Source organism: Carex rostrata, chromosome 21, assembly GCF_964058835.1.
Source record: "Carex rostrata chromosome 21, lpCarRost1.2, whole genome shotgun sequence".
In the NCBI taxonomy this organism is placed as follows: Eukaryota; Viridiplantae; Streptophyta; class Magnoliopsida; order Poales; family Cyperaceae; genus Carex; species Carex rostrata.
Window position 1 is genome coordinate 7361248 of NC_135938.1, and position 58556 is coordinate 7419803.

Here is a 58556-nt window from a genome sequence, read left to right on the forward strand (position 1 = left end):
ACGGGAAACTCTCTCTTTCTTTTTCCTTCTCTTTGGACGAAAATGACTTAAAAATGGGGAAATGGTGAAGAGAGAGAGAGAGAGAAGCTTCAATTTGAGTTTTAGGGTTAAAATTACCCTGAATGCGGATGCACCCATCCGCACTGCGGGTGGCTTGACCCGCACTCAGCACTTAGTCGGTTTCCAGAAAATGAGCTTTAACACAGAAGTCATCCGCAGTGCGGGTCACCCATCCGCACTCGGGACTTAGGCAATTTCGGAAAAAGTCCGAGCCTATTGCGGATGAAATCCACCCGCAGTGCGGGTCAACCCATCCGCACTCAGGACTTAGCTAATTTTTCAGGAAATTCAGCTCAATATAGGAATTTATGAGTGCGGCTAGACCCATCCGCAGTGCGGGTCACTCACCCGCACTCAGCACTTGGTAAATTTTGACCAACACAGAATTGTATGAGTGCGGATGCACCCACCCGCAGTGCGGGTCAATCCCATCCGCACTCAGCCTATAAAGTTCCAAAATCTCGAAATTTCAACGCGGTTTCGATTCACGCTTAACTTACTTATTTAGGGGAACCTTAATTAAGGTTTAAACTTCCATTTTATTAGCACACTTTTCGATTCTTGCTTTTAAATCCTTTGACTTTAATTATTTAAAATTTCGTAACGTAACAAGTGGCCATCCACGTCGTACGATGCAACTCATGAGAGAAAAAAAACAAGAGAACTGTTGTATCAATCCAAAACCTGGATTCCAAAAACTAAGGAAAACAATATAGTTTCTCTTTTGTAAGGAAAAATTAATAATAACTAGATACTTAGGGCTGTTAATGGGTACGATACGGGTTGAGTGAAGACATTTTGTTATGATGGCGAAAAAAATTTATCTGTCTTTTCAAATACGGTATGAATTAGATACACATATAAAAAGTATTATTGACATCTTGATTTGTGTTTTTGATAAAATATTTCTCAAAACAAAAAAATAAAAATAATAATGAATATAACTAATTTGTATCGTAAGAAATTAATAAAATACAAAACTTTATTGTATAATGTATCATCTCCATACAAATATATATATACATACATACATATATATCTATATATATACATACATATATATCTATATATATAATTTAAAAAAAATATATATATCTTATACGATAACGGATAAGATAATGAAAATAAAATTTTACCTTATTAGTACCCGATAAGTTAAAAAAAAAAATTCTTATCCTTATCTGTATTTTCAAATACGTTATGGATCAGGTAAACGAATAAAAGAGTGCCATTGGCCCCAACAGTTTCTGTCCCATTCATGATCCATTTTTTTTGGTCCAGGCCTCATATCCTAGTTTTAAATAAAAAAAATAAAATCATCAAGATGATGAATAAAAAAAATCATAATAAGATGTTCTTCCAAATAAATTATTAATCTTTTCCAGTTCATTAGTAATAAATAAATTGACCGAGTGATTTGGTAGTTTTTCCTGTCGTGTCCCAAATGGAGAGGATACGTCCATTTCAACATTTAACATCTTGAACCGTCACAGCTTGGGCAAGTTTAATTAGTGTCATAAAACTGTACAGTTTTATTAGTGTAGATACATTTTTGTAATTGTTTTTTTAACAATTTCCTTTTTTTTTGAATTGTATAATTACTTTTTTTAAGTCAGCAATTTTAGTAATTTTCATATTTATTTCTGTAATTTATTATTAATTTCGACTCGTAGAACTCATTATATATATTTTTTATGTATTTTATTTTACATTATAGTATTTGAAAATTCCAAATAAATCACAAACGTCGAGATGATAATTTTCACGAGGTTACTAAACAAAAAAGCTTATTGATTAATAATTGCTTTACAATTAGTATTATAATTGTCACATCAGTATTTATAATTAAAATGAGATTGTGATAATATGCATGAAGAGATGCTACGGTACTATGCATAGTGTGAATCGGTTTGTACTGTAGATTAATATATGTATTTTTAAAGTTCAAATAATTAATTTTAACCATTAAACTTATCTTCTTTTCATATTACTTGCAACCGCATTTTACAACTTTCTCTCATCTGAATTTCAAACCAAATAATTATAAGATTTTCATATGAAATATACTTGCAATCAAATTTTACCTATATGTATATTCTTCAATTCATATTTCGAACATATGATCTTTTACACAGAAATATTGTCTTTGTCACTAAATTAAAAACGAATTCTACAGATTAGATAGTGTTATGAATCTATATTATGCGATGGAGTCACATAAAATCAGATAACCCGAGATACTATTTTTTAATAAAAACCGGAATAAACGAAAATTAAACAGAAATCGAAAAAGAAAAAAATAGAAAAGCGAAATTTCCAGCTCCAATCCGTTTTCCAGCCGGGTACAACTTTTCCTGCCAGCTTTCTCCTGTTTTCTTTAATTTAATACGGTTTATTCTTTTCCAATGATTTTCTCGATATTTAATTTCCTTTAACCCCAAAGAAAATGAAATATCATTGCTCTCATCATAAGTCAGATATTAGTCCAAATCTAATCCATCCTTCTCTCTCTTGTCTCTTCTCCTCTTAGAGAGAGAGAGAGAGAGAGAGAGAGAGAGAGAGAGAGAGAGAGAGAGAGAGAGAGACATTGCATCTTCTTCGCATTGAAAGAAAGTCAACCTAACGAGGTAATTTGATTTCTTCCATTATAGTCCCTGTAATTTGTCCTAATTGCATCAAAATTGGGATGTACCATTGAGGTTCTTTGGTTTTATGCATTATGGGGGCAAGGAGCGTAAATGGAAACGGGGATTGTTAAAAAAGCAGATTGGTACGATCACGGGCATGCTCCCCACATGGCGACACGGCTTGGATGCCATAATTCGAGTAAATTCCAAGGTTTTCTTTCTTTTTTGCTTTGCTTTTGTCCATATTTATATGATATGTACGAAGATCTGAGATGTTTGATCTACGATTTAAGATAGTATAATCGTCGAAGCAAAATAATTTGTTTCCCTGCTTTTGGTGTTTTGTTCGTATACTTGCTTTCTTAAAGGAAAAAAATTGAGAATAGCAAATTTATATGTTCTGTTTGTTAATTCTTTTTGATGAATTTAGGTACTGCCAACCCAGGGGAGAGATTGGAATACTTATTAAAGCAAAAGGCTAATAAATATTGTGCTGATTGTGGGTCACCTGATCCAAAATGGGTGTAAGTCTGTTATCTCCATTATTTTATATTTGAAATTTGATTTATCTAAAAATGATTCGATAACATGGTATAACATGCATAATCTAATTTAGATCCCTAATCTTCAGGTCCCTAAGTCTGGGTGTATTTATTTGTATCAAGTGTTCAGGTGCTCATAGAAGCCTGGGTGTTCACATATCAAAGGTACCAATCTAATGATCTATACTAATATCTAATTGATACTTTCTAAGGAATCATAAAGATCTAATGGATATTGAAACATGCACGTATGTTAATCTACATGTTTGGTTGTGAAAATGTTTAATTTCTAGGTTTTATCGGTGAAATTAGATGACTGGACGAATGAACAAGTGGATATTTTAGTCGACCGTGGTGGTAATGCTGCTGTTAACATGAAATACGAAGCCTTCTTACCGGAATACTACAGAAAGCCAAAGCCCGAATCCTCATCAGAAGAACGCACCGACTTCATCAAGTACATTTTTAGAAGTTTCCCTTTTCTCCTTTTTCTTTTTCATCTTTAGTTCTTTTGACTTCAGAAACCAAGGTTGCTCCATGGAACCAGACTGTTGTGTAACAAATCAACCAAAAGAACACCAACAACCAAGCCTTTAGTCCCAAACAAATCAATGAAAGAACACAAACATACAAAATAAAAGAGCAGAGTATATTCAGGAATATTGAAAAAAAGTAGAAGGTGAGTCAATGAAAAGAAAAGGAGTATAACAATAGAATGCTAAAATTTCCGGTACATTCACTCCAGACTTCAGTTGGGATGCACTTGGTACTCAATCTGACCCTTAAATTTTGTATATCTCAGGAGAAAGTATGAGACGCAACAGTTCATGGTGCCAGGCAATAACATTCATCCATTGCATAGCAACGGGGCAAGTATTGGCACCAAAAGCTACGAGAAGCAGCATACTGGCATCCGCCATGCCTTCAGGAACAGTTGGAGGAGAAAGGATGAACATAAAGTCTCCAAAAAGAAATTGGTACAAATTTATCTCACATGCAATTCCAATATTTCTGGCCTATAGCCCTTGGCATAATTGCTAAAATCATCTCAAATTTTGAGCTGTCTCTGTTCTATCAAAAGAAGAACAGCAAAGAAAAATGACAGGAAGGAGTATCATATCACATGGTTTAATTCTGTACTGGTTGTTTATTGCACTTGCATGGGATTATGCTGGAGGTGTTACTACTAAGATATTGTACCTGTCATTGGCCTATGTTTGCCTTTATTTGTTAGTATTGTGATTTAAGAATTTGTTATAATTTTTTTTTTTTATCTATTGGACGGTAAGGTACCTATCCTCACTGTGAGAGTCCTGACTGAGGAGAAGTGCAGGACAGCACATTCTGAGTAAAAGTATATTTTGGAAAAGTGAAGTACAAAATGATTTCTTATTTAAATTAGAACTACAAATTTAAGGAAGATAGCTTTTCTTAACAAAAACAATTGTTACTTCCTCATATGATGAACATTTCTGTAATGCTGCATTATTACAGATGGGAATGGTAGAGTTTGTTGGATTGATAAGAGTTAACATAAAAAGGGGACGGAATCTGGCAGTGCGTGACATGATAACGAGTGATCCTTATGTAATCCTCCATCTAGGACACCAGGTAATTTTTTTAATAAATATTTTCACTACTTTCAATTCAAAATTATTTTCCTGAGAACTCAAGATGTGCCAAAACTTTTTTTCATTTGATATTTTCTTCTGTTGTAGACAGTGAGAACAAAGACAATAAAGAGTAACTTGAACCCCGAATGGAATGAAATCCTGATGCTATCAATTCCTGATCCTGTCCCGCCGCTAAAGCTGGTAAAGTTGTTCACATTGTGTTTTTTGTTATAGTTATAAGCTAGGTACAAAAACATGGGTCTTTTTCAATCTTAATTGAATCATCAATTGAAGCCAGTAACAAAAACATGATTTCCTTTTTGCCGAATTTTAAAGTAATTAATCAATTAACAACTCTTTCCAGCTTTTAAATTTCCAGAGCAACTGGCTGATTGTGGTATAACAGCCAAAGTCTGGAAGTCTCTTATTTTAAATCCACTTACTCTGCTAGTGTTGAAATCCACCAACACACACATGCACAAAATTAAAAATAGAATTCCTCTAGCAACAAATGATTGGTTAATGGCTTAACACACACTCATTTTTTTTTTTTTTATGACAGCAAGTGTATGACAAGGACACGTTCTCAACTGACGACAAAATGGGGGAAGCAGAGTTAGACATCCAGCCGCTGGTGGCCGCCGCAAAGGCATGCGAAAACTCGATAATCACCAACACAACCCAGCTCGGGAGGTGGTTGGCAACAGAAAACAACCCGCTCATTAAGGACAGCGCAATCTCTCTGACCGACGGTTGCATCAAGCATGACATCACGCTCCGCCTCCAAAACGTCGAGCGTGGTGAGCTTGACATCGAGCTCGAGTGCGTTCCTCTTAGCCAATAGAAGCAAGCATTCTCTGTGCCCCGTGAAAATAAATGTTTTTTGTGTACCTTTTTTGTTATTTAGTTGATTACACCGGGAAGAGTTGTTGTTGACTTGATGGTGATTATAGAAAGGTATAATTGTGATGGAGGTATGGAAGAAATAATCTCTCTGCATTGCTTTTGTAAATGATTATTTCTTCACGCTTGAATGAAGTGGGACAGCATCCTATGCAACATTTGGGGCAGCCAGGTTTAACATAGAGGTTGAGAGTGCCTCCCTTGTTTAATTAGTAGAATACTTGGTGCTTTTGTGAAGAAGGAAAACAAAAATATAATTTGAAACTCCTTTGATTCAATTTTTGTGCATTATGTATATCATATGGTGAAGTGTAGGTGGCGATTGTAGAAATGTGAAGTTACCTTATTAATTTTGTATCTTCAATGGAATAGAAATGAAACGATACTACAGAAATAATGTCTGCCTGTTATTTTGAATGATATATTCTTCCCTTTTTACCTAAGATGATTTTCATGTATATTCATCAATGTGCAAATTATAGTGGATTTTTTTGCCAAAATAGTTTTCTCCTAAAATGAGTTGAAATAAAACTATTAGAAATATAAGCTTGTGTCATGTCGTGTTGTGTCATATTATGACTTGAGTCACGTCGAGTTTTTACGTGCATTGATAAAAATTGTTGAAAATGACTATGACATGTGAATAGTTATAACACGTTAGTCATGTCATGATCATAGTCACAAGATTTGCGAATAATTTGTTTTTTTGGTGATGCTGAACCGAACGCCGAATTATTCGGTTAACTAATTTGAACGCGAATAATTCGCGAATTTTACAAATTTTTTCCGAATTTTTTCAGAACATTTTTTATGTCATAACTAGACAAATAGTATGTTGATTTGTATGTCGTGCATTTTTTTTTCAAAAATAATCGCATGTACAAAGAAGAACCAAGGATACAGTCACACATTTATAGAATTTGAAAGTTGCAAGCACCACCACGTATAAAGGTCTTCGCATGGCTGGCACTGCTTAACAGACTACCAATAATAGACAATCTAAACAAACGACAATGACCAGTTGTCAACAGATGTGCTCTGTAAAAAAGGCGCTAGAATCAATCAAGCACCTCTTGCAAGAATTCTCATATCTGCGAAGGAACTGTACTGGGCATGCAGTCCCACTGACATTGCCTATTACACAATCTGATTTCATTCTACAATCTCAGATATCAAAAAAGACAAAGATCAATTACATTAATCACTCAATTCATATTATGGCGTCAACGTTGTGCAAGAACTTTTACAGAAGTGACTAAAAAAATAACAGATCTAAAGGAGGAAGTAATTTGGCAGTTACAGTTCTATACAACAGATCTAAAGGACTAAATGATACTGATATCTGGAAAAAGCTTCTCTTCCGAAATTTTTATTTATACTGTAATAAAAAAAAAACCAAAACACATCATTTTTTAGAGAATTCAAAAACTACTCGGGCCGTCAAATGCCCCTGTAGCTCCAATTTAGGGACCTCCCAATGAATTAGCGACCCTTTTTTTACAGAATTTTCATTAACAAGTTATGACATAAACTAAACAACAAAATCTTGTTCTCCATGCCACATCTAGCGAATTAGTTTCCAGACAAAAAAAATATTGTTCTTAATTTGTACCACTTACAAAAAAAGAATGGGGCCGCTAATTCATAGTCTTCAGTCTTTGAGGCCGCAGAGACGTTTGGCGGCCTGGATATTTTTAGAATTTTTCAAAATAAGGTGTTTTGGTTTATTAATTTTAGATTTATGGTATAAATAAAAATTTCGAGCTTCTCTGTTTTGCTTTGACTTTATTACTGTTTTTTTTCATTTAGCTTTTATTTTCATTTTTTTTTTCTTTCATTAGTTTTTAGACTCAATTGTTTTGAGCACATTATTATTTACTTTACATCTCTGATGTAATGAACAAAATCTTGATTGAGATAGGTACTAGACCTATATTTTTATTTTAAAAAAAGGAAAAATTTCTAGTGTACCCATCTAAAATTTTGAAATAGTCAATTTCTCCATCAAAACACCTTAATATCCAATATACCCATACAAATTTAACATCCTTTCTTCCATCCCCTTTCAACTATTTAACATTTAATTTATTTATTTTCAAAATTAAGTTGACTAATATGCCTCCTAAATTTAAATGGACATGTCCATTATTTTTTTAATGTCATCTTCATCCCTTCTTCCCCCAAAATCCATCTCTCCTCACCATCCCTACATTCGACCCTTCTTATTGACTATAAAAATCACTTCTCACAATTCTCTAATTTCGCCCCGTTTAATAACTTTGGATATTTAAATAAGAAAAATTCAAATAAGCCGGAAAAAGAAAAATTAGAAAAAAATCTCAAACCGTAGCATCTTTTCTGAAGCCTTTGGCCCCCTAGAGAAATGGTAGTGACTTAAAAAATTTCATGAGCTTGCTCGATTTTGATAAAAAAAAAAGACTTAAAAAATTTCAAACTAGAAGATTTAGGCATAAGAATCACCATGCCTTCAACGATTCACCCATGTTCGTAACTTTCGACATATATTTTCTTTTATCTTATTTATAATTTCCATTGCATTTGTGAAACGAAACAAATTGAGCAGAGAGATAAAGTAATGTCGGCAGATTTCGAGTGCATGTTAGTATCTAGGTACCAATATCTCTGCAATCAATGATCGGCATGATTTTTATTTTCTGATTTTTAGACCAAGATGAATCATTTGGATTTTTCCATTTGAATATCCAAAGTTACTGACAGAGGCAGAACTTGAGAATTGGAAATTAAAGGGAACAAGAACAGAGACAGAATGTGGGTATGGTGAGAAGGAGAGATGGATTTCATGGAGAAAGTGATGAAGATGACATTCAAATAATGGATATCTCCATTTAAAATTAGAGGGTATATTAGTCAATTTAATTTTAAAAATAAATAAATAAAATGTTAAATAGTTAAAAGGGTATAGAAGAAAGGATGTTATATTTATATGAGTATATTGGATATTATTGTGTTTTGATGAAAAAATTAACTATTTAAAAATTTTAAATGAGTACACTAGAAATTTCCCTTAAAAAAAATTAGTCGCAATACTGACATAAACACAACATGATCAATTGCACATGACCGACACTTTGTGTAGTGTTCATGTCGTGCAGTGGGGGTTTACAAACTTTGGGCCGATTTGGGCCGAGTCGCTTCCTTGCTCCTTTCGAATTCACATCTCTCCAATACTGATAAGGGAATCTTTTACGATTACTAGATCTGGACCGTTCTTTTTAACTTGGCACGACTCTCAAAGCCCAAAATAGTGCCCCTATGATAACCCGAATCTCAAATCGGTTGAGATTTAATCTCAAACCGTAAAGTGAAGTTAATCCTCTGCAATACCTGAGAGGATACGAATCCACAACTACTCCGACCCTCCGCTAGTCTTGACAGAGTTTTCTGATTTTCTTACAAAATATAGGAACAAAAAATATATATATATATAAAAAAAAAACTATTTCCAAAATTTCTGAGTCAGTCCGATAAAATCGTCAAAAATTTCCCGTTAGAACCCTCACCCCTTCCCTCTCCGCGCTCGAGTTGTCGGGCCAAAGGGAAGCACCGAGTGGTTCTAATTCTCCTCGCTTCGCCGACTGCTTCACGCGACTAGGTTAGGGTTTTGAGCAGGAGGTGTGGTTGGTTGCGGAGATGATGCACCAGCAGCACCAGCAGCAGCAAATGCCTCCACCGCCTCCGCCACAGGGGATGGCGGAGTTCCACCGGGGCCCACCGCCTATGCGTCAGCCCTCGGCGTCGTCTTCAACTCTTCCACCGGATTATTCTAACCAAATGCAAGCTCCTTTTGATGGTTAGCAATTTTCTTTCAATTATTTAGTATTCGGCCAAATATATGAAATTGGTAATGAACAATAGCGAATATTGTCTTATCAGAGTAAATAATGATTTGGTCTTGGGCAACCGTTAAGAGTGTACAGTTGGTGTCATCTGGTGTAGTTGTTGTTATTCAAGGTTTTTCTTTGTTAATTCTTAGTTAATTTGACTCATGTGCTTAACTCAAGATCCATCCTTTTCTTTCATTTCAATTTTGAAACATTAATAAGATGGTTCTTCTGGTTGCTCGGGAAGTAGTATCTCTGTGTCAAATGTAAATACCTTTAACTAGGATGTATAGTGTTCAGTTGCATACTTTAAAATATGACTACATTATTGCTTTCAGGCTATGGAGATAGCTATGCTGCTAAGAGAATGCGAAAGCTTGTACATAGGAGAACTGTTGACTATGGCAGCACTGTTGTGCGCTATGCTCAAGTAATTACCCTCCCACTCTCATAAAAAGAAAGGATTATTGTATTTATTTTACATTCAAAATTGGTGTGCTGTTTACAGGCTCGAATGTGGCAGCGAGATGTAAGGGACCGAACAGTAATACAACCCACTCCAGCTGCTGCCTTGGATGTAAGTACACTTAATTTCTCCAAGTTATAATATTTCAGCTTCAATTAAGCTCACTTTTGCAGAATTCTTAATTAGTCATTTTCATCTAATTTTTTTTTTAAACATGTATTGTAATCTTGCAACAATCAATGATCTAACTTTGCAGGTGTGGTCACCACTGAAACAATATTGAAACCAAAAATTGCATTGTTTATTTCTGTTGTGTTTCAACCTTTTTCTTCTATTTTTCATTTCTGTGTATATGTTATATAAATTTGTGGTACTTTATATCAAATAGTGGTTTTGGTATGCATTTTGCTTTGACTCTATGGTCAAACACTGATGTTTTAAAGTAGATTATGCTGAGCTTTGAGCTTGTGTAATTCGTACTTCCTCTTTTTTGCAGATGCTACCGACAGCTGCATATGCCGATAATCCTTCAACAAGCTTTGCCGCAAAATTTGTTCATGCCTCCACAAACAAAAATAGATGCTCAATAAATCGTGTCGTGGTGAGCTTTAGTCCATAAACTTGAAGTTGTTACATCTGGATTCAAACTTTAAGTTTGGTATTTCAAGTTGTTGTTTGCTTAGAACCTAGTTCATTTTGTTGGTGGGTGCTCTACCATAGTAACCTGACCTGTAGGCTACAAGTTCTTCTCTGTTGTTCTGTATTTGTTGGTTTTCATAATTTGACATCTGCGTTGTATATTATTTTCTTGCATTTTCCATTAATATCATTGTGCTTCTTCTGTTAATGATACCATTTTAGTATATGCTTAGAATACACTTGGTCTCGGCAGGCCTTCTATGTCTCCATCATTTGATTATACTATCAATTTGTGCTGTTCCTTTATATTATCTAACATCTTGAATTACTTTTCTGTAAAAGTGGACCCCAACAGGGCGCCGTCTTATTACTGGTTCACAGAGTGGCGAGTTCACTTTATGGAATGGTCAATCTTTCAATTTTGAGATGATTCTTCAGGTAATGTTAATAGATATTCCTTGTTGTATAAATAATCTCTATTTCTTAGATCGGATATCATTTTCTAACCTCTCTTGTTTTTGTTTTTATTATTCATTTAATTCTAGGCACATGAACAGCCAATTAGGTCAATGGTTTGGAGTAATAATGAAAATTGGATGGTTAGTGGAGATGATGGTGGTGCAATAAAGTATGTTTTTTCCTGATGTATGTTAATTGTGTACTTCTAGCATGAGAATTTCCAGATTTGTGATATCTTATTAGATCTATTTTCTTTTAGGTATTGGCAAAGTAACATGAACAATGTTAAAGCAAATAAAACAGCTCACAAAGAATCTGTTCGTGGATTGAGGTGCGTGCATAATCCATATGAAAAACTTTATACAATAGTAAATGTTTTTCTCTTTACATTAGTAATTTTTATGTAAAATTTTTGCATTTCTGTGGCAGCTTTTGTAGGACCGATTTGAAATTTTGTTCATGCTCCGATGATACCACTGTCAAGGTTTGGGACTTTGCAAGATGCCAGGAGGAGAGATCTTTGTCTGGTAATGTTGCTTGTTTTTTTAGTGCGTGTTACAGTTTCTGAATTTACATCCTTATAATTATGATGCTGTGCTAGTATTAGCTGCAGATGTTTTTGTTGACTCCTGTAACCTTGATTTCTGAATTGTAACTTAAACTCAGACAGGCCATGGATGGGACGTTAAATGTGTTGATTGGCATCCTTCGAAGTCCCTTTTAGTTTCTGGTAGGTTCTCTAAAATTAATCTCCCTTCCTCCTTTTTACTATTATAAATATATATGTAAGTCACCTCTTTCATTTTTCAAACAGGTGGAAAAGACAACCTTGTAAAGCTCTGGGATGCACGGTCATCAAGAGCGGCACTTTGTTCATTGTGAGTCGTTTTGATATTCTTCAAGTTTGTATTATGTATATATATTTTTTCAATTCAGTTGAAGACTAATAGTATATGCATGTATTTGCAGTCATGGTCATAAGAATACTGTTCTGTGTGTGAAATGGAATCAAAATGGTAACTGGGTGCTGACTGCCTCAAAGGACCAGACTATTAAGGTAGTTTTCTTCGATATTTTTGGGTGAAATGTCCTACTTTTCATTTTCCATATGCTTACTCAAGTATTTTTTGCTTCACAGCTCTATGACATTAGGTCAATGAAAGAGCTGGAATCGTTTCGAGGACATAGCAAAGATGTTACTGGTGAGATATAGTGAATCATCTCTGTGTTGCTGGATATGAGTTAAAATTTACATTCTGTTACTTCTGGTTGTTGTCTAAGATATATATCTGACTTAAAATTTCTGTTTTGATTAGCTTTGGCATGGCACCCTTTCCATGAAGAGTACTTTGTCAGTGGTAGTTTTGACGGGGCAATCTTTCATTGGCTTGTCGGGTAAGTTTCATGCTTGTGCTGTGTTTAATTGAACTAGTAGGGTTAAATTGTGGCTTTATTCCTAAGTTGAGTGTTGGTAGATGCTCAAATAAGAGTTAATTCTGCAAAAGTTGATTTAATTGATCTGATTTTCTTGAAAGACTACTAAGGGCTTAATTTAGTCTTATTTCAGGCAAAAGTCTTATTTGGGATTAATTGATTTAATTGATCTGGATTAATTGTATCTAAGAATTCTTATCCTGTCTCTAAAGAGAGGTTATGATATTTGAGTCTAATTGTGATTAGTCTTGGTGTGATTGTACAGGCATGAAACTCCCCAGGCAGAGATTTTGGGTGCACATGATAATAGTGTGTGGGATCTTGCATGGCATCCTATTGGCTATCTGCTTGCCAGGTTTTGCTTATTACAAGATTTATCAAATCTGAAATTTTGCTTCTTTGTGCTTCCGTCACATTGTTTATTTCTCTCTTTGATTTTGATTCAGTGGTAGCAATGACCATACAACGAAGTTTTGGTGTCGGAATAGGCCTGGTGATCTTTCCCGTGATAGATACAACAGTGGCCAAATTACAGGTAATATTTGACTTATTGTACCTTTGGTAATATAATATTAAACAGAACTATAATTTGTGACCATACAAGATACTTGCAATCATTGATAATTTAGCAAACAATGATTACCAATAGTTTCATACCAATGCTATGCAGGATATGGCGACCAGAACCAATTTCTTGCAGGTCGTCCCATGGGAGGATTTGCACAGCCTGAGGCTGCTTCACCGAATCCTGGTCAGTTTGTCCCCGGCCTATCCCGCTCTGATGGTGCAATTCCAGGCATGTCTCTTGATGGATTGGATCAAGGCATTCCGGGTCTAGTCTCTTCTGCGCAGCCTCCCCTGCCACCGGGCCCACATCCCTCCCTTCTTGCATCCAATTCACAGCAACAGCAACAGCAGTATCCACAAGGTGGCCAACAGCAGCAGCAACAACAATTACCAGGCATGCCGATGATGCCACAACTGCAGCCTGGTCAGATGCCTATGGTACTTACTCATCCACATGGGGCCCACCCGCCATTTGGCCAGATTTCTCCTATGGGTGTGACGGGAGCACCACCTCAGATGCCGCCAGGGAATCCCCCTTTGCCCCCTATGCCTAATCCTATGGTATGCTTGTATAAATTCCCACTCCAATGCTTGGTTTTAAATTAATTTCTGTATCTTGTATCATTATTTGGTGCAAATACAAGGATTTTACAATTACTTTATATAAAGTTAATGGTATAAACTACATTACTGTATTGAGGGCTGCTGTTATAACTGCATTGCACTTGTGTCTACATTGCTTTTGCATTTTGTATGCTGATATTTGCAAAATCAAACTAATTATGTGATTTATGATTGGCAGTCTAGAGCTGAAAAACAGATTAAGAAAACATTTACAACATTTATTTAAGCAAATATAGACAAAAGTTTTGTCTATCAATTACACCTAATTGGTGTGTTTTGTGCTTTCAGATGCAACCGTCTGGAAATCAAATGATGCAAGGTGCAGGTAATCAGATGATGCCTCAAATGCCGCAACACATGATGGGCATGAATCAAATGCAACCTGGGCCTGGTCCAATGGCTCCAGGAAATATGCCTCAGATGGGAGGGTTCCAAAATAATATGGGGAATATGCCGGGTGGTGCACCAGGTTTGCCTGGCATGCAGAATTTTAACATGGGAGGCATGTTTAATCGCCCCCAGGTACAAATGGGGCCGATACCAGGATTGAACACCTTTCAGGTACTAACCATACCATAATCTCCCTTAAGTACTGCCTTTTCTGTAAGGATGTATGAACTATGGATCAACCTTTTCAGGGCAAGGCTAATATCATTGTTTGGAGCTGTCAATACTAACATTATTTATTATATATTGTGTAGTTTTTGCTTATTTTTTTTCTTTGTTGTTGCTTGTAGCCCGGAATGATGGATGCACGCATTCCTGGAATGGGTTCAGGAGGTAACATGGGGCTCCCACCATCTCAATTACCTAATACCTCAGCACCTCAATAGTTGGCGTCACTTGAGCAGTTATACTGATAGCACTTCGGGGATGAAACAAGAATTAGGGTTTGCATGACATGTAGCGTATCCTGCCTTAATTTAGGTTTTGTTTTAACATTTTATTAATATGTTTTGTCAGCAATAGGACATATTTATATTTTTGGTTAGGAAACAGTTGTTTCACACTTAATGGGTTGAGTTTTTAAGAAGGCATAGATTTACTTTTCCTTTTTGGATGCTGGTTAAACCTCTACTGTCTTATTCAAGATGGCATGTCCAATTATTCTTTGAGTCTACCCTTTTTTCCCCTTACTTGAGAACAAAGACGAGCGAATAATCATGGTAGATGTAGTTGTGTTTAGGATTTAAAGAATGATAAGTGTTTTACTTGTATTTTTACTTAATTTTCTTTTGATGTAATGATTGTTTCTCTCGTTTACTGAATAGTTGCTAATATTTTTCAATTATTGCATACTGGTTTCAATTGCCTTTATGGAGAAGTTGCAAATGTGGCTCAGTTACTAGCAACCGTTTCAATTCAATTTTGTTACTTCACTAGCAGTAGATTGTGTCTGTGTTATGTGCTATGGGAATATGATAAATTTATAACGGTTAGTCTCCATAAGAAATTATGCACTCTATTCTTGTATAATTAAAGCACTTTTAAAAACATGAAGGCATAACACAAGACGTCTTTTGAGATTGAATAACAAATGCACAACTGAGGAGCTAGGATAGGAAGCAGGAGCACACTAGTTCATCGACTCCTGAGCTTCGTTTCCGTATGCTTAATAGTACCTTGAACTCTTTACTTCTGTTCCACATCAACTGGAAGATGCAAAATCCAAGAGGGAAAATATGACCACTACTGCGTGAAGGAAACAACTGCTCACACCCTCGTGGAATTCAAATTAATCATTTATATAAAAAAGCAGAGATACTCTATGCATTTGCAACACTTGAATGATCCATAATTATTATCTCTGCCAAATATATTCCGTCTCAACCAACCTGCTGATACATGTTGCTTTGATAGAGAAGCAACGAGAGCAGTCAACAAACAATGCACAGTTTCTCATATCATTAACCTTGTATGCACTGCATATTCAACACTGAGTTGAAACAAAAATTCTGGTATCATGGCCTGTGATATTAGCAGGCTTATACATTCCCGTTTTTTCTTTACCAAAATTAACAACTACCCTGAAGAAATGAGCCCTACATGATACTATTTTAAGTATTAACTCTGGAGCTGGGCTTAAGGGATTCATTGATTTGGTATTAAGCAGAAGCTAGAAAAGCTGAAGGGTATATGAGTACACAAAATGCATTTTGTTATAACTTATAACTAGTATATGCACAAGAATTTGGCATATTAGATATATATGCAAGGATTTTGAACATTTATTGAAACTTAAAAGAGAAGTGACAAATAATAATTGCATGAAAAGCACCTAGGCCGTTTAAAAATAAAAAATAAAAAAAAATACAATTTTCCAGCAGAAATCGTATGTTACAGTAATCTGATCATAACTACCAGTACTAAAACGTTCTGAAAAGCAAATAAAAATCATTTGTGATTTGTCAACATAGTACAAGAATAATAAGAATAGTTAAAAACTGTTACAGAATATTAAGCTGACACATCAGCTGCCAACTCAGGGAATATGCTGATATGTCGCTCCAGGATCCTCTCACTCAGATCTCGCCTCTTCTCCAGTTCGTGCCACTCTCTAGATCTGTCATCGCGGGTCCCAGCTCCCAGTGAATCAATCTCTTCAACGGTCACTTGCCTCATTAATTTAATGGGTCCCAGTTGCAGCGTAACGCTGTTTAAATCGAACCCTGACCGTCTGCCCGCAAATTAATCCCTTCCAACCAGAGCGTTGATGAGGTCAAAATGACCCGTTCGCTCGTGAATCGTGACCCGGGTCGTGACATCTGAAGACGCGACAGCTGATTTAGGGTAACCGTAGGAATTGTTGAAGGTCGCTTTGGAGAAGAAGGAAGTTTGGGCAGAACGGTTAGAGTGGCTGGGCAGCAACGTTTAATTAGTTCCCTCTTTACGACACAGGTCCCACCTATTATTTCTGACCGTTCTCTTTCAGAGCTATATTTCTATGATCACTGGGCCCCGTCAGTCGGTACTGGAAATGGAATAGATTCTCTTGACGGGAGAAGAGGGAAATAGTGACCTGTTAGCTGAGGTGTCAGCACTGTACTAATTCTCAATTGTTACTGAAAATTCATAGCTAGGAAGATCGGGAGTGAAGAGACCAAGAAGGTCAAGAATGGCTCGAGTGAAGAGAGCAAGAAGGTTAAGCATGGCCGAAAGAATGCAAAATAGCACATCAACAGAAGAAGAACAGCAGTTAGATTTGGCTACACTCCATGAAAGATTGCTGAAGTGTGAGTCCTCACAACAAGAGATGAACAAGGTGCAGAAAGAATTGGGTGATCATCAGAAAGAGATGAGCAATTGCATGGGAAGAATGGAGGAACGACTGAGGGAAGCTCAATCCAACATTAACAGGATTATTGAAGGTCTAGCGGAAACTCGCCAGCAAATGAACAGCATGATGGATGTGATGAACTCTATGATGGAAGGAAACCGTCCTGAGGATGTTGAAGCGAGCAACTCGTCATCCAGTAATCCTGACAAAGATGGTGGAAACAAATCAAGAAAAGAGCAAGAATCTCGCCGTACCAATTTGCAAAATTGCAATGATGCTTCTAGACATGGTAAGTAGGTGAAGTACAGTTAAAGATAATTCAGCATCTCCAAAGTTCAATCTATCCCGTATGGAATTTCCAGCATTTAATGGGGAAAATCCTATAAAATGGGTGGAAGATTACGAACAATATTAAACAGAAATATAATTTGTGACGATAAAATGACCTACGCTACGTACAATCATTGATAACTTAGCAAACAATGGTTACCATGTAGTTGTCTGGCAGATCCTACAAGGGTCTAGGGACTGTTCCTTTCCATCAAAAGCTGAAACAGATTAAAGTAAGAAAAAAGGAAACAAAAAACCATTTGAATATTGTGTTTTACAAATGGTTTCATACCAATTCTATGAAGGATATGGCAATCAGAACCAATTTCTTGTAGGACGTCCCATGGGAGGATTTGCACCTCCTGAAGCCGCCTCACCGAATCCTGGCCTATTTGTCCCCGGCCTATTCCCCTCTTTTGGTGCAATGCTGGGCATGGTGTCTGATGATTTGGATCAAGTTGTTTCAGGTCTACGCCCTTATGAACCGGGCCCCTCCCTTCTTGCATCCAATCCACAGCAACAACAACAACAGTATCAGCAAGGGAACCAACCGCAGCAGCAGCAACAATTACAAGGCATGCCGATGGTGCCACAACGGCAGCCTGGTCAGATACCTATGGTACTTATAGAGTTGCACTTGTATCTACACTACTGCTTTTGCATTTTTGTATGCTGCAATATCAAACTAGTTATGTGAATTAATCATTGGCAGTCTAGAACTGAAAAACATATTAGGAAAACATTTATTTAAGCAAATATAGACAAAAGTTTATCTATTAGTTACGCTTAATTGGTTTGTTTTGTGCTTTCAGTTGCGACACTCTGGAAATCAAATGATGCAAGGTGTTGGTAATCAGTGGATGCCTCCAATGCCGCAACACATGATGGGCTTCAATCATATGCAACCCGGGCCTGGTCTAATGGCACAAGGAAATATGCCTCAGATGGGATGGTTCCAAAATAATATGGGGAGTATGCTGAGTGGTGCACCAGGTTTGCCTGGCATGCAGAATTTTAACATGGGAGGCATGTTTAATCGCCCCCAGGTACAAATGGGACCGATACCAGGATTGAACACCTTTCAGGTATTAACAACATACCATACTCTCCCTTAGAGTACTACCTTTTCTGTAATGATGTATGAACTATGGATCAACCTTTTCAGGGCAAGGCAAAAATCATTGTTTGGAGCTGTCAATACTAACATTATTTGTTATATCTTATGTAACCTTTACTTACTTTTTTTTCTTTGTTGTTGCCTGTAGCCTGGAAATATGGATGCACGCATTCCAAGAATGGGTTCGGGAGGTAACAATGGGCTCCCGCCTTCATCTGAACCACCTAATACCTCGGCACCTCAATAGCTGCTTGCAATTGAGCAGTTCTACTGATAGCGCTTCGGGGTGAAACTAGAATTACGGCTCGTATGACATGTAGAGTATCCTGCCTTAATTAGGTTTTGTTTTAACGTTTGATTAATATGTTTTTCCAGAAATAGGAAATTTATTTTTTTTGGTTAGGAAACAGTTGTTTCACACTTCATGGGTTGAGTTTTTAAGAAGGCATAGATTTACTTTTCCTTTTTGGATGCTGGTTATACCTTAACTGTGTGTTATCCAGGATATATTTCTACTTATTGGTCTGTTGATGTAATGATTGTTTCGCTCTTTGTACTAAATACTTAAATAGTTGATAATTTCTTTCATTTATTGCATACTAATTTCAATTGCCTTGATGGACAAGTTGCAAATGTGGCTCAGCTACTTGCAGTCGTTTCATATCAATTTTGTTACTTTACTAGTGGTACATTATGTATCTGTGTTTTGTGCAATCTATGGGAATATGATTAAAATGATAATGATTAGTCGACATGAGAAATCATGTCCCATGTATAGTTGCAAATGCCGATAAATTAACTCAAGGAATAAAGCTATAAAAATACAAGAGAAATATTGTACTCTATTCTTATCTAATTAAAGCACTTTCAAAAAATTATAAAGGTAGCAAACAAGACATCTCAACATTTGAGATTAGACAACGTATGCACAACTGGAGCTAGAATAGGAAATTCATTGATCCCTCAGCTTCATTTCCTTTTGCGTAAATTCCTTGATCTCTTACCTTCTATTGCACACCAATTGAAATATGCACAAACATATGAAAAAACAGAGATACTATGCGCCTTTGGAAAACTTGAATGCTCCAGTCATTATCTCTGACAAGTACATGCAATTCAGTCTCGACTGGCTTGCTATGATACTTGTTGCTTCGATAGAGAAGCAGTGAGAGCAGTCAACAAACAATGCACAGTTTCTCATGTCATTGATCATATAATTGTAAGGAAAATGAGATTCATAAAATACTTGTGATCCGGATGCGTTCTGAATTCGCTTTGGACCCAATCGTTCACAAATAAATTATAAAAATTTACATATCCAAATTAGAACTAGTAGATTCGAAAGGTCCAGAATTCGCAGGACCCAATCTGATTTGAAATAAAATTCGGATCCTAATATTTTCAAGGATCTTCAAATCTGATTTCCACTATCAGAATTTAAAAAAAAAAAAAATTCAAGGATCTAAATATAGTTGTTCTCAGAACACCACTAGAATTTGTTTGGATGGACGCAGACACGCAGTGTGATTTTGTAAATCCGTATCTTAAGTTGTTATTTATTTTTAGATGGAATTACGAATTTACGATTACCTCATTTACTTGAGGGGTACGAATGGGTGCCCAACACTACGAGTCCGTACCCCTCACTGGACCGAGTATAATAGTGCTAGCCGGGCAGAAAATAATACGATGTTTATTTAGATATAAGGGAATCCGTTTTGAGATTCGTACCAATATGACGACTCAAGAGGTTATTTAACAAGATTGAATGAGCACATACTTTACCCTCATGAAATTCCGAATTAGTCAATTACTATTTCGCAAATGAATAAAAAAGAGGTACCATACTTTGCAGAGCTTGAATGATACACATTCATTATCTCTACCATACCTGTACCTTCCATAGAGAAGAAACAAAATCAATAAAAAAAACAATCACAGTTTCTCATGTCATTATCCTGTTTGCACTGCATTTTCATCACTGACGTTCCCATGGAAAATCTTGTATCATGAGCCATGATAGGTTAACAAGCTATACATTCCTCATTTTTGCTTTACCAGAATAAATAACTCCCCTGAAGAAAAGAACAAGTGTACCTCCAAGGCTCTACCTACATGATACTAATTTAAGCATTTACTCTGGAGCTGGGATCAAGGATATCAGCAGAGTATAGAAGAAATTTATTGATTTGGTATTAAGCAGAAGCCAGAAAAGCTGATGGGACTATGAATACAAAAAATGCATTTTGTTATATTGTATATGTAAAACAATTTTGCAGATAATCAATGCAAGAAATTTAAGCGTTTACATGTTTATTAAAACTTCAAAAAAGAAGTGACAATAATAATAATAATAATTGCATGACAAGCACATCTGTCGTTTCTCTAAAAGCAAATTCTCAGGCAGAAAGCATGTTGCAGTAACTTGATCATCACTACCAGTATTATAACAGTGCAAAAAGCAAATAGCTAAAAATTGCATCAGAAAACTCAAGGGAATTCCATTAAATTGCATTCAAAATGGATATGTCGACCTAAATCCTCACACAATACAAAACCAAAAGAACAGCTGAGGAAAAACCATAATTCAACAAATCCAAACCACACTTGGCTTCAGACCAGAACAAACACAATTCAAGGTTCACTTAAATTAGTTCTTTAGGAGTTATATCCAGAACAAATTCTCAATTGAGAGATGGCAGAACCCAAGAGAACAGTGAAACTGCACCACACAAAGAAGCAGCACAAAACTTGCTCAAAGCACCCTCGAGATGTTCCCTTTTTCTATTCCCCATATCAAAAATAAAGATGCTATATGCCCATGACAAATTCCTCGGATCACTATTGGTCGTACGCTCTACTGAATAGATGCAATTTTTCTTCACCAGGCAGTTATCTCCTACTTTGACCGAGAAGCAATGAAGATTGTCAACAAACAATGCACGGTCCCCAATGTCATTGACCTCAATCCACTCCACCAATTCATCATTCAGATTGGCGCAATAACAGTTCCAGGTGAATAATCCAGCTAAAAGCAACAATTCACCAGACAATACGAATAAGTGTACCCAAAGAGGACAATTAGAATTAGGAGCAGTGGCGTAGCCAGGATTTTCATTAGGGGTAGGCAAAATAAATTATTATTATATTAATAATTATTATTATTTTATTTAAATAATTAAATTATAAAATATTATTAAATAATTTTCATTGGAAGCGGAATCGGTAATTAACCATGAATTAAAATCGAGAAAATTGGTAGAAATCCATCGAATTAGATCGAAAACTCGATTTTTTTGAAAGTTTACTTTGAAGCATAGTTCACAAGACTCTTTTATTAAAATTCAGCTCATTTTGAATAGTTAAACATAATAAAAATATTTTAATGCATTACATTAAATTTCAATATATTACTTTATAAAATATTTTAGTCTATTTCTTTCACAAAAAATAACAAATTTGTGGTCCCACGATCATACCATTCTTATTAACCTTCTTCTTGTCGGAATATTTCAAAATAGATTGATGAAAGACTATCAAAATTGTAACGACTCGGCCAATTTCACTAATTAAGAGTTTTGACTCAGTCAGGAGTAGACAAAACTCAAATCCAGAGGTAAACAAAACCTAAATCCAAACCAACTATACATAAACTTGGTACCGTATTTCAAAATCCAGGGGTAGGCAGTGTTGATCACAGTGATTTGGTCAAGTGTCTTGCCGTCCAAGACAATAGACTTGCATGTGTCAAGATCGAGAATGTAAAATCTACCTTCATAGAAAGTGATGCTATTGGCTGTGCTACACTGAGACTCGACTGAGGCCCAAGTTGTTTCACCCAACCAGCAGTAAAACATGCCTGATCCTCTTCTGAATCCAGCTACAACCACCGAGTCACATCGGTCCCATACAAGGCTATAGACCTTCCCATAAAACAATGGTGAACATGGATCAAAACAAGGGAGCCCGATCAATGTAGCGGTGAAAGGATTAATATTAGAGATGCGGTAATAAGGCGGTCTTGGCCACTGACAGAGACGAACCAACCTGAGGCAGATCCAAAGAGTTTAGAGTTGTCAGAGATGCTGGGGGGAGGGTAGGAGTAGACGCAGTCTTCGGAGATGGAATAAAAATGGGTGGAGGTGGTGGAAGTGAAGGCTAACCAGGGGAGTTGCTGGGGAAGTTGGAGGGAGTGGGAGTGGAAGGAAGACTGCCAGTTGGAGCAGACGGAGCAGAATCGGAGTTGGTCAGTGACCTCCGTTAGGTTCCCGGCGATCATGATCACCAGTTTGGATGGCAGATCAGACCATCTCATTTGTTTGTTAGACCAAAGAGAGGGTAAGGAAATGGCTGGTATTTAGAAAATATCAAGGGGTGATCATGGCATGCGAATGATCATGGCAAGTGATTACGTGCCGTGCCGTGATTGGATCTTTTGCGTGCCATGCCGTTATCATGACCAAAATGTCAAAAGATAATCACGGCACACGACACAGAACAGTAACATATTCCGTTACGGAGCCGGCTCCGCAGTGACATTTTTCCCACTCTATATTTAGCCTTACCAAGGAATCTTGAGCGCGAAGGAAGGGAATCAGCAATTTATTGGAGGTATTATTTTTTGTCTGATTGCGGGTTCTGAACTTCTGATTCGGTGTGGGATTCAAACAAAAAAGATAAGAATCCGACTATTATTTTTTGTCTAATTGATTATAATATATAAATACGATTATATTATTATTATTTTTATATCCGATTAAATTTGATTCAGAGTCGATGTTATTATGGATTGAATATGATTTAGTTTTAATTTAAGCTTTTATAAATTAATTAGCATATAAATTATGAAAGTAAAATCTGTAGAAAACAAATATAATAGCTAAAAAGGAACCATAAGTAACAACTTATTATAAAACTTGGTTAAAAGATCCATCATATTACTATTTAATTTAGAGTTGTTATTTTAATTTTAATAATGCGTTGCTTTATATTATAATGACCAACAATATAATAAATTTTCATTAGAAATAATGTTTTCAATTTATATTATACTAAAATATTTAAATGCAAAATGTTAGAAAAAATATTATTATAATTGTTAGGAAAAAGAAATTCATAAAGTACTTATAAGTTATAATCCATATGCGTACCGAATTCACTCCAGATCCAATTGTTTACAAACTAAGTTTTAAATATCTATCAATCCAAATCCAAGCTACTAGATTCCAAAGGATCGGCTATTATTTTGTTATTATAATATTTTGCATGAAACAAATCGGCTATTATTTCATTAGAATAACAAGACCTTGTTATTCTAATGGTAGCCGTTCAACTTTGTTGAAATTTGTATATGAAAAATATCTCTGTTGAGATTCGGGTACGGAAAAATCTGAGCGGCTGATATTAGAATAACAAGGTCCTATTATTCCAATTAATGGAATAACAGCCATTTTATTCTGTATTCGCGGGATCCAATTCGAGTTGAAATAAATTATAAAAATCTATGATCAAAATTAGAATCTGAATATTTCCAGATAAGGATCTAAACATAGTAACATTGTTAATTATTTTTGCATGGTATTATCTCAATACAATTTGAACCGTCTCATGATTACCCTTTTATTTAGTCGTCATCTAAATTATAAAGTGATGCAAGGAGAGCAATAGATGTGATAAGGGGCAATTTAAGTTACACCAACAAAAGGAAAAAAAGATAATTGCAAACTTCTGTATGTCTGCTAAGCTCGATATCAAATAACAATATAACAACAACTTTTTTCCCCTACATATAAAATTAGAATGGGAAAAAATGTTAGAATAAAACATTTAATTTTTTTCTCTAAAATCCTAGAGTTTTTATTTGACTAAACATAGTATCTGTTAGTGACGGACATGTGAGCGCAATACGTACGTTGATCATATTCTCTATTTTTAAACTATTTGAACAAAACGGAACAATTAATATAAACATCTAATGATATGAAAATAGCTTAAAAGAAAAAAGTTACCATGGACCAATGGATCTAGATCAATGGCATAGATTTTCCATTAATGGATAATCAGCATATTACTGGATGTATCCAGTCCACGTATCTGAGAAGCTGCTGGTGCGGGCCCGCATGAAGCGTGCAGAGAAAGACGATCCATCGGCTTAAAATTTACAAATGCTAAACAGCACAAAATTAAGGGAGCACAAGACATCAAGGGCCTGTTAGGTCTTTCTATGAATTTAGGCTCAATTAAACACCTTCAATTTAGAATTTTAGATACAAGAAGGGGCTTTTAGAAATGTGGCAAGTTAACAGTTGATTTGGTAATAGGCAGAAGCTAGAAAACCTAAAAGGTGTACGAGTACACAAAATGCATTTTGTTATAACTAGGATATGTACAAGAATTTGGCAGATCATCTATGCAAGGATTTTGAACATTATTGAAACTTTAAAAAAGAAATGACAGATAATAATTGCATGAAAAGCACCTAGGCCGTCCTTTTTTAAAGAGACAATTTCTCAATAAAATGATTTGTTGCAGTACTCTGATCATCACCACCACCAGTACTAAAAGGTCCAAAAAGCAAATAGAAGCCATTTGTAATTTGTCAACATAGTAAAACAATAAATAAGAACAGCTAAAAGCTGTTACAAAAGACTCAAGGGGAACCCACAAAATTGCATTCAAAATACATCAGTCAGCCTGAATGCTCACACATAATACAAAACAAAAACAAAAAAACAACTGCTGCATACCTTCATTGAACAACCCAAACCACACTTGGCATCACACACAAGTCCACAACAATCACAATTGAAGATTCATTTTAATTAGTTATTTAGGTTTTCTCAATTGAGAGATGGCAAAACCCAAGATGGTGGTGGATCTGCATCACACTGAGAAGAAACAAGAAATTTACTCAAAGCACCCTCAAGACATTTCCCTGCATTTTTCTGCAGATCAAATATAGAGATGCAATATTTCCACAGCGAATGCATCGAACCGCCATTTGCCATAGTACAATGTAATGAATAGATGCAATTTCGCTTCAGCTGGCAGTTATCTCCTACTTTGACCGAGAAGCAATGAAGTTTGTCAACAAATAATGCACGGTCCCCAATGTCATTGACTCTGATCCACTCCACCAATTCATCGTTGAGATTGGTGCGTCGAACTATGTAATAATGCAAGTCGTTATCACAACATTCGTCCATCAACCAAGTGAATTTATCCAAAAGCAACAATTTTCCCGACAATACAAATAATTGTGGCTCGATGTATGATTCGCCATCCAAGAATCTCACTGTCCAATGCGTCGAGGGGTTGATCACAGTGATCTGCTCAAGAGTCTCGCCGTCCAAGACAACCGTCTCCCATGTGTCAACTTGAAGAATGTAAAATCTACCTTCATAAAAAGTGATGCTAGTGGCAATGCAACATTGCTGAAACTCTTTCATGGTCCAGGTCGCATCACCCAACCGGCAGTAAAACACGCCCGGCCTTGTGCTGCATGTTGCCACAACCACTGAGTTAGAGCAGTCCCAAACGAGGGTATCCGCTTCCTCATAGGACAATGACCAAAATGAATTAGGAGAAGGGAGCCCGATTGAGGCACAAGTGAAGGGGTTAATTAAAGAAAATGTGTTGGCGACGATGATAGAGAGGAACCAACCGGAAGCAGATCCGAAGAGGTTAAAGTTGTCATTGATGCTGGGGGGAGGGTTGGGGTAGATGCGGTCTTCTGAGAGGGAATAAAAATAGTTGGCAGAGGTGGAAAGGAATGCTAACCAGGGGAGTTGCTGAGGGAGGTGGAGGGAGTGGAAGTGGAAGGAAGACCGCCAGTTGGAGCAGACAGAGCGGAATCGGAGATAGTCAATGAACTCTGTTAGATTTTCGGCGATCTTGATTACCAGTTCAGATGGCAAATCAGACCAGCCAATTTGTTTGTTAGAGTGATCTGAGGAGGATGTGTCGAAGAAGAGGGTGTCTTTGGATTAAGAGGCAAAAAAATTATGAAAATAGTAAACAGAGAAGAAGAATAGATTGTAATAATTTCTGTATAGTCTGACTTGACTGGATACAAGAAATTATATACACATAGGTAATAAGAAAATAGAAACAATTGTAAAAGGAAACTAAATCTAAATCAAAATAATATCTCTAGCTTAGGAAACAATCTCTCCAGGATTATGTCAATAATGCTCTGTGATTTTGTAGTGACCAGCTAGAGATAGATGTACAATCTAACACTCCCCCTCAAGTTGGTTTGTATAAATATAACTTTCCCAACTTGCATTCCAAAAATAAGAACTGGTCACGCCCCAGGGACTTGGTAAAAATATCAACTATTTGTTGACCAGTAGGAATATAACATGTCTCAATGACTCCAGCTTGTAATTACTCACGTACCACATGGTAGTCAATTTCAATATGCTTGGTACGCTCATGAAAAATAGGATTTGCAGCGATATGTAAGGCTGATTGATTATCACAGTAAAGTCTCATTGGTTGGTGATGTTCGATTCCCAAATCAGTCAAGAGACTTTTAAGCCAAACCAATTCACAAGTGGCTACTGCCATTGCTTTATACTCGGCTTCAGCTGAGGATCTAGAAACTGTTGGTTGTTTTTTTGTACGCCAAGATATTGGGCTATCTCCAAGGAATGTACAATAACCAGTAACTGAGCGATGTGTCATCGGACAAGCTGCCCAATCCAAGTCACAGAAGGCACTAAGCTGAGAGTTCTTTTTAGAGCGCATTAATATTCCCTTTCCTGGGCATGACTTAATGTACTGAACTACACGGTAAGCTACATCCATATACGGCTATTTTGGTTCTTGCATAAACCGGCTAAGTGTGTTGACAGCAAAGGTTAACTCTGGCCGAGTGATTGTAAGGTATATGAGCCGCCCAACCAAGCGTTTGTACACGCTTGGATCATCTAGTTTCTCACCACTGTCAGGGTGCAATTTCAGATTTTGTTCCATTGGAAATTCAACCAGTTTGGCGCCGAGAAGACCGATTTCTTTTAGAATATCCAGCGTGTACTTTCTTTGTGAAAGGAAAATGCCACTCTTCGAGCGAGCAACTTCAATACCCAAAAAATATTTGAGAAGACCAAGATCTTTCATATGAAAATGAGACTGCAAGAAAGCCTTGGTTGAGGTTATGGCGTCCTCACTGTTCCCGGTAATGATAATGTCATCGACATAAACCAATACGATAGTGATTTGATCCCCAGATTTTAATGTAAACAAGGAATGTCTACATTTGATTGCATAAATCATGCTTTCTAGAAGCTTGTTTGAGACCATAAAGTGATTTGTTGAGATGACATACAAGGCACTCACCATTCTCCTCCTTAATGGCAAAGCCCGGTGGTTGTTACGTTACGAAATTTTAACAATTTATTTTTGAATATCTTAAAAGCAAAAATCGAAAATTGTGCTAATAAAATAGACATTTAAACCTTAATTAAGGTTTCTCTAAATAAGTAAATTAAGTATGAATCGAAACCGCGTCAAAATTTCGAAGTTCTGAACCTTTATAGGTTCAGTGCGTCCACACTGGTGGTGAGTGCGGATGGTTGATCCGCACTGGCTCCAGTTTCCTTGTTAATTATGTTCTAAATCATGCCAGTGCGTCCGCACTGAGGTTGAGTGCGTCCGCACTGAGGAATTTTGTATTGGCTGAATTTTCCAGAATCTGACTAAGAAATGAGTGCGGATGGGTTGACCCGCACTGGATATCAGTGCGTCCGCACTCATGATCTTTCTGTGTTGATTGAAGTTCCTGAAATTCTAAGTACTGAGTGCGGGTGATTGACCCGCACTGAAATTGAGTGCGTCCGCATTACGCTCAGACATTTCCTTTGTTCAGTGTCGTTTTCATGAAAATCTGACTAAGTATGGAGTGCGTCCGCACTGATGGTGAGTGCGGGTGGATGACTCGCACCGACACCTGTTCCTTTCCTCTGGAAGGCGCTAGAAAGCTCATCCGAGTGCTGAGTGCGTCCGCACTCAGCTCTAGTGCGGGTGGGTGATCCGCATTGGATGATTTGAGGGTTTATTTGCATAATTCCTGCTCTATCTCTCTCCCACTTCATTCCCTTACTCTATTAAGTGAAATTTCTGCCAAGAGAGAGGAAAAAGAGCGAGAGAGTTTCCCGTCCCTCTCAAATCCCCGATTGTTGCGAGAAATCGAAGCTGGAACCGAGTAAGCGCCCGTGAATCTCTCCTAACTCTCCGATTCGGTATTCTTTTCTCTCCTTCTCTCTTTCAAAACCTCGAATTTTCTCGATTCCTCATATTTTCATTTTAAACTCGAGATTTGTGTTTGAATTGCTCGAGGATTAGTTCCTCTACACTCCTTGCTTGTTTATTTGTCAATCTTTTTCCCGATTTCCTTCCGATTTGTGGATTTTGATTTCTAGGGTTTCGTGCCAAAACTGAAATCGGGCATAATCGTGAATTGATTTGTTTAATCCAATCGATTAGACTTGCAATCGGTAGGGTTGTCTCTTGATCTTGAATTGCTAGAACGTTTAACGGTTAATTTGAGGTTTTGACCAAATTAAGGTTAACCACTTGGTAAATCGAATTGTTACGAGAACCAAAATAGTGAACTGATAAGTGAAGTGTTACCAAAGTGAAATTGTATATGGCTAGAGGGCTTAGATGCAAATGTGCTCAGTTATAGAGATGGTTAATAAGAAAGAAGGAACCGACAAGAATCGATACCAAAGCATAAGAATTGATTTAGGACTGTATAAAATATTAGTAAACTAAAGTAAACGTATAGACCACTGAACCCAAATTAAACCAGGCCTACTTGTCATATAGATGTAGACTCGATCGAGCAAGACTTTGCTGGACATTTCGAGACGTCTGAACCATAATTTAAGCGGTACGCTCGTCGTAACCAGGTGCGGGATTCTTGGACTTGTTTGATACTTTATTTTCAAGAATTAAACTGTGTATTCGTTTGTCATGTTGAATATCATTGATTGCATCATTGAATTGTGTAAAACATTTGCATAGCCCAATCAAATTAAACTCAAATTTATGTGACTTGAGTGATTTGCATGCTGGTATGGTTATTGGTTGTGTCGATCTATTATGACTGATTTTGATTGAAAGTCACCACGAACTATGTATGTGAATGGATTTACGAAGTTAAGCACTTGGATCCAATGAATTTGCGAAGTCGGGCTGTATGCTGGCTTTGATTCCCAGGATCCTAATGGCCTTAGGTGAACGGCCCTCAATGTTTCCCAGTACCGGTTGGGACGAGGGAGGGTGATTATGTTATGATGTGTGAATTGGAAATCGTGGGTGACATGTATAACGTCTGTGGCTCGGTGGCATTCTCCTACGTGTTAATGCATTTGGATGGTCAATTGAATATTACGAACATTGGAATGAGTCCAAAGAGGATTTTCTTTCTATGATTTGAACCAGACCTTAATGAACGGTTAAGCTAAGCGATTACAGATGGGTGTCAGATAAAGGGTCCAGCTCGGTGGAACGTCGGTAGGTGTCAGTAACCCTACAGACGAGGGTTTGATAAAGGGTCCAGCTCGAAAGAACATCTGTAATTGCTACAAGCCCTAATGAGTCGAGTTAAGCCAAATATGTGTTGTGTTTGAAATTCATCTTGGAAATTCCGTTAACTGTGATTCATCTGATTAATTGTTGTCGAGCATTGGCATTCTGTTATTTATGAATATATATCTGTTTGAATTGTTTTGGTTTGGGTTTCATTTTTTAATATGGAGTTTGATTGCAAGTCCAATAGTCTAACTGTGGCAAATTCGCACTGAGAATTTATTCTCACCCCCACCCTTTGGGTTACTTTATAGGTACTGGTGCGACTGATTCCGGAGAGGCACGAGAATAATAGGCCTTAGTAGCTTACCATTACATGACCCTAGATATGTTTTGTTGTATAGATTTAGGGTAGGCCTCATGGTTGGTATCCGGATAAGATATTTTTGTTGTATTATTTTCTGTCCAGACTGTGTACTCTAATTATATATTAGAAATTTGTTTTATATTGCTTGTTGTTTGGATTAAATTGTTAATTGCCTTGTAAGCATACACGGCGTTGTATGCTTACGGCGGGGGACTGTTACGACCCGTGGCCGCGGGGTGTGGCAGTGGTAAACTCATGTAGACCTCTTCGGTAAAATCTCCATGTAAGAATGCATTATGTACATCTAGCTGGTACAATGGCCAATTCTGAGATGCAGCAACTGCTATTAAACAACAGACTTAAACCAACTTCGCCACAGGAGCAAAAGTTTCTTGATAGTCGAGCCCCTCTTGTTGTGTATAGCCTTTAGCCACCAAACGAGCCTTATAGCGTTCAATACTTTCATCAACTTGGTATTTAACTTTGAAAGTCCATTTGCAACCAATGACATGCTTCCCTCGACGTAAGGTTGTGATAGTCCATGTGTTGTTATCTTCAAGTGCCTTCACTTTGGCAGCCATTGCCTCACGCCAATGAGAATTTTTTTGAGTAGCAGTGAATGATTGTGGTTCTTCGCTAGAGGTAAGGGAACATAGAAATGCTCGATGAGAGCTTGTGAATTTATTGTAATAGACATAATTAGCAAGTGGATATGGCTTACCTACAACTGAAGATGGATGAGTTGAGTAACTCAGAGATAAACTCACATTTGAACAATCAAAATCAGTAAGTTGAGGGGGTGGATGTCGTATCCGAATTGAACGCCTGGGTAATTCTGCGGTACTGTGGTTATTGGATTCATTTTGGTCTTGTTGTGTGTCACTAAAAGAATTTTGGTTTTGGTTGATAGGATTTTGGGTCTCATCATTTTCATATTCCATGTCAATTGGAATAGGTAAGACTGGTTCATCATATAATGGCTTCTCTGGATTTAGAAAAGGAAATATTGACTTATGAAAAACAACATCTCTACTAACAGAAATCCTGCCAGTTTCTAGATCATACAAGCGATATCCTTTTTGACCATACAGGTATCCAATAAAAATGCACTTTTTAGCACGTGGTGCAAGTTTGTCATGGTTGTCAATATGAGCATAGCACAAGGATCCAAAAACACGAAGGTGTTCGTAAGAAGGTTTTGCCTTAAAAATAATTTCATGAGGAGTTTTGCCATCTAATACTTTGACTTGGGAGTCTATTTGTGAGAAATGCGGCAGTAAGAAAACACTCACCCCAAAAGGATTTTGGCAAACCAACTTGAAAAAGTAGTGCACAAGCAACTTCTAATAAGTGTCTATGCTTACGTTCAACAATTCCATTTTGTTGTGGTGTATTAACATAAGAGGTTTGGTGGATAATGCCATAATGTTTGAAATATTCTTGCATATGACATGACAGAAGTTCAGAAGCATTGTCTGAACGAATTTGTTTTATAGAAGAAGAAAATTGTGTTTTTATCATGGCACAAAATTTTTTTAAGTGTTGCACAGTTTCAAATTTATATTTCATCAAGTATATCCATGTGCATCTTGTGAAATCATCAACAATAGTTAAGAAATAACGTGCACCATTTAATGAAGGTATAGAATACCCTCCCCAAATATCACAATGAATTAATTCAAAAGGAATATCGCTTTTACTAGTACTGACAGGAAAAGATTTTCTTGTGGTTTTAGATAAAGGACAAATAGAATAATGACCAGTCTTGTTTTCAGAAAAATAAATTAAATTGTTGTGGATGAGGCTTTTTAATTGTGGAGGTGATGGATGCCCTAGCCGTTGATGCCAGAGATCCAACTGTAAAGTGGATTTATTGCAGCTAGGTTTAGATCTTGCTGATTTTATGTTGTCCTTGAAATAGTAGAGTCCATCTCATTCCTCACCCATCCAAATCACCATCTTCGTTGATAGGTCCTGAAAAACACAAAATTTAGGAAAAATATTGCAGCGCAATTGTTCATTTTGATTAATTTGCTAACAGATAACAAATTATGTTTAAATGATGGAATACACAGGACATCAGTGAGTTTAAGTGAAGGTGCAATTTTGCAATTGCCCAAGTGGGTAACTTGGGATGTGGTTCCATTAGGTAAATTCACTGCTTGCTGAAATTCTCTTTTATTAGACAACAAAGAGGGAATGCATGTTATATGATCTAAGGCACCCGTATCAAAGATCCAAGATGATGGAAAGAATGAGGAATTGCAAGATAAAGATATACCTGCAAGGTTGGCTAAAAATTGGCTATTACCAATATTCAAAAGTGACATGAGTTGTTGGTACTGCCCTTGTGTGAGTTGAGGTACGACAGAGTTTGGTGCCGCCTCATTTGTAGTAACATTTGCAACACTCATAGGCTTTTCTTGAGTGCCGCCTCTATTAGAGTAACCGCGCAACTTGTAGCAATTTTGACGGACATGCCCAATAAATCCACAATGATCGCACCGTGGTTTTTCTCCTCGACCACGACCTTCTCGGCCACGACCACTCACTTGTTGCTCGATTTCTTTCATAGATGTAGCCATAGCCACTGCTTCGAGAGGCTGAGTAGCAGCTATGCACAAATTACGTTGCTCTTCTTCTTGGAGGGCTAGAGAATAAATTTTATTAACACTTGGAAGTGGATCCATGGTTAAAACTTGACTTCTCACTGTGGCATATGATTCATTTAATCCCATAAGAAATTGAAACAATTTTTCTTGCTGTTGGAGGTGCATATAGGTCCTACCCACACCACATGCACAAGGGGAAATACAAATCAAAGAGCCAAGTTCATCCCAATACCCTTTCAAGATGGTGTAATAAGCAGAGACCGAAAGATCATTTTGAATATGCATTGAAAGAGCTCTTTTAATTTGATACATCTAGATTGAATTGTTAGGAGCATACCTCTCTTTCAAATCATCCTATACCTCTTTAGCCGTCTCTAAATAGATGACACTGCTGGTGAGTTCTTTCGAAACAGAATTCTAGATCCAGGAGAGGACTGTTGTGTTGCAGCGCTGCCAGGATTTGAAGTCGACAGAGTCAGTGCCTGGTTTGTCGACTGTGCCATTGATGAAACCGAGTTTGTTCTTTGCGGATAGAGTTGTGGTCATAGCCTAACTCCATGCGACTAGGACACCAGCATTAATCCAGGGTTATATGAATGGTGAAGATAATAAGGAGACGAGATGCTTGATGCATCAACAACCTCAGTTTTGGTGGCTTTGTTTTCTGTCATTTCTACTTGTTTGGATGAACAATGATATATTTTGCAGGATTAAACTCACTCTGATACCATGTGAAAATAGTAAACAGAGAAGAAGAATAGATTGTAATAATTTCTGTATATTCTGACTTGACTGGATACAAGGAATTATATACACAGGTAATAAGAAAATAGAAACAATTGTTAAAGGAAACTAAATCTAAATCAAAATAATATCTTCAGCTTAGGAAACAATCTCTTCGGGATTATGTCAATAATGCTTTGTGATTTTGTAGTGGCCAGCTAGAGATAGAGATAGATGTACAATAATCTAACAAAAATGGCGGGCATTTGACCTTACCAGTGAATCGGGGGAGCAACTAGCAAGAGAATTAGCCAATATGACTTCGTCGGTGGTGCCGAACTGGAACTGATTCAGACCCGTTTAAATTACAGTATGGGTTTTATAATATAATTATTATATTATGAATATGCTTATAATATTATTAAATTCGATCCGGAAAATATCCGAACCCGACAGTATAATGGATACGATATGATTTAAATTTACATATCTAACTCAAATTCGAATCTGACACCATATCCATATAGATACCTACGATAATTCTAACATAGTTTCTTATAAAATCTGAAATAAATAAGATCTGCCGGAATGAATAATATAGTATAAAAAATGAATCAGAATAACGATTTATTTAGTAACTTGATGGAAAGCCCGTCATATTATTATTTAATTTTAAATTGTTATGTTAGTTTTATTTATGTGTTGTGAAATGTTATTATGATCAACAATATAGCTTTAATTGAGAACATTGTTTTTTAATTTATATTGCACTAAATATGGCAAACAATGGATACTTGTTTGGATCCACTATTAGAGGTAATATTTGAATTCAAGTACATGATCTGATTTAAAATAAAACATTACAAATCATTACAAATCAATTAAAACTGGGACGTAATAATTTACGAATAAGAGTCTAATTAAATGTAGTAATAATCGGATCGTATTCGTTCTGATAGCACCTCATCCAAATACCAACGTGACTTTGTGAGATCGATCGCTTGCTGTTAATGATTTTTAAACGGTGGTACCTTATTAATTAGTTTATTGATTGATACAATTTGAACTGTCTGATATATTTTTTTTTGAAGGTTAACCGGCAAGTGCCGAGTTAGCAAATATATTATAAGAAAAGTTTTTAACAGGGTCATTATTTACATGGTCTTTTAGACCCTCTGCCCTACCCTCCAGCCCCTCCTAGTTATTTGCTAAATGTTGCCTGTAGCATTATGCTATAGGTGCTTGCATAACCTCTAGCCTTCCCTCTTTTCTTTTCCCCTTCTATAAATAATTTACGTGAGATGTATCCAATCATTGATTTCTAATGTTGTGCTCTCGATGGCCATCCCCGGTGGCCTACGCTTGTTTGTGAAAAGTCTCTTGTTCCTTTCAGTTGCCATCTAAATGTTGCCTGTAGCATTATGCTATAGGTGCTTGCATAACCTCTAGCCTTCCCTCTTTTCTTTTCCCCTTCTATAAATAATTTACGTGAGATGTATCCAATCATTGATTTCTAATGTTGTGCTCTCGATGGCCATCCCCCAGTGGCCTACGCTTGTTTGTGAAAACTGTCTGATATATTGAAGGATGACTTTTTAAAATCAGTTGCCATCTAAATTTTAATTGATCATGAGGAGAGTGAATAATTCTTGTAGAGATTGTTTCTCTCTCTTGTACTGAATATATAGTTGATATATAATTTCTTTTATTTGTAGCATACTGGTTTCAATTGTCTTTATGGACAATTTGCAAATGTGGCTCAGTTACTAGTAGACGTTTCAATTCAATTTCTGTTACTTTGCTAGGAGTAGATTATGTGTCTCTGTTATGTTCTATCTATTAATCTATGGGAATATGATAAATTGATATTGATTAATCCACATAAAGAAATTATGTCACATGTATCACTGCAAATGACGACAATTTATCTCAAGGAAATAAATAAAGCTAAAAGAGAAATCATTAATTGTAGCACAAAAAATCTGGTGCCATGAGCCCTTATTGGTTACAATCCCGTTTTTTTATTACCAGAATTAACAACTCAACTGAAGAAATGAGCAAGTGTGCTCCCAAGGCTCTACTTGACATAATACTGCTTCTAATTAAATTAGTTATTTAATTAGGTATCTATCAAAAAACCAAATACTCAACTGAGAGATGGCAGAACCCACGAGGGCGATGGAACTGCAGCACGCGAGAAAGCAACATGAAACTTGCTCATAGCATCTCCGAGACGTTTTCCACTGTTATTTCCTAGATCAAAAATAAAGATGCTATGTGCCCATGACGAATTCCCCAACCCACCATTCTTCGTATACTTTGTTGAATAGATGCAATTTTTCTTCAGCAAACAGTTATCTTCTACTTTGACCGAGAAGCAATGAAGATCATCAACAAACAATGCACGGTCCCCAATGTTATTGATTGCGATCCATTCCACCACTCCATCATTGACATTGGCACGTCGAACATCGTAAACCGGCAAGCCGCCATAAGTACTATCCCCGGTGGATCTACCCAAAAGAAACAACTCCCCAGATGATACGAATAAGTGTGCTGGACAAAAATATAGAGGCCACATAAACGGAGGACGAATCACAGTGATCTGCTCAAGCGTCTTGCCGTCCAAGACAATAGTATCGAATGTGTCAAAATCGAGAATGTAAAATTTGTCTTCACAGAAAGTGATGCTTCTAGGCGTGCAATGCAAAAACTTGAGTGAGCCCCAAGCGGCGTCACCCAACCGACAGTAAAATACGCCCCGTCTTCTTCTGAACCCAGCTACAACCACCGAGTCAGACCGGTCCCAAACGAGGGTATAGACAATCCCATTCAACAAACATGGATACAAAAAAGGGAGCCCGATCACTACACAAGTGAAGGGATTAATTAGAGAAATGGTGTTAAGGCGGTTTTTGCCGCTGATAGTGATAGAGAGAAACCAACCAGAGGCAGACCCAAAGAGGTTAGAGTTGTCGGAGACATTGGGGGGAGGATTGGAGTAGACGCGGTCTTCAGAGAAGGAATAAAAATGGGTGGAGGATGTGAAAGCTGGGAAGACTAACCAGGGGAGTTGCGGAGGGAGGCAGAGGGTGTGTGAGTGGAAAGAAGACCGCCAGTGGGAGCAAACGGAGCGGAATCGAAGACGGTCAGCGAACTCTGTTAGGTTTCTGGCGATCGTGATCACCAGTTCGGATGGCAGATCGGACCAGCTCATTAATTTGTTTGTTAGACCGAATAGAGGGGACTTGTCTTTGGATTAAGCAAAGAAGGAAATGGCTGGTATATATTTAACCTTACCAGGGAGGCAGGGAATCGTGAGGGCCAAGGAAGGGAGTAAGGAATTTGTTGGAGCCTTGGAGGTATTATTTTTGTATGATTGCGGGTTCTGATCCGGTTTCGGATCCAAACCAAAAACGATACAAATCCGATTAAATTTATTAGGGAATTTTTTTTTTAAATATAATTGATTATAATATAATAATATTATTGTGATTATTTTTATATCCGATTTAAATCTGATTCAGAGTTGATACTTGATACTATTATGGATTATATATGATTTATTTTTATCTTTTCAACTGAAAATCCAAACTCGACTCAGGTAGTTTTAAGTTTTTATAAATTAATTAGTATTAATGTATAAAGATATGAAAATAAAATCTGCAGGAAACCAATATAATACCTAAAAAGGAGCCATAAGTAACAATTTATTATGTAACTTGATTAAAAGAATATCATATTACTATTTAATTTAGAATAGTTATTTTAAATTTTAATAATGTGTTGCTTTATATTATAATAATCAACAAATATAATTAAGTTTTATTAATAACTAGTAACCTTGTTGCGGGCTGGATACACTGCTATATTTAGATCCTTATTTGGAAAATATTCTGATCCATAATTTTTATTAAAAATAAAATTTTGTCTTGCGAATACTGAACTTCTCAGATCTAGTAATTTGAATTATAGATATTCATAAGTCATAAATTATTTGTGAATAAATGGATCCGAAACTGGTTTGAAACGCATCTAGACATAAGTACTTTATAAATCTCTTTTTTCCTTGCAATTATAATTCTTAATTTTTTAACAATTTGCATGAAACATTTTAGTATATTATAAATTTAAAATATTATTTTAAATTAAAGTTATAATGTTGATCATAATAATATAACGTAACATATTAATAAAATTAAAATATCAATTCTAAATTAAATAGTAATATGACGGTCTTTTATTTAAGTTATATAATACATTTTTACTTCTGATTTCTTTTTAAATGTTATATTATTTATTCCTGCAGATATTATTTTCATACTTTATACATTATTATAATTAATTTATAGAAGCTTATACTATAATTACCTGAGTCAGAGTTCGGATTTGACTAAACCAATTCGAAACCGGAACCGGATCTAAATACCGTTCCTTGACCGCCACGATTCCTGGTAAGGTCAAATACCCTCCAGTTACTTCCCTGCTTAATCCAAAGACAGGCCCCCGGCCCTCTCTTCCCTCTAACAAACAAATGGACTGGTCAGATCTGCCATCCGAACTGGTGATCACGATCGCCGGAAACCTAACGGAGTTCACCGATCATCTCCGATTTCGCTCTGTCTGCTCCCACTGGCGCTCTTCCTTCCAATCCCACTCGCTCAGCCTCCCTCGACAACTTCCCTGGTTAGCCCTCCCTTCCACCTCCTCCCCCCATTTTTATTCCTTCTCTGAAGACCGTGTCTACTCCAGCCCTCCCGCAGTCGTCGCCAATAACACTAACGTCCTCGGATCTGCCTCCGGTTGGTTCATCTCTGTCAGGGGCCGTGACCGCCACATCACCTTTTCTCTAATTAATCCCTTCACCGGTGTCTCGATTGGGCTCCCTTCTCCTGATCCATATTCGTCATTGTTCTATGCAGCGGCTGATACCCTCGTTTGGGACCGCTCTGACTCGGCAGTTGTTGCCGCATGCAGCACAAGGTTGGGTGTGTTTCACTGCCGGTTGGGTGAGACGGCCTGGGTCTTGATCGAGTCTCAGCATTATCACATGGCCAGTAGCATCACTTTCTATGAAGGTAGATTTTACATTCTTCAAGATGACACATGCGAGACTGTTGTCTTGGATGGCGAGACTCTCCAGCAGATCACTGTGATCGACGCTCCTCATTTGGATTCTCCTGTCGAAGCACACTTATTCGTATCGTCTGGGGAATTGTTGCTTTTGATGAAATCCACCTGGATGTATCTCTTTCCTGATAGCGATTCACAGTTTTACAAGGTTCGACGTGCCAATCTGAATGATGAATTGGTGGAGTGGATCGAGGTCAATGACATTGGAGATCGTGCATTGTTTGTTGACAATCTTCATTGCTTCTCGGTCGAAGTAGGAGATCACAGCCTTTTGAGGCGAAATTGTATCTATTCAGCACAGTCAAAGACCAGTGGTGGTCCGAGGAATTCGTCAAGGACATATAGCATCTCTATTTTTGATCTGAAGAATAACAATGGGGAACGTCTCGGGTGTGCTTTGAATAAGTTTTGTGCAGCTTCTTTGCGTGGTGTAGTTTCACCGCCCTCCTGGATTTTGCCGTCTCTGAGTTGAGGATTGGTTTTGATATAAAACATAAATAACTAAATTGAATCTTGAATTGTGTTTGTTGTGGTGTGAAGCCAAGTGTGGCTTGGGTTTTGTTGAATGAATGTATTTTCTCAGCTGCTTTTTTGGTTGTAGGAGATTTAGCTTAAGCTTATTGCTATGTTGATACATCAGGACTGGTTTCTGTTTGCTTTTTGGACCTCTTTAGTACTGGTACTGATGATCAAATTACTGCAACATATGATTTCTGCTTGAGAATTTGTTTTTTTGAGAAACAACGGCATAGGTGCTTTTCAATTTCATGCAATAATATTTCAATATGCCAAATTCTTTTACATATACTAGTTATAACAAAATGCATTTTTGTTCTGGTCAAAACCAATTCAATGAATCCCTTCTATCCTCTGTATCTGCTGCACGCCCGCACCTTTATTTTATTTTTTATTTTTTCTAAACCTTGGTAGAGGCTACCAGGTGGATTTATCTCTGCTGCACTTGAACAGTTGAACTGAGAAACGGTACGATGCAGCTGGGAAAAGTATGATCCTGATAGGCTGAAAATTTGTGCATACTCAGCGGTCGATCATGGGTTTCCTAGTTATTATTTCCCAAATCAGAAGTAGAGTAATTGCATATTTTTAAGTATGAATCACTGACGTGCTTTAAGGTGTTTGTGGGATATATGCAATATTCTGATAATCTCTAGATAGATTTCCGATTATAACTGATTTGATCCGAGCAGTTGATATAAATCACTGACAGTACTTTTATGATTATTTCTTATTTCTTATTTTGTTTTTTTTGTTTAAACCTTGGCAGCCGTATTATTTTTTATTTTGTTAAACTATTAATAATTCATATCATTATGATTGCTTTGTACATGAACATAAATGTGCTGTGTAAAATATTTGTGTAGGGAAATTAAATTATGTCAATTGAATTGATTTGTGTCTGAAAGCAATAATTTGTTTGATTGTGTATTATTACAACGACATATTTAGCGGGTTCAAATTACAGGTCTTATAGTTTATACTTGTAATTGGTACGTGAGATCGCTGAACTAGAATGCATCTTGATATGAAAGATGAGCGTACAATTGTCCCGTTAAATATGTGGAGGTAAATGACATATAAATATGTGGAGGTAAATGACATATATGGAGTAGAACTAGGGTGTTCTTAAGTTCATCAAATTCCTTTGTGAATTCAAGTATAAAACTTATCAAATCGACTTTCAACGATGAATCTAAATCGCTGAAATTTACCTACTTTACGAGTGATGCGTCTACATGTAAAAAAATTTAATTTTGAAATTAATTTTGCATAGAGTCAAGTGATCAAAATACGTTCAAAAAATAAATGCATTAAAATTAATTTATTAACCTTCTAATTTTGATCGCTTAACTTTCAACTAAATTAATTCGGATGTTTAAAATTTTCACATGTAGACATCATTCGTAAGGTAAGCAGATTTCAACTGTTCGAATTCATCATTTGAAATCGATTTGATGAATTTTAGACTTAAATTCACCAAGTGAACTTAATTAAGAACCCTAGTTCTACTCAATACAGCACGAATATGAGTGCCCAACACGACAATTGTCTGTCACGGCTTTGATGGAGCACAGGTCCAAGGGACCTCAATGACAGTATCAGTTGTGTTAAACAAAGTACACACACCAAAAGTGTTCTTAGTGAAACATAAATTTTCATTAACATGGTATAAAACTATATATATTGGACTTCGGTCATCCATGTGTATATAAATTAATTAGAAATCATTGATGCCCTTCGCGCTTGACAAATCTAAATTAATTAGAAATCACTGATATGAAATCTACGAAAAATTGACGTCGCAACTGGTTGATTTCCTTCACGCTCAACACAACAGTTCAAATAAAATGAGTTTATGTTAGCATTCACAATAACAATTCTGTTAGCCCTCCACGGTGGAAATGTGTAAATGTGTAATTCAGTTTATTATTATTGAGCATTTCCTAATAGGAAATGAAAAGTTTGTTTGTGACAGGTAGATTGGGGATGTAGAGATGTGTAACTACTCATCCGTTTGTCATAATCTTTGATCTGAACAACATATTCATAGATTAATTTCAAGGCTTCAAGCATGACAAGTAGAGATGCTTAAAGGGAAGTCAACAAACAAGTAAAGGTTCTGTGCTGGAGCAAGATTCTTCAGCTGAAGTGACAGCAAACATCCACGGTGGCCTGTACGCCGTTACTGCTTGTTCACACCAATCCTTGTCAGTTCCTTCTTGTTCATCAAGATCATCGTTCACCTTTGCATTCTTGAAGAAGAAGTTCCACCGGGAAAATAAGCAGTTGTTAATAATGAAAAATTAATACAATGCACTATACATATCATGTCGACAATGCTGTCACAATGAAAGACTGACAAAGTTTCACATTTTGATTGATATCCGGTCAAATTACCTAAACAAATCTTGTGTTCATTCAGATTTTAAATTTGGTATTTTCTGACCTTAATACCTTATGCTTTGATATATAGAAGCTCAATGGGAAGACTGAATCCACACAAAATATAAGAAAAAGACAGAAGGTGGATGCTTCTCTAATAAGATCTAACATTTGTTAAACTAATCAGAGGTCCTTTACCAGACTGAATGGGCAGTTTGGCACATACTTTACATAGGGGTTAGGTACCAAGTAATACCTGGATAGGACGGTGATAAAAGCTGGGAAGAAACCGTTTTTTGCAATACTCGTTGAAGAAAATGTTAAAAGCAAGAAGGGGTATTGTAGCAAAAGAAGCCGCTGGCTTTGACTTGAGTCCAAACAGACCAATCATGGTGATCTGCATGAGAACAACTGCTACAAATATGTAGTGATGAATATAAGGCCAATACTGCCCGCATGTGTCGTAACTTATCTCATACACGTCTTGCATCTGAAAACAAACTAAAGAATTAATGTCGGGTAAATTTATTATAGTAGTGAAAGATTGACATAATTCTACAAACTACAGATATATTGGAGTTCAATATCTTAACACTTAATCGATATTGGCTGCTTTGAGTCCTTATTTTCACAAAACAAAAAATATTTATATCAGTTTTTAATTTTTCTAGGGAAAATTTAATTTTCCAGTGAAGGCTCTATCTATAGAGAAAGAAATATATTGCACGTGATATATATATTAATCAATTCTATTTATCATCGACAAACAACTATTACTATACCAAAAAAGGGAACTTGCCTGGTTCAAAAACACAGCATAGCCAAGCAGAAAATAAACCACTAGAAATGGAAGTAGAAGTGGTGCAATTACAGCATAGACCATCCCGATCAATATCGCAAGTGAAACAATTGGAATCACTCTATAGTATGGGAATCCATAAAGGTAAGGTTCTTGCACACTTTCTCCTGAAAATAGATGTCCCTTCAAAAAATTCCATGTCAAGAATCCAAACTGAAGAACTTCAAAGGAAAATCCCGACATGCCATCTGTAAGAATGTATGTAATGAAGAAATCCGACTGCCACATCAAGAACAAAGTTATCTTTAAATTTATAAATTAAATCCGACTGCCACATCAGGAGCAAATTTCATCTTTAAATTTATAAATTAAATACAAATTACATACTTCGTAATAATACCTGATAATTTTATTGTACCTTATTTACTTTTATATCATGATATAAGTGTGACATAACTTCATGTCTAACTATACCTGTGCAGAGACGGCACTTGCCAGACGACTAGGAATTTCCTTGGGATGGGCAAACGACTCGCCAATTTGATTAAGTAGGGACCCTGAAAGAACACTAAGAAAGAACACATTTCCAACCAAAAAATAGAACACCATGCTGCATGCCTTCATTTCCTTCTTGCTCTTTGACACCATGCCTTCGAGCGAGGCCATTCCTAGCATTGCATATGGGATCAAGTAGATGAATCCATTGAGAATTGCACTCGGAAGGTATCCCGTCAGTATGGAATTTAATCCAGGTCTGCAGAGGAAAGTTTAGTTGTACAATTGCAACGATAGAAAGAAGAAATGAATTTATTTCACACTTATTAATAGCACATACCAAAATCTTTATAATAACATTGGTTATAAATTTATAATATGGACAATTAAAATCTTCTATCCTTTTTCTGGCAGCACCCAAGCGATTCTTTATTTAAGCCCAATAATTCATAAACTACATGTAAATTCCAGTAAAGAAACCAAGCATGATAAAACAGAACTCATTAGATCTACATGTATTGAAAACATAGTTACATTAACTGTACAGCTCTTGCGGGTGGGAACCACTGCTTAATTTTCTCAAATTGAATAATTCCTTGAACGGCCGTGACAGGAATTGTGAAGAAAACTGTTAGAAGAAATGCCGCAACAAAAACCCCAATCCTGTGGATAACCAGGCGTTGATAAGGTATATCTAGGTTATGCCAGAGCACATCTTTTGGTTCTGAGGCATGCTCTGTGGTTAGTAATAATGGATTTTCATGTTGTTGCGCTTCTGCTGCTAAAGTAGCACCAACGCGAGATTTAAATGTGACAAAAGCAACAGGCAAGTCCTGAAAACAAATCAACAATACAATTTAGAAATATTATTAACATTTTTATGTAAAAGTTCTTCAGGGTTGGCATTGTCTACATGACATACCAGTATTAATCTGTTGTTCTCTCTTCTTTGGTGACAAATAGAATATGCTATTGATGTTGTTTGGAAAAGTGCAAAATGGATTTTAAAAAAATAAAACATCCAAAAAAAGGAAGAGATGAAAACTTTGTAAAATTAATCAAGTCATCAAGTTGGTATAGACTATGGAGCACAAGTCAACAGGGTCAAATTCATACTTTCTGTCTTAGCATGTTTCCACATTGCAAACCCCGTATCTTTCTATGAATATCCTTTAGTTTAGCTTCATTCTTCTCTATACTTTCGGTTTTTGCACTAGCAAAGACAGAACTCCTCTGGCGTTCGATCTTATTTCTAAGCCTCTTTATTTTCTGTTCAATAGAGTTTGCCAAATTCTGCAAGAAGAACATTACATACAACTTCATAGATACTAATTTTTTTGGCAAACATATTTTTTTTTTGTACTTTTCATATAAATTTGGAAGGATAATAAATCAACAATTAATAAATAAAGAAGTGTAGTGACCGTTAATTGTTCGATATTAGTTCTGTTATGCACAATCTGATATGCATGATAGGTTGAATTGTAATGCTTTGAGAAGAAGTGATCAACATAACATCCATGTTCTCTGTGCTCCATGCACAGAGGGATTCCTCGAACAAGCACAGTCAATTGATCAGGCCGTTTCCGATTGAGGTCAAGGTGCTGGATTCTTTTCTCCAGAATTTCTTTATACTCCTGTTTTCAACAGTTTATAAAGTGAAGTGCTCAACTAAAACAAATGCATCCAGAGTTGCCTTGACTAATTCTTTAAACACAGGCTTACTAATTACAGAGGTTCTTTTTGTTTCAAATTTATTCTTATTGGTTCATACTCCAGTACCCTTAAAGATTTTCGACAGATCATAGTAATTTCATAGAATGGTTATAATTAGGGTACTAAAGTCTTTCATACAGAATTACGTGTAGGATATGTGTTTAATATTAAACCCACAGAACCAACGGAGAGAAAATCTGATTTTTGCTTGTATAATGGAAATACTAAATGGTCGAAAAGAAAGCCAAAATGAATGTTTTTAATTGCATAGTTAATCAAATGGTTGCAATTAGTTCCCATAATTATCCTGTGTACGAGAAAATTACCTTATGTAGCAAATAGGTTACATAGAATGAAATAATGCACAAGCATGAAAAGTGGACCCAAAGCCTGAAATTAAACAGAAAATAAGAAGAGCTTTTTAGATCACAACCAACAAATCATGCTTACATTAGTACCCAAAAGTTAACTGATAATACACTCTGGCACAACGAACAGTTTAACCTACTTTGTATCTTATTTGTATTTTTAGGATTCAATTATATGAGACAACCATCAAAATTATGTCCCAACGTTAGATCATTTACATACTGAGTATCAAATAAGGTGCATTAACTCATTGAATTCAAATAAAATAACATAAATTGAACAATATTAAAAAAATATTGTACCAGTTGGAGCCCCGTTCAACCTTAGAAATTGAGAAGGAATCCAAGGAATGAGAGATCCTTGCTTTATCTGAACTCTCTTGGCTTGCATAATTCACTGGAACGAGAATCAGCAATCCAACAAGGGAACAAACAGAGAAAAATTTCATCCTACAAGATGAAACATAATTAAAAATAAAAATATAATCCATACTCAGAGATGAGTAATTAACCTTTTTCTAAGCAAATTTCTAAATTAATTTTATCACCCTTTTTTCAAGCAAGCATGCAAAATTAACACCTAATAACTGAAATGTAATTACCCCTTCAAAATCTCATGCATATACTATCTATCGTTATTCTACCCATACCCAAATTTGAACAAACGAAGAACAACCAATGCATCCAAGCCACACATCCTGATCACCTCCTCCTCGGAGAGTCGAAAGGCGGCAGGAATCCATGCGAAAGAGGGGACGGCACACCGAGTAGAGGAAGAGCGGCACCAACCTCCCGGCATGCTTTCACCGGTGGACATGCATTTTGCAAGATACACCGGAGAGTTATAGGGCTGCCTCTTCAGAACAGAGAACAGAGAGAGCACTACCACCGCGAGACCCAGGTTGATCGCCGCCGATGCGGCTAGGCCTCCAGGATTCATCGCTGCTGCTTTGTTCGGAATTAGGAATGGTAGTGTGTCAGAGGGGGGTGGAGATGGGGACAATACATGGTGCCACGCATATAACTGGGAGGAGGCGACGTGGCGGGAATGTCCACGTAGGCCTTTGATTAGACTGGGCTTTTGGATTTTGCTTTGTTCTAATAGATTTCCTTTTCGGAAAATATCCCATTTTACTTGGGATGGTTTGGTTTTAGACACTGCGATAATTTTTTTTTTACATCAGGGTATAACTCCGGGAAATAAATCTGCTGTTATACCTTTAGAATAACAGGAACCTCTGATACTAATCGTTGATCTTCGTTCAGATTCGCGCATAATAAACATATTTTGTTGAGATTCACACATATAAAAATTTGAATGGTTGAAATTGGGATAACAGATTCCTATTATTTTCAAGGAATAGCAGCAAATTTTCGGTCGGTTGGATGTATTCGGATTGACCAAGTCGAATTTTAATACATTGTTAATTTAATTTATTAGTCCGGTTTTATAACATCATCAATTCGTAATTAATTTTGAAATTTAAATTATTCAATTCAACGGTAGATTGCAGATTCGGCAAATTTTATTTTAAAAAAATGTTATGAAAATATAATAACAAGTTATATTTGAAATAATTAAGTACATATACAAAAATATATATAATATACTTAAATTAATAATAACATAGAACAAATTTCAAATTAAAAAAATGAAAAATGTAAGAAGATGTCATATAATTTATATATTTTTTAGTTATAGATAATCAAATTTTCTTGTGAAAAAGATTGTTCAATGGTTGAGTCGAATTTTACCAATTTTTTTTGTTACAAAATTTCAAAATATATTTTCTGAGTTAATAAAAATCCAATTCACACATAACCAATTAAATTATAATCCGTTCGAACTGAATTAATCAGATTAGATTAATCGAGATAGACTTACACAGTTACACCCTTAGTATTTTTCATTGCAGCATATACATACAAAATGTATTGCTAATTAACAGATAATTTAAACTCTGCACAGTTTCGTAATTGTTTGTGAACCAAATTATCTGAAATTTGTTTAGCTACGACAATATCACCTCAATATTTTAAAATTAGTCCTTATCATTTATTTCTGTAAACTTAAAAGCTTACCATGTATTCATCGTGGTGCTGCACACGTAGTAACATATTAATTTTGCATAAATTAATAGTAAAATTAGAATTTTAAAATAATAAAGTGATAACTAAAAAATTCGGCCAAATTATTACTGTTCTCTATTCAAAAATAAGGGAGAAACAATAGGTTCATATTTCACATATATTAGTTATGAAGAGAACGTGTGCATTTGGCGGCTACTAAGTTACATCTTACAAACTCTCTAATCGAAAGGTTGTGTAATTCTGAAGGTAGAATCTGGCTAGTATAATATTAATGTTATTTTAGTCTATATAATATTAATTTTAAATTTTTAGAATCGACTTTAAACAGTGAATTAAAACTGTTCAAATTGATTTACTTCATTAGTTGTGTGTTTACATGCAAAATTTATGATTGCCGAACTACATATCATGCAAAATTTATGATTGCCGAACTACATATCAAGTCAATCGGTCAAATATGAGAGATTTTAAGTTATTTTTAATGCATTTATTTTTCAACATTTTTTACAGCTTGATTCGATATTAAAAGAACTTGAAAAAAAAATTGCATGAAAACATATTATTTATAAAGTAAATTGATTTGAATGATTTAAATTAGTTGTTTAAAATCTATCAATAAATTTTAAAGTTAATATCACATGACAACTGAGATAATGATATCATAGTAGCTGGAACAATTCAGATATATCGTTGTGTTTTTGCTTATAATTAAAGACAAAAATCCAAATTTATTTACGTTATTGTCCGTCATAGTCTCATAGAAAAGGTGCGAAGACAAAAGGCGGGTAAAGATATGGACAGAGCCTTTTTTATTTCAGGTAGAGCACAATTCATATTCAACTCTGTTTTGACTCTACTGTTCATGTGCTGTGTGTAGAAATCGTTGCTCAATATCTTTAGGCCCATGCATACAGCAGTCTCATGTACAGTATATTCGTCTTGCAACAACACCGATCTTACCGGGCCTAGTTATGCATCCAAGTATCCAACGAGATAGGAGTAGGTCCGATGGGCATTGGACCTACTTTTAGGTTCAATTAGCTCTATCACTGTACGATTAGCATTAAGATCTGTGCGCACGGAAATTGATAAGAACTCATACGGATTTTAATACAGAATGCACGATTCTTGATGCAATTGGATAGCCAGATCACCCATCGAACCAAAGTAGGTCCAATGGGCATCGGACCTACTCCGAAGTGGAATCGATGATGGTATTACTAATATAAAATTATTTTTTATGGAGTACGGTCACTGAAGCAGACCTTAAACCAAAAAGAAAAGGAAAAAACAAAACAGCTTTAGCTGCCCAAATTGGCGGAGATGGCGACAAGGGAGGAGGGCGAAGATTTATCGGTGGTGGTGCTAGCGTCGGACCTCGGCATCGACGGCCGTTCCCTCCTCACTCCGTCGGAGCGCCGCCTTGCGGAGGAGAGCGACGAGGTGACGTGGCAGTGGCATGATTGCATGGAAGAGGACTTCTCGGATCTGGAACAACTCCAGTTCATGCGCCTTGAGGGATCCGATAAGGCTGGGAATCGGATTCTTCGGATCGTTGGCAAGTTCTTCCCAGGTCCGAAACCCTCTTGAGGTTTTATTCACAAATAATTGTTTTGGGTTCAAATCATGTTTGGTTAGACCTTATTCAGTTTGTATATGCATTTGATTGAAGATAATAATAGAAAAGAACGAAAATTTCGTTCTTCTCGACTTATCCTCCTTGCAAGTGCTCTCGATTTTCTATCTGATTGTTTCTTTTGGTTCCTTACCTAGTTAGTTAATTGAAATTCATTATTGCTTTCCCATTTTCCATCATCAATTCAGAAGGCTTGTGGGTTAACATTGTAATTTTCATGTTATATTGCTACTTAAGCTACCACCGATGATTAGTTCAAGTTGGAGTAAGCGTTGTGGATCAAAATCATTGAATTAAGCACCAAATCGATGGAAACAAACTAAAAACTATAAAAAAAATTTAGAAAAAAAAATTGACATTCTAACTATGTATACATCTTGCCCCTTCTACAGCTCCTGTTGTTAATGCAGAGCGTCTAAAGAAATATGTAATTCAAAAAGTACATATGGATCTGGCAGAGGGACCATTTTCCATATTGTACATGCATAGCAAGGTGCAATCAGGAGATAACAACCCTGGAATGTCAGTCTTGAGGTGGATTTATGAAGAACTCCCTTTTGATGCAAAGGAACGACTCAAAGTCGTCTATTTTCTTCACCCGGGCATATATTCCCGCCTTGCCATGGCCACTCTTGGCCGCTGGTTCCTTAGTGGCGGGTCAGATCTTTTCTCTATTTTATTTCTACTTTTTGGATTCTTTCATTTGACAAGTATAATTAACAGCACCATGCCAGATTTTTACTGGTACTATACAGTTTTTGTGCCTTTTGTATGCTTCTTAGGAATCTGTTTTGGCTAATTTAGTTATGATCGTGTTTTTGCTAGGGTTTAAATAACTAGTAAAGGTACCAGAAAACCTGCATAATGGGACTTAATTTGCTTTATTTTTGCTAATTGTTACAAGTGCATCGGAAATCTCCAGTCCTCTGCCACTGGATGAGGCTACTCCTTCTCAAGATGATGCCGTGCCCTCAACAGACTGATTAGGATATAACAGCCTCTAACAGAATTCTGTCAATTACCTTAGTCATTATTAACAATAGTTAAATTGTATCACTTTTCTATAAATACTACTCTTGTACATGTAATCAAGACAATCAATGCAGTGAACATTTGATCCATCTCTCTGTCTCGCTTATATCACTCATCCCTTTACTAATTTGTTTAATTTGTTTAATTTGTTGTAGGCTGTACTGGAAAATAAAGTATGTGAGCAGAGTGGAGTACCTTTGGGAGGACATGCAAAAAGGGCAGGTGGAGATACCAGAAATCGTGGCTGAGCATGACGAGGTTTTAGAGCACAGGCCATTGACTGATTATGGCATTGAGCCCGACACACTCCATTTTAGTGAGGTGCCAAGTATCAGGCATGCGCATGATCGGTATGGGGACAAATGGTTTCGCGACTTTATGTAAGGTTTTAGGATGTGATATTTATTTCAAATTATACCATAAGTGTTCTTCTTTTTATTTTTGTTTTTATTTTGGACAATAACCTAATCGATACTGTATTGTAATGTCCTATGTGAATATGTAGTAACTGTGTTGGCTATCAGTGGTGGATCTAGGGGTGGATCTAAGGCTTAGCTACCATCCCTATGATAAAAAAAAAATTTAATAATGTATATTGAAATTTAATTAAATTTTCATTTGTTTAAAGATTTTATATAGATTAGCCCTTCATAAAATGACAAATGTGTGATTGTAGTCCAGTGGTTGAAGGTCTACTTGGTGTTTGAAAGATCTTGGATTCAATTTTCAGTGACCACATTCTTTTTTTCCATTTAACATATTATGTATTTAATAGTTTAGCCTTTCCTAATCAAATTTTCTAGTTCTGCCAATGTTGGCTATTTTAACCGACCTGACAATTTAAATACTGTTATTAGTGCTTGGTATTTTAAAACATTCAATCTGGCATGACCCACTTAAACAGAAATTCACATCAATTCACACTCCATCATGGCAGACCATCTAATAGTAGGGTATTAATGGTACAGATGTGCTACTTTCTTCATCTAATAGTAGGGTATTAATGGTCGGGCGGGTACGGGTACCCCGGGTATACCAGGGAACGGGTACGTCTCAGGTACGGGTAGGACGGGTACAAGGGTATTCGGGTAAGGGTATGGTCGGGTATATTTTTGAAAAACCATACCCTACCCGTCCTATACCCGTACCCGTGTACCCTTGACGGGTAGGGCGGGTACGGGTACGAGTAAGCGGGTACGGGTATTTTTTTTTTTTTTTGCTGTTTTTTTTCTGATTTTTTTGTTTTTGTTTTTGTTTTTGTTTTTTTGTTGGTTTTTTTCTGATTTTTTTGGGGGGAAAAAAATACAAATTTTGAAATGGCATGAACAGGGGTCGGGTATACGGGTACGGGTACTCGGGGTAGTCGGGTACGGGTTTAGTCGGGTACGGGTATAGTCGGGTAGGGTATGGTCGGGTATTGATCAAAAAAACCGGGTCCGGTCCGGTTTTTGCCCTTACCTGCGTACTCGAGTACCCGACCCATACCCGGGCTCGGGCACGGGCGGGTAGGATAGGGTATACCCGTTAAGGGTATTGTTAATACTCTATCTAATAGTAAGAGAATATTGCATGCTAGTTTTGCTTTAATTTATAAACTCAAAACGAGAAAGATGACTCACTTCAGGTATCCTTCATGTGATTTTCTACATAATAGAACTATCTTTTGGACTTGGCCCCAAAAATAATAAAAAGAATATATATTGAAGAAACAGTTCAGTTTGGAATTGAAAGAAAAGTAGTTAGTTTGCGGAGAAACTTCTATAAATGATCACATAATAAGAAAGTAATTAGTTTTGTATATTGAATTAGGTATACTCATGAATTGATTAATGTTAATTATTTAAAAAATTCAGTCATATAATTAAATTCAGTTAATTATTATTTTTTTTTACTTTTTTCACTTTTTCCCGTGCGGCGATCTGTGTAGCATCTCTATTTTTTATGTATATATAATATATGTATATGTGTATGTATAATATATGTATATATAATATATGTATATGTGTATGTGTATGTGTATGTGTATATATATATGTATATATATGTATATATAATATAATATAATATATGTAGGTTGTGGCTAATTTTCTGTCGGCGGTGCTACCACCATTTTTTATTTTTGTGATGTTCAAACAGCAAATCCAAACCGTTAGATGTTTAATCTATATTATAATCTACTTGGAGACCAAATTTTACATTTTTTGGAATTTTTTTACTATTTATTAAGCTGGTTTGAAAACCGCTGATTTCAATGCTGCAGAAATTTATTGAAATCAGCGGTTTTCAAACCAGCTTAATAAATAGTAAAAAAATTCCAAAAAATGTAAAATTTGGTCTCCAAGTAGATTATAATACAGATTAAACATCTAACGGTTTGAATTTGTTGTTTGGACATCACAAAAATAAAAAATGGCGGCAGCACCTCCGGCTAAAATGCTGTCGGCAGCAAATTAGCTGGACCCAATATATGTATATAAGTATATAAGTATATATGTATATATAATATATGTGTGTATATATCAAAATCGCTATATCCAGACTGTTGAATTTTGTACTCATCTTAAAAAATAGTAAAAAACATTTCAAAAAATATAAAATTTTATCTACATGCATATTTTAGCATAAATATTATGTTGAACAGTTCGGATCGACAATTTGAACTTTGAAAGCGAAGATATAAAATATGAGGTATGAAAAAAATGAGGCATTAAAACCCTACTCATTATACATATATTATACATACACATATACATATATTATATATACATAAAATAAGAGATGCTACACAGATAGCCGCACAGAAAAAAAGTGAAAAAAGTAAAAAAAAAAAAAAAAAAAAAAAAATTGGGACCGGAGCCTTGGTCCGGTCTTGAAAAATTTTGTTGGGATATATGCAGTGGGATCTTCTGTGGCTTTCTGTGGCTTCTGTTAAATTTTGAAATAAAAATAGGGAGATCGGAGGGCTCCTCCGGTCTTGAGGAAAGGAAAAAACTGAGACCGGAGGGCTCCTCCGGTCCTTCTGGTTTTTGAAAAAAAAAAAAAGCAATCATGCTGGATTAGTAAAAATGATTTTCTTAATTATGGTTTATCAAAAAAATTCGATTTACTCGGCCGAGGAGCTTGGGTTTGCAAATTCCAATGCTGGTGGAACTCCACTCTGCCCTTTTGATTGCGATTGCTGCTTCTAATTGGAGCTTTCGTGTTGTTTGACTGGAAGATTTAACTAGGATTTTGTGCTTAGTTATTTGAGATAATATTAGTGTTTTACTTGTAGCTTTGTTTGAGTAGGTTTCAATACAAGTTTTGGAATGGCTGGGTTGTAACATTCGGTAAGTTTGCATTGTCCTGTTTTAATGCAGTGGGTCCAGTTGATAAAATAACATAAATTTTTTATAATATATATATATATTTAAATATATGATATATATCTTCTATTTGAAGACAGATAATTGAAACGTAAAATCATATTAGTATTCTTATCTACACGGATATTCAGATATCGAATATCTACATCTAAGTTTTCGAATACATATTGACGGATCGGATATTATCTATACTAATTTCACCCCAAATCAAATTCTTATTTTTCCTTTTTTTTAAATTTTGGAAAAAACCTAATGGGTTCTGTATTTCAAGGCGCTATGTGAATATGTGGTAACTGTGTTTAGGGGTGTTCAAACGGTCGGTTCGGTTTAAACCGAACTAAAATAATCAGACCGAACTTAAAACCAAAGTTTGAAAATCCAACCGAACCGACCGAACTAAAATAGCGAACCGAATTAAAACCGAACCATTTAAACCGATTTAAACTTCGGTTTGTTCGGTTGAACTGAACTTTCTCAAAAATCAAAACTCAATACATCTATAATACTCAATTTAAACTTTGGTTTTGATTAATGAACCAATTTAAACTTCAGTTTTGATTAATGAACCAAAATAATACTATAAGTCTTGACCCTATCAATAAAATCGGTTTTGAGAAATCAAAACCGAACCGAACCATTTAAACCGAACTAAGTCACAAAATCAACCGAACCAATTCAACCGAACAACCGAACCATTTAAACCAAATCTTACCGGTTCGGTTCAAAACCAAATAAACCAAACCATTTGAACACCCCTAACTGTGTTGGCTATTTAACCCACCTTAGCAATCCAAAAACTGTTATGAGTGCTTGGTATTTCAAAACAATTGCACTGTCAATATCTCTTTTTTCTTTTCCTAATACGAATATCAGTGGATATCAGGCATATACGGATAAGCATTGAATATTTATTAAAATAATATAAAAAATATTAAATTATACTAAAGTTCATGATATTTATCTAATTATAATGGTAAATAATATAATGTTTTTATAATATATATTAAAATATATGGTATATATCTACTATTCAGATACGGATAATTGAAACGTAAAACCATATTAGTATCCATATTCACACGGATATTCGAATATTTACATCTAATATTCCAAATACGAATCAGATATTATCCATACTGTTTTCACCCCTAAACAATATGGCATGACAATATGACATAATTAAAACTGAAATTCACACTCAATGATTTGTTCTGAACTTTGATCAATTTCCCTTCAAAGGCTATTTTTCCTCATTTATAGTGGGTAAATTTGTTTCCTTACCCGCTCAATTGAAAAAGAAAAATTACAATTTCTGAAATAACTTGAGTATCGTAATCATTTTAGAAGAAAAGGATGTATCAATTATCGAAATTCGAATAGAAATCAAGACAAGGAAAGGCAACTTTGAATGAAAGAGAATCGTTAGAAGAGGATTTAAGGAGGGATTAAATTAATTGTCTACAAAATTATAAAATTTTAAAATGTTGTGTTAATAACAAAGTTTGTAGTGTTAATGTCGAGTATGGCTAATATAACATCAGTGTCCTTTCGATTTATATAACACCAACTCCAAAATCTATCAAATCGACTTCAAACGGTGAATCCAAACCGTTCAAACCGATCTACTTCATTAGTTGTGCATTTACATGTAAAATTTATAACATTTTGAATTTATTTGATATCAAGTCAAGCGGTCAAACGAGTGAGTTTCTAAGTTAATTTTAATACATTCATTTTTCAATTTTTGTACCGCTTGATTTGATACTAAAATAACTCGAAAATATAAAAAGTTTGCATGTAAATGCATCACTCATAAAGTAAATTAGTTTGAACGGTTTGGATTAGTCATTTAAAGTCTATTTAATCAGTTTTAAAGTTAGTGTTATGTGACACCGATGTCATATTAGCTGAACTCGTTAATGTCAGCATCCATTGCTATATTATCTTCTAGAGCACTCCATGACAGGAATCCATATTGCTCCAAGTACTTGAGGTGCAAGTGTCAAATCTTAACCGTTCCTTTTATCTGGCACGAATCTCAAAGCAATCTCCATTGCTTTAATAAGCACCGGATCTAATTTGAATCAACTGAGATTAATCTGGCTCGTCTGTTTTGTTAGATTGTACCTCAGGTACCTGAGGGGACACGGACTTTCATTTCATGACAGACTAGAGGTTTGCTAAAACCCGTTTGGGTTCAACCCGACCCACAAAACCCGTACCCGTGCCCGGGTATAGGCGGGTAAACGGGTAGATGGGTACGGGTTTGAGACAGACCGGACCCCATTATTTGAAAAAAAAAAACCCGCCCAACCCGTACCCGCCTTACTCGTGCCCGAAACCCGCCTATCCGGACCCGTTGTACCCGTGTACCCGAACCTCCATCCCTTTACCTGTTGTACCTGCACCCTTTACCCGTTTAACCCGTACCCGTTAACCCGTTTAAATTTGAAATTCAAATTTTTTTCAAAAAAACAGAAAAAAAAAAAAAAAAAAAAAAAACTCGGACCCTATCCGAGGTACCCCTACCCGAGACGGGCACGGGTATGAAACGGGTAGGGTAGAGTTTTTGAAAAAAAAATCCGCCTACCCGTACCCATTCTACCTGACTACCCGTCCTACCAGTTACCCGTCCCGGGTTTACCTGAGTTACCCATACCCTACCCGAGAGCAAATCTCTATGACAGACCATTGCACCACAATTTCGTGTTAGTCGTATTGGGATTCACACATCAGATTCTCACCCTGCTTTTCTCAATTGACTTTCTTCATCATAGGTTCTTGGAGCTGCTGCAATGATAAATCAGGAAAGCATCCCGGTCAAGTGAAGGATGCGGTCACTTCTCCTTCAGTTTTAGGGGTGTCAACGGGTACGGTAAGAGTCAGGTGGAAGCATTTTCATATCCGTACCCGTCACAAATTATTCTTATTCGTATTCTACCGTTACTCGTTGTAGTTGTAGTTGTCGGATAACGAAACGGTAGTGGATAAATAACGGTTAATACTTGAAATATATTTAGAACTAAACTGAAACATCTTTGCATCATTTTTGTTCTGTACCAGTCGGTACCAGAGAAAAAACCTTAAACAACCAATAAAATAAAATAAAAACAAAAAAAACATCATAATTCATAAAGAGACAAAAACAACCAAACCAAAAACTCAAACAGGAAGTTGAATAGAGCCTATAAAAACTAGGGCCTCTTGTACCAGTGGTATGCTGCCCCTGATTTTTTGAGTCTGTTCTTATACTGACGTTGGATACTTACATTTTTTGCAAATACAAGTATCATAGAAATACTAACAACTATATATAAATGGAAATTTTCAAAAAAGAAAAAAGAAATTGAAATATACATAAGATTTTTCATTCTTACTCGTCATCATGATCTATGCTATTAAAAGACTGTATCTTGCTCAGCAATGTCAGAATCTTTTGTAGATGTCATCTTTCTAGTAAACTTTAAGGGAGATATTGTTTTGTACTAGGAGGGATAATATCTTTCTTCTAAACTGTTAAGAAATATTGGTGTAATAATAGGCTTTTAAATTTATTGGAAATTTGGAATTACTTGAAAGCGTGGAATGCTTTAATGGTTAATTATATTTAACTTTGTTTTCTAAGATAAAGAGTTGGTGGTTGGACTGTTGGAGGATAATAAATCAATACCAATTAAGAATTTAAAATATATAATATATATAATTATCCAATCAGGTAACGGGTACGAAATAGGCTTTACCCGTACTCTTACCCGTTTTGATAACGGAAAAAAAAATTTATCCGTACCCATACCCAATAAGTTTACGAAAAAAAAATTATCCATACTCATCTTATCAGATACGGTACGAGTCGGGTAAATGGATAAAAGGTGCCATTGACACCCCCTGAATATATTAATAAATCTTTGTTGCGACTTGCGAAGAGAATTTATTAGGGGCGGAAACTGCATCGATGATGTTCGGTCCCTGTTCGAAAAAATAAATGATATGTTGAATATCTTTGTGCTATGGATACTGATATATAGTTTTATGGGTGAATTATCCGTATTTAAGTATTTAAATAGTAAATATATATTATATATTTTAATATAAATTATAAAAAAGTTATGTTATTCATCATTATAATTAGATACATATTACGAATTTTAGTATTTCTTAATAATTTTTTAATAAATATCTATTTCAGTTTATATTCATAGTTGTATCTTTTTTATATCTAATATGTATTCGTATTTGAAAACATAAAAGGAGATATGATATGGTTTTACTACTATCCGCTTTGTTTTCACCCCTAAAATTTATACATTTTCTTGATCAATTAATCAGATAGTCGGACAATAGAAAAATTATTCAGAGGGTCAAATTTAAATTTGGCATAGTATTAGTAAATATACAAAATTAATAAACTCTGTATTTTCTTTTATTCCAAACGTAATTTGTTCGTGTCTTAAAAATAAATTGTGAAATGATTTGCTTGGAACTAAACAAATTTAAAATTTTCAGAAGAATAACAACTGGAAAATAAATGTAGTCTTTTCTTTTTAATAGGATATGAAAACTAATTCTTAAAAACTAACAAATTAATTTCCAAAGTTTTATTTTCAGGTACTAACTATTTAATATACGAACGAAATACTTACAAACAAGCATAACATTTTGTACGATAATATCTCCACATTACTTGGTTGATTAGATGGAGGCGTTGTAAAAAAACTTTATTTTATTTTAATACAATTGTTAGTGGGAAGATTTAACATTCTGTAATTTACCTTGAAAAAAATATTATTATGTCGTAATAGGGATTGCACTGTATTTAAATAAATAAGATGGAACATTTAAAAACAAATGAGAAGAAAGATGGAAAGAAACTGCACTCAAAGAATTATTGGATCTCCAATTAGACAATTAATCATTTGTAAAAAAAAGATTTAAAAAAAAAATTGGATAAAACCATATGAAAAGTAGCACTAGTTCTCATGAAAGTCTGTACAATTGGTAAGAATTTTCCAGATAAGAGTTATTTTTTCAAAAAAATTATTAATAACCTATAAAATAAATGAATTAAAAAAGAACATAATTTTCAACAATTTTTCAAGAGTAACCTTACCGTTGAATAATCCAGTAATAATACATAGCAAAACTGCTGAATTGGTTTTGAATAGCTTCTTTTAGTATTTTAAAAGTTAAAAATTTGATAGTTCCGCAGCTTCCGACTGAATTATCTCAATTATATAACTTTTCTATTACCGCTTGCTCAGA

The 58556-nt window shown here is 35.8% G+C and overlaps 9 protein-coding genes across 13 annotated transcripts; 5 read left to right on the top strand and 4 right to left on the bottom strand.

Moving 5' to 3' along the window:
* Positions 1-2586: 2586 nt before the first annotated feature.
* On the top strand, positions 2587-6139 carry LOC144573239 (Calcium-dependent ARF-type GTPase activating protein family). Of its 2 annotated transcripts, XM_078322966.1 has the most exons (9): positions 2587-2687; positions 2791-2898; positions 3118-3211; positions 3319-3394; positions 3523-3686; positions 4032-4206; positions 4724-4840; positions 4948-5043; positions 5405-6139. In XM_078322966.1, exons 2-9 carry the CDS (start codon positions 2799-2801, stop codon positions 5684-5686), a joined length of 1104 nt encoding a protein of 367 aa, XP_078179092.1. In that variant the 5' UTR covers positions 2587-2687; positions 2791-2798; the 3' UTR covers positions 5687-6139. The 2 variants fall into 2 exon arrangements, with proteins under 2 accessions (XP_078179092.1, XP_078179091.1); XM_078322965.1 differs by lacking the exon at positions 2587-2687 and having other exon boundaries at positions 2741-2898.
* Positions 6140-9231: 3092 nt separating this feature from the next.
* On the top strand, positions 9232-15065 carry FY (Transducin/WD40 repeat-like superfamily protein). Of its 2 annotated transcripts, none has more exons than XM_078322836.1 (18): positions 9232-9577; positions 9947-10038; positions 10117-10185; positions 10571-10675; positions 11056-11151; positions 11259-11341; positions 11432-11503; positions 11602-11699; positions 11843-11902; positions 11987-12050; positions 12142-12229; positions 12311-12374; positions 12489-12567; positions 12872-12961; positions 13053-13141; positions 13277-13734; positions 14086-14358; positions 14535-15065. In XM_078322836.1, exons 1-18 carry the CDS (start codon positions 9418-9420, stop codon positions 14628-14630), a joined length of 2136 nt encoding a protein of 711 aa, XP_078178962.1. In that variant the 5' UTR covers positions 9232-9417; the 3' UTR covers positions 14631-15065. The 2 variants fall into 2 exon arrangements, with proteins under 2 accessions (XP_078178962.1, XP_078178961.1); XM_078322835.1 differs by having other exon boundaries at positions 9245-9577; positions 13256-13734.
* A 3167-nt stretch (positions 15066-18232) lies between these two features.
* Positions 18233-19007, top strand: LOC144573138 (uncharacterized). The gene is made up of 2 exons (XM_078322837.1): positions 18233-18489; positions 18670-19007. The coding sequence occupies exons 1-2, from the start codon at positions 18238-18240 to the stop codon at positions 18766-18768; spliced, it is 351 nt and encodes a 116-aa protein (XP_078178963.1). The 5' UTR covers positions 18233-18237; the 3' UTR covers positions 18769-19007.
* Positions 19008-21205: 2198 nt separating this feature from the next.
* LOC144573102 (putative F-box protein At1g44080) lies at positions 21206-22836 on the bottom strand. The gene is made up of 3 exons (XM_078322790.1): positions 22685-22836; positions 22183-22568; positions 21206-21549 (listed from the first exon to the last, which is right to left on the bottom strand). Exons 1-3 carry the CDS (start codon positions 22834-22836, stop codon positions 21206-21208), a joined length of 882 nt encoding a protein of 293 aa, XP_078178916.1.
* A 9269-nt stretch (positions 22837-32105) lies between these two features.
* On the bottom strand, positions 32106-33209 carry LOC144572939 (uncharacterized). The gene is made up of 2 exons (XM_078322584.1): positions 32708-33209; positions 32106-32400 (listed from the first exon to the last, which is right to left on the bottom strand). Exons 1-2 carry the CDS (start codon positions 33201-33203, stop codon positions 32366-32368), a joined length of 531 nt encoding a protein of 176 aa, XP_078178710.1. The 5' UTR covers positions 33204-33209; the 3' UTR covers positions 32106-32365.
* Positions 33210-35907: 2698 nt separating this feature from the next.
* On the bottom strand, positions 35908-36978 carry LOC144573103 (F-box protein At2g05970-like). The gene has a single exon (XM_078322791.1). It carries the CDS (start codon positions 36976-36978, stop codon positions 35908-35910), a length of 1071 nt encoding a protein of 356 aa, XP_078178917.1.
* Positions 36979-38217: 1239 nt separating this feature from the next.
* On the top strand, positions 38218-39628 carry LOC144573170 (F-box/kelch-repeat protein At2g24250-like). Its single transcript, XM_078322876.1, has one exon. The coding sequence runs from the start codon at positions 38296-38298 to the stop codon at positions 39364-39366; it is 1071 nt and encodes a 356-aa protein (XP_078179002.1). The 5' UTR covers positions 38218-38295; the 3' UTR covers positions 39367-39628.
* Positions 39629-41319: 1691 nt separating this feature from the next.
* LOC144573621 (Early-responsive to dehydration stress protein (ERD4)) lies at positions 41320-46148 on the bottom strand. Of its 2 annotated transcripts, XM_078323399.1 has the most exons (10): positions 45824-46148; positions 45477-45623; positions 45132-45195; positions 44514-44726; positions 44206-44382; positions 43624-43922; positions 43069-43348; positions 42595-42873; positions 42052-42285; positions 41320-41665 (listed from the first exon to the last, which is right to left on the bottom strand). In XM_078323399.1, exons 1-10 carry the CDS (start codon positions 46111-46113, stop codon positions 41513-41515), a joined length of 2136 nt encoding a protein of 711 aa, XP_078179525.1. In that variant the 5' UTR covers positions 46114-46148; the 3' UTR covers positions 41320-41512. The 2 variants fall into 2 exon arrangements, with proteins under 2 accessions (XP_078179525.1, XP_078179526.1); XM_078323400.1 differs by lacking the exon at positions 44206-44382.
* Positions 46149-48500: 2352 nt separating this feature from the next.
* Positions 48501-54106, top strand: LOC144572977 (SEC14 cytosolic factor family protein / phosphoglyceride transfer family protein). 2 transcript variants are annotated; one of them, XR_013517854.1, is made up of 5 exons: positions 48501-48837; positions 49293-49557; positions 50088-50418; positions 53569-53587; positions 54054-54106. XR_013517854.1 is itself a non-coding variant. In XM_078322622.1 (3 exons), exons 1-3 carry the CDS (start codon positions 48588-48590, stop codon positions 50314-50316), a joined length of 744 nt encoding a protein of 247 aa, XP_078178748.1. In that variant the 5' UTR covers positions 48501-48587; the 3' UTR covers positions 50317-50566. The 2 variants fall into 2 exon arrangements, 1 of the variants encoding a protein (XP_078178748.1); XM_078322622.1 differs by lacking the exons at positions 53569-53587; positions 54054-54106 and having other exon boundaries at positions 50088-50566.
* Positions 54107-58556: the final 4450 nt, after the last annotated feature.

What these genes read in the sequence shown, in the direction of transcription:
- LOC144573239 (XM_078322966.1), top strand. Translation starts at nt 2,799, where the DNA reads ATGGAAACGGGGATTGTTAAAAAAGCAGATTGGTACGATCACGGGCAT. An exon ending in TAATTCGAGTAAATTCCAAG is followed by an intron (nt 2,899 to 3,117) that starts GTTTTCTTTCTT and finishes TGATGAATTTAG; the next exon opens with GTACTGCCAACCCAGGGGAG. An exon ending in GAACGCACCGACTTCATCAA is followed by an intron (nt 3,687 to 4,031) that starts GTACATTTTTAG and finishes TGTATATCTCAG; the next exon opens with GAGAAAGTATGAGACGCAAC.
- FY (XM_078322835.1), top strand. Translation starts at nt 9,418, where the DNA reads ATGATGCACCAGCAGCACCAGCAGCAGCAAATGCCTCCACCGCCTCCG. An exon ending in GAATCTGTTCGTGGATTGAG is followed by an intron (nt 11,504 to 11,601) that starts GTGCGTGCATAA and finishes TTTCTGTGGCAG; the next exon opens with CTTTTGTAGGACCGATTTGA. An exon ending in CAACAGTGGCCAAATTACAG is followed by an intron (nt 13,142 to 13,255) that starts GTAATATTTGAC and finishes GATTACCAATAG; the next exon opens with TTTCATACCAATGCTATGCA.
- LOC144573138 (XM_078322837.1), top strand. Translation starts at nt 18,238, where the DNA reads ATGATGCAAGGTGTTGGTAATCAGTGGATGCCTCCAATGCCGCAACAC. An exon ending in CAGGATTGAACACCTTTCAG is followed by an intron (nt 18,490 to 18,669) that starts GTATTAACAACA and finishes TGTTGCCTGTAG; the next exon opens with CCTGGAAATATGGATGCACG.
- LOC144573102 (XM_078322790.1), bottom strand. Translation starts at nt 22,836, where the DNA reads ATGAGATGGTCTGATCTGCCATCCAAACTGGTGATCATGATCGCCGGG. An exon ending in CTTCCCCAGCAACTCCCCTG is followed by an intron (nt 22,569 to 22,684) that starts GTTAGCCTTCAC and finishes GATCTGCCTCAG; the next exon opens with GTTGGTTCGTCTCTGTCAGT. An exon ending in CCCCTGGATTTTGAAATACG is followed by an intron (nt 21,550 to 22,182) that starts GTACCAAGTTTA and finishes TGTTGCTTTTAG; the next exon opens with CTGGATTATTCACCTGGAAC.
- LOC144572939 (XM_078322584.1), bottom strand. Translation starts at nt 33,203, where the DNA reads ATGCACCTCCAACAGCAAGAAAAATTGTTTCAATTTCTTATGGGATTA. An exon ending in ATTTTTAGCCAACCTTGCAG is followed by an intron (nt 32,401 to 32,707) that starts GTATATCTTTAT and finishes TGTGTTTTTCAG; the next exon opens with GACCTATCAACGAAGATGGT.
- LOC144573103 (XM_078322791.1), bottom strand. Translation starts at nt 36,978, where the DNA reads ATGAGCTGGTCCGATCTGCCATCCGAACTGGTGATCACGATCGCCAGA.
- LOC144573170 (XM_078322876.1), top strand. Translation starts at nt 38,296, where the DNA reads ATGGACTGGTCAGATCTGCCATCCGAACTGGTGATCACGATCGCCGGA.
- LOC144573621 (XM_078323399.1), bottom strand. Translation starts at nt 46,113, where the DNA reads ATGAATCCTGGAGGCCTAGCCGCATCGGCGGCGATCAACCTGGGTCTC. An exon ending in CTTCGTTTGTTCAAATTTGG is followed by an intron (nt 45,624 to 45,823) that starts GTATGGGTAGAA and finishes TTCATCTTGTAG; the next exon opens with GATGAAATTTTTCTCTGTTT. An exon ending in GTTGAACGGGGCTCCAACTG is followed by an intron (nt 45,196 to 45,476) that starts GTACAATATTTT and finishes GTTTAATTTCAG; the next exon opens with GCTTTGGGTCCACTTTTCAT.
- LOC144572977 (XM_078322622.1), top strand. Translation starts at nt 48,588, where the DNA reads ATGGCGACAAGGGAGGAGGGCGAAGATTTATCGGTGGTGGTGCTAGCG. An exon ending in CGTTGGCAAGTTCTTCCCAG is followed by an intron (nt 48,838 to 49,292) that starts GTCCGAAACCCT and finishes CCCCTTCTACAG; the next exon opens with CTCCTGTTGTTAATGCAGAG. An exon ending in CGCTGGTTCCTTAGTGGCGG is followed by an intron (nt 49,558 to 50,087) that starts GTCAGATCTTTT and finishes AATTTGTTGTAG; the next exon opens with GCTGTACTGGAAAATAAAGT.